This window comes from Malus domestica, chromosome 08 (genome assembly GCF_042453785.1).
Source record: "Malus domestica chromosome 08, GDT2T_hap1".
NCBI classification, from domain to species: Eukaryota; Viridiplantae; Streptophyta; class Magnoliopsida; order Rosales; family Rosaceae; genus Malus; species Malus domestica.
Genome location: NC_091668.1, coordinates 24,887,350 through 24,956,824, shown reverse-complemented (window position 1 = coordinate 24,956,824; position 69,475 = coordinate 24,887,350). Strand labels below are relative to the sequence as shown.

The 69,475-nt window shown below is 37.1% G+C and overlaps 5 protein-coding genes across 15 annotated transcripts in view; 4 read left to right on the top strand and 1 right to left on the bottom strand.

Moving 5' to 3' along the window:
- Positions 1-21,545: 21,545 nt before the first annotated feature.
- Positions 21,546-41,015, bottom strand: LOC103441665 (MADS-box protein JOINTLESS-like). Of its 8 annotated transcripts, none has more exons than XM_070825871.1 (12): positions 40,691-41,015; positions 40,528-40,601; positions 36,994-40,419; positions 36,800-36,889; positions 31,616-31,818; positions 24,213-24,288; positions 23,775-23,836; positions 23,575-23,674; positions 23,102-23,143; positions 22,898-22,939; positions 22,413-22,591; positions 21,546-21,853 (listed from the first exon to the last, which is right to left on the bottom strand). In XM_070825871.1, the coding sequence occupies exons 5-12, from the start codon at positions 31,804-31,806 to the stop codon at positions 21,844-21,846; spliced, it is 702 nt and encodes a 233-aa protein (XP_070681972.1). In that variant the 5' UTR covers positions 31,807-31,818; positions 36,800-36,889; positions 36,994-40,419; positions 40,528-40,601; positions 40,691-41,015; the 3' UTR covers positions 21,546-21,843. The 8 variants fall into 8 exon arrangements, with proteins under 8 accessions (XP_070681972.1, XP_070681973.1, XP_028962123.1 ...); XM_070825872.1 differs by having other exon boundaries at positions 36,800-36,853; XM_029106290.2 differs by having other exon boundaries at positions 31,616-31,812; positions 36,800-40,419.
- Positions 41,016-46,294: 5,279 nt separating this feature from the next.
- On the top strand, positions 46,295-46,795 carry LOC139198120 (uncharacterized). The gene has a single exon (XM_070826384.1). It carries the CDS (start codon positions 46,295-46,297, stop codon positions 46,793-46,795), a length of 501 nt encoding a protein of 166 aa, XP_070682485.1.
- A 4,620-nt stretch (positions 46,796-51,415) lies between these two features.
- Positions 51,416-53,117, top strand: LOC103410909 (uncharacterized). The gene has a single exon (XM_008349562.4). The coding sequence runs from the start codon at positions 51,805-51,807 to the stop codon at positions 52,747-52,749; it is 945 nt and encodes a 314-aa protein (XP_008347784.3). The 5' UTR covers positions 51,416-51,804; the 3' UTR covers positions 52,750-53,117.
- A 9,945-nt stretch (positions 53,118-63,062) lies between these two features.
- LOC103410910 (uncharacterized) lies at positions 63,063-67,231 on the top strand. The gene is made up of 9 exons (XM_008349563.4): positions 63,063-63,226; positions 64,622-64,771; positions 64,918-65,009; positions 65,088-65,130; positions 65,263-65,319; positions 65,417-65,468; positions 66,387-66,469; positions 66,547-66,576; positions 66,670-67,231. Exons 2-9 carry the CDS (start codon positions 64,625-64,627, stop codon positions 66,898-66,900), a joined length of 735 nt encoding a protein of 244 aa, XP_008347785.3. The 5' UTR covers positions 63,063-63,226; positions 64,622-64,624; the 3' UTR covers positions 66,901-67,231.
- A 1,135-nt stretch (positions 67,232-68,366) lies between these two features.
- LOC103410911 (beta carbonic anhydrase 5, chloroplastic-like) overlaps positions 68,367-69,475 on the top strand; it is a 2,780-nt gene continuing 1,671 nt past the window's right edge. For all 4 annotated transcript variants that reach the window (XM_008349565.4, XM_070827288.1, XM_008349564.4 and 1 more), the window contains exons 1-6: positions 68,367-68,488; positions 68,578-68,708; positions 68,817-68,869; positions 69,026-69,187; positions 69,279-69,327; positions 69,438-69,475. The exon at positions 69,438-69,475 is cut by the window's right edge and continues 76 nt beyond it. In XM_008349565.4, coding sequence (XP_008347787.1) covers positions 68,452-68,488; positions 68,578-68,708; positions 68,817-68,869; positions 69,026-69,187; positions 69,279-69,327; positions 69,438-69,475 — 470 coding nt within the window. In that variant the 5' untranslated portion in view covers positions 68,367-68,451. The remainder of the gene's footprint in view (positions 68,489-68,577; positions 68,709-68,816; positions 68,870-69,025; positions 69,188-69,278; positions 69,328-69,437) is intronic.

Here is a 69,475-nt window from a genome sequence, read left to right as displayed (position 1 = left end):
GAAAAGAAGGGAGATAGAGGATACGAAAGGGGTGAGCGCCTGGGGAGGCAAATTCAAAGAATGTCAAGGGAGTAAATAAGTAGAAACAGATGGCTGTACATTTGTTAGTTATAAAATCCATAGAAGACAGTCAATTACGCAAGCAGCGACTGAGGACAGATTTTTCGGTGTGTGTACAAGGCTGTACGTTTTTTCAAGTCTCTCTTATTATATATGACATGTGTTGTTCTGTCCTGTGTTCTAGGAATGTTGAAAAGTTTCTCAATTGTTGTAGCAAGAGAACATATTATAAGTAAAATACTTTCTGCCAGGCTTTCTGTGCTAATCCGCATTGCTTTCAATTTAGGATAAATTTATAATGTAACAAGTCTTAGTTCGGTTCAGTAGCTCAATCTAGTAATAGTACGGGCATGGCAGGTAAGGGCCAATTAAGAAAGACTTTGTTGGAAAACCCGAGTTCAACTAGAGTAGCGAACCTGGAAAGCTTAGTAGTTAGACAAGAAAGCTGGAGTAAAACGCAAACTGGATAAGTGGATAAAGTCATTTTTTTCATGAATTCTAGACGATTGCAGAAAGATTAAGCATTCCTTTGAACACAGAAATGTGAAAAATTTCTCGATTGTTGTAGCAAGAGAATATATTATATCATCACCATCACTACTAATCACACCTCTATATATTATAAAAATATTAAATTAAATGGATCTTAATAGATATCTTTAACAATTCAGTGAGTTGATTTGCACCTCTGGGAAGCAAAAATATTCCCTTCAAGCAATTGGTGCTAGCATCCTTCTTGTTTTTTTTTCCTTTTATGTGGACGATGGTGTTCAGTACAGCTCATGCGTTCTTGTGTAACTGGGTGAAGTTATAATGTGATGCAACACTTGGCTTTGTCTTTATTTTGCTCGAGTGACCTTCTACTCTTTTTTATTTGGTAAAATGAATCTAATTAAGAATTCTCTGCATCGAAGTTCAGTTCTTGTGCATCATGCTCCTCGTCCACATCAAATCTCTAGTACAAGAGTTTGCAACTTGCAAGTCTGGATAGGACCAATACATGTTTATAAACATCGGATTCTACCACAGACTTTGTTATAAACTAAACCAAAAATCAATCAAGAAATAAACAAAACACAATGATTTCAAAGTTCCTCCAATATATGAGTACCTCTCTAACTACAGAAGCTTTGTTGATTACCAACAAATACAAGAGAACTCACAAACAAAAGTGATCGCAAGTATACAAACTTATGCCTCTCACAACTTTCACACACAAAACTCTATCTCGCATCCATCTATTTATACTAATAGATGTCATACGTTTACACAAAGTCCCTAGAATATAGGAAACCAAATCCTATACTAAAACCAAATCCCAAACCAACTAGGAAACACAAATCCAAATATCTTGCGTCCAAGATATCCTAATCCTTGTTTGATTCTTGTTTTAGTTTAGGCATGTTGATTTAATGCTAAATCCAACAATCTCCACCTTGGCATGAAATCCATAACGAGGCATCAAACAACTTTCTTTGCTCCACCATATCGCAAGATCAAACTTGCTTCAACTGCACCAAATCCAAGCAATGCTTGAACTTAGCTGCATTAACCACCTTTGTCAACATGTCAGCTGTATTATCTTCTGTAACAACCTTTTTTAGACAAATCTCACATTCAGTTACCACTTCTCTCACAAAATGATATCGTACATCAATGTGCTTAGTCCTAGCATGATGTACCTGATATCTGGCCAAATAAATGGCACTTTGGCTATCACAGTATACATCCAACTTGTGTTGTTCTACACCTAAATCTCCTAACAACCCCAGAGTCCACATTGCTTATTTGATAGCTTGAGCGATCGCCATGTATTCTGCTTCTGTGGTTGATAGTGCCACCGTTGGTTGTAGTATTGATCTCTAGCATATAGGAACCTTTGTCATTGTAAACACATGCCTAGTCATCGATCTTCTCTTGTCTAAGTCTCCAGCAAAGTTTGAGTCCACATATCCAGCTGAGAACTTATCAATTCCTTCATCACATCTTTCAAAACAAATACTTTTGTCCCTTGTTCCATGTAAATACCTTAATGTCCACTTAGCAGCATTCCAATGCTCTCTTTCAGGATTATGCATGAATCTACTAACAATTCTAGCTGGTTGTGCTATATCAGGACGAGTACACACCATAGCATACATTAATTCTCCAACCAAATTAGCATATGTAATACCATCCATCTTCATATTTTCTTCATCAGTTTTGGGACATTGTTGATTGCTCAACTTGAAGTGAGCACCTAATGGAGTTCTTACAGGCTTAATGTCTTTTGTTACTCCAAACTTTTGTAATAACTTCTCAAGTTATTGCTTCTGAGACAAACACACCAAGCCTTTTTGTCTATCCCTTGTGATCTCCATTCCCAATATTTTCTTAGCTTCACCGAGACCCTTCATTTCGAACTCCCTTCTCATTTGCTCATTCAACTTTTCTATCTCTGAAATATTGCTTGAGGCTATGAGCATGTCGTCCATATAGATTAACAAGTATATGAACGAACCATCTTTCAACTTCTTGTGATAAACACAGTGATCATAATGACTTCTTGTATAGTCTTGACCCTTCATAAACTTGTCAAATCTTAAATACCACTGCATGGGCGACTACTTCAAACCATAAAGAGATTTTTTGAGCTTACAAACCAATCTTTTTTTTGCCTTTCATTTGATACCCCTCGGGTTATCTCATATAAATCTCTTCATCCAAATTACCGTGAAGGAATTCAGTCTTCACGTCTAGTTGTACCAATTCAAGATTGAATTATGCAACTAGGGCAAGCGATATTCGAAAGGAGGAGTGCTTAACCATAGGAGAAAAATGTCATTGTAATATATTCTCTCATTCTGAGCATATCCTTTAGCCACTAGCCTAGCTTTAAATCTTACCAAGCTCTTGTCATCCACTCCATCTTTTTTGACATAAACCCATTTGCAGCCAATTGCTTTCCTTCCTTTAGGCAACTTCACCAATTCCCAAGTCTTATTCTCGTAAATGGAGAGCATTTCATCGTCCATTGCATCATTCCATTTACTCAATTCTTCACTATTTACTGCTTCTTCAAAATTAGTAGGAATTTCAACCTCAATTATTGGCAATGCATATACCGTGCAGGCCATGCAATCTTTATATCTGACAAGTAGGGATATGTCTCTTTGTCCCTTCCTTTTGGCTATGTAATCATCATGAATCTTTAGTTCCTATGATGGTGTTTCTTCTTCGTGATCACTCTCTTCATGTTCAAGTTGATCACCTTATCTTTCTTCTTCCACAGCTTCCTTACTTGGTTATGAATTCACAATTACTTGTTCCCCAAGCTCCACCATCTGAACATCTTCCTTCAATTTCATGTGACTTTCATCGAATGTCACATCTCTACTTACTATAATCTTGTTCAACTTAGGACACCAAAGTCTGAAGCGTTTCATACCATTATTGAATCCTATAAAGACAACTTTCTTGGCTCATGGATCCAGTTTGTTTTCCTTCACATGAAAGTAGGCATTGTATCCAAACACTCGTAGCTTATTGTAGTCTTGAGCTGGTTCTCCAGACCACACTTCAATCGGTGTTCTACCCTCCAATGTTGTTGATGGTAGTCGATTAAGCACATGACATGCATATCTCAAAGCTTTTGCCCAAAATCTCTCTAGCAGCTTAGCTTGAGATAGCATGCAACGAACTTTCTCGAGCAAGGTCCTATTTAGCCTCTCTGCAATCCCATTATGTTATGGGGTATGTCTAACACTGAAATGCGGAGTAATCCCTTCCTTTTTACACAAATTGAAGAAATGATCATAGGTATATTCCCCTTTATTGTCACTTCTTAGTATCTTAATCTTCTTTCCATTCTTTTTTTCCACCATGTTCTTCCATTCCAGGAAGATGTCAAGAACCTCGTCCTTTCGTTTCATCATATATATATATATATATATAATTTGCGAGAGTAGTCATCAATAAAAGATACAAACTATCTTTTTCCACCTAAACAAGCATTCTTTGCAGGCCCCCAACATCAGAGTGAACATAGACCAAAATCCATTTCGTTTGATTAACAGCTAAGCCAAATTTCACCTTTGTTTGTTTGCCAAGAACACAGTGCTCATAGAACTCCATCTTTCCAGTTTTTGCTCATTTTAAACACCATTGCTTGATCAATCCTTGCAATGATTTTTCTCCTACATGTCCCAACCTTATGTGCCATAATGCTGACAAGTCACTTTTATCACTTTGCACTTCATCAACTACCATAGCCACTCCATTTCCAAAGTCTTTCCTTGTAGCATATAAAGTAAGCCATCTTTTCGGAGAACTAATCGTGGGCAAGAACTTGACCCTGGCAAATTCTTATGCTTTGGCATAAAAGCACTCCCTCTGGGATGAGGCCAATTGCTCATAGAAGCAGTATAAGTAGCCATGCAAAGATGTAGAACCACTCAATAACAAAAACAAGCCAAAAAGTAGACGCAGAGACCGATCCCCAGCAAATGGAGGCTCAACGCCTAAGACGTACACCAAGTTCTCAATCCCGATCAACCAAGTCCTTTGTCACCTTAAGAACAATATTGCGCATTCCAAAGAGATCCGAGGCATGCAACCAACAACTGCATCATATGGATGAAGTACCTTGAAAAGCTCGTGAAATAAGGCAAATACGACCAGTATGTGAACAAGCCAGCTGTTCGGCCAAGGCAAGAAGTAGACGCTGATGCCGAACCCCTAACCAAGACGATCCGAATCAATGACATTTTGCCAAATCCGAGCATTTGGGGGCCACTCCAAGAAGACGAAGATCCAGCAGGCGAGATAGGTTTTATAGGTTAAAGCCGTAGATACTGTACATGGACCAATCGTCGGCTTCACCAAGCAGGACGCTGAGGGAGTAAATTTTCCCCACGACGACTCCTTGGTGATTTCTGCTTAACTGGCCAACGCCATCGTTGACAGAATTATGGTGGGCAACGACAGCTCAGTCAATATCCTACAACTGTCAGTCATCCAGGAAATGGGCTGGAAAACACGATCAAGTGTAAAGCAGAAGTCTTGACCAGATTTAACGGACTTACCTCAACTGTCATTTACACAATCACGCTTGACGTAACCAGTCATCCAATTGTCTCATCGTAGACCTTCATGATCATCAACGACCCATCTCCCCATAACGGGATATTAGGCCGACCTTGGCTAGTGAAAATTAAAGCTGTGAACTCGATTGAGTATCAGAAGATCCGATTTCACATCTTGGGATGAACAGTCGGAGAGATCAAAGACGACCAAGCCATGTCTCGACGATGCACTGTGCAAGTTCTCAAGGAGTTGAAGAATAAGTCTTTCACCCCAGCAGTAGCAGATAAAGTGCAGAAAGACGATTCTACCTCCACCAAACAGCAATCATAGCAGGAGGGTCAGGAAGATGGCGTTAAGGTCGACAATGCCTTGATAGATGAATCAGGATGGAAACCCGAAGAGGACTCCGAGCACATCATTCTTGACCCTCACTAGCCGGAGAAGACAGTTAGGATTGGCTCACGTCTGAGCCCAATAGAGAATAAGGAACTCACGATTTTCCTTAAGGAAAATCGTGACGTTTTCGCATGGCCATCCTCTGACATACCCGGTATTAATCCAGCGATAGCTTGTCACAAGTTGCACGTCAACCCCACTGCCAAACATGCGATCTAAAAAAAGTGACATTTTGCACCCTAGCGAGTAGCGGTTATTATAGCAGAGATCAACAAGTTACTGGAGGCCAAATTCATTGAGGAAGTGGCACACTCAGCATGGCTAGCCAACGTCGTGCTGGTGATAAAAAAAGAAGGACAAATGGAGAGTATGCATGGATTACATCAACCTCAGCAAGGCGTGCCCTAAAGACAACTACCCGGTTCCCCGAATCGACCTGCTCGTTAACTCAATATCCGGGAACCAACTGCTCAGCGTATTGGATTCATACTTAGGCTACAATAAGATTGCCATGTACGAGTTTGGCCTCAATAACGCAGGAACAACTTACTAACAACTCGTAAACATGATGTTCAAGAAGCAAATTGAAGTAACCATGGAAGTCTACGTCAACGATATCATGATGAAAGGCAAGCAACGGTAGGACCACATTGGTAACTTGGTCGAGACTTTTGACACCCTCCGAGAGTACAAAATGAAACTCCCTAGCCAAGTGCACTTTCGAAGTCTCCTCAGGCTGATTCTTAAGGTACCTTATAACCCGACGAGGAATCGAAGCTCATCCAAGGTAAATTAGAGCAATCCTGGACATTAAGTCTCCCATAACTCTGAAGAAGATCCAAAGTCTGACCGGACGAACAGCTACACTCAATTGTTTCCACTCACGATCCATTGGCCAATGCAAGCCCTTCTTCAAGGCAATCAAGAGGGTGTAGAAAGACAAATGGGACAACGAGTGTGAGAAAGCATTTTAGGGCCTTAAGCAGTACCTGACATCACCTACACTACTATCCAAGCCAGAAGTAGCAGAGAACTTGTACATCTACCTGGTGTTTTCAAAGGTAGCAATAAGTTATACCTTCATATGAAAAGAGATGAGGGCCCAACTGCCTTTATTTTATACATCCAAAGCTCTTCTCGATGCAGGAACTAGATATCCGAAGATCAAAAAGCTAATTTTGGCGCTAGTTGTTATAGCTTAGAAGCTTAAACCCTACTTTCAAGGATATCCGGTCATCGTTATGACCTAGTATCCACTATGATTAGTTTTTCATAGTCTAGATGCTTCTCAATGAGTGATGAAGTGGGCATTAGAACTTGGCCAATATAACTTAGCATACCAACCCTGTACGGTAATAAAAGCTCAAGCATTGACGGACTTTGTAGCAAAATCCACCCCAAGCCTGAATGATGCAACAACTTAGCCCAAAAATGCCCTAGAGGCAACTGAGTACGTCGTAGCTGCATCAGCCCCATCTGTAGGAAATTTATGGTGCATGCACGTCGACGGATCATCTAACTACCAAAGATCGAAAGCAGGCCTAGTTCTTACTACCCCAGATGGTTCGATACTCGAGCAGGCAATCACTCTAAGCTTTAAGGCATCAAATAATGAAGCAGAGTATGGAGCCCTAATAGCAGACTTCTGATTAGCGAAAGACCTAACGGTGAAGAAGCTCGCGATCTATTCTGATTCCCAGCTAATCACGAACCAAACCCTAGAAAACTACGTATCAAAACATCCAAAGATGGCCCAATACCTCGAGAAGGTACGAGAGTAGCTAGCAATATTCCAGGCATACACACTTCTTCTAGTTCCACAAGCAGAAAATGCCCACGCAAACGCACTAGCAAGCCTAAGCTCTACCTTAGACCATCAGCTCAAGCGCTCTATCCCAATCGAGTACTAGGAAAAGCCGAGCATAGATGAGGAACCAGCGGTCGAGGTGGCGCAGATCAACATAACCCCGAGTTGGCAAAATCCCATCATCGACTACATAGTTAACAAAACGCTCCCCGCAGACACACTAGAGTCCAAGAAGCTTTAGATGAAGGCAGCATGCTATTACACTTGGAATGACATGCTCGTTCATAGATCATTCTTAAAACTACATATATGTTACCTATCGCCTCTCGACGACTTGAAGATTCTTAGCTCAATCCACGAATGCATATATGGAAACCACTTTGGAGGCCACTTATTGGCTAAAAAAGCTTTTAACACAGGCTACTACTGGCCAACCATACATCAAGATGCCAAGGAGTATGTACAAATGTGCGACAGTTGCCAGCACTTTAAGTTCATTCATGCACTACCTGCTAGCGAACTCCACCCATAGATGAGCCTTTGACCATTCATGCAGTAGGCAATTGACCTGGTATGACCAATGCCACCTGCCACTGGGGGTAGAGGCATAATGATCGCAATGATAGACTACTTCACAATATTGGTCGAAACCGAACCCATGACTACAACTACCCAAATGGACACAAAGCGCTTCATATGGAAGCACATCATATGTCGCTTCGGCATCCCTCACTCCATCGTCATAGACAATGGTCGGCATTTCGTGGGCAAATACTTGGCGAAGTTCTTCAAAAAATATGGCATCAAGCAGCACATGTCTACGCCCAGGTATCCGAAGTACAATGGGCAGGCCGAGGCGTCTAACAAGACCATTCTTAACTGGCTCAAGAAATCCCTTTCAGACAAGAATGGCAAGTGGCCAAACAAACTCCGTGGTGTTCTATGGGCATATCGCACAACCAAGAGATGAGCAACAGTCGAAACTTCATTTTCCTTAGCGTTTGGCTCTGAGGCGATCATTCCTCCCAAAGTTATGGTGCCAAGCATCAGCATTGTACTGCCGAATTTTAAGCAGAAAAAGAAAGTGATGGCCATAAACTTAGACTTGGTAGAGGAAGAACACAAGAAGATTATCACTCGCATTGTAGCCTACAAGTAGCAGCTCATCTCCAGCTACAACAAGAGGGTGAAAATCCGGTAGTTCCAACCAGGAGACTTAGTCCTCAGAAAAGCCTTTATAACCGCTAACCGGGAAGGTTTCAAAAAGATAGCTCTCATCTGGAAAGGTTCGTACAAAACCAGCTGAGTAAGCAGAAAGGGCAGCTACACCCTCACCACTATGAGCTCCAAAGAAATCGAAAAGCAGTGGAATGCCTACAACCTGAGAAAGTACTACGTGTGACCTCCCACCATTTCTTAGACCCTATTCAAGACAAATAAAGTTCGAAAACTCAAGCAGTTTGACGAACAAGACCTCGTATGATGAGGATTATCAATAGTTATGCTATTATTGCCTTTAAGCAAGCAAAGTTAATACATTTCTCTATTTTCAATGAAGATTAAAGGAATTATTCACATGCCTGGGCCAAATGCATAAACAAATTAACCACCCATACCAAAGCAGAAGACGCCCATGCCCATGCAAATATGATGTGTGTTTTCCATTAGGAAAAGTAAACTGATCTGGGATATCCAGACGTGGATGGGTTTTACGACCACTCAGTTTCCCTTGAATGCATCAACTACCTGCGTCGAATTGCTCCCAGAATTGACCACAATAGACTTTTTCCTAAAAAGACTTATTCGATTAAAAGATTCAATGCACGATCCCTGCCTATGAAAGAATTCGCGTGGCTAAATGGTTTGTCATCAACGTGCAAGTCGTCATGAACGTAACTTAACTCTAAAGTGTTGCAATACTAGTTAAGCGACATGAGGAATCAAGTTACAAATTGTTGCCCTAAAGATCCGTATCAACTTGCGTGCAACTTAAAAGATCAAGGGACTAGCAGCTCGAAAGGATGTAGCCTCTGAGGCTCAATTTTGACTACACCTTAAGCCTAAAACACATTCGAGAGCCAGAAATAACGCCTAAAGTGGTCACGAGGGTCGTCTACTTCTGTAAGTAAGAAGCCTGATCGACGACCCAACGGTTGGCAGCCCTAGGCATTATGTAAGCCGAGATTTACACCTGCTAGGACTACGCGGACCCTTCTGCTTATCTAAAAGTAGCGCCTCCGACTGACGGTCTATGGTTAAAGTTTTGCAAGAGCTAAAGCCAAAATGTATGACTATAGTAGCTACACGGACTCCTCTGCTTTCTACGAGAAACACGTGTCCAGTCGTCGACTCTATAAGTTAAAAATTTTACAATATGCCCTGGGAGGGCCAAGGCTCGTGCAGCTGTTAAAGCTGAGATTCATGACTATAGTAGCTACGCGGACTCCTCTGCTTTCTACAAGAAGAACATGTCCAGCCGTCAGCTCTATAAGTTAAATCACAATATAACCTAGGAGGGCCAAGAATCATGCAGCCGTTAAAGCCAAGATTCATGACTATATTAGCTACGCAGACTCATCTGCTTTCTACGAGAAACACGTGTCCGGCCGCTGGCTCTATAAGTTAAAAATTTTGCAATATGACCAGGAGAGCCAAGGCTCGTGCAGCCGCTAAAGCTGTGATTCATGACTATAGCAACTACGCTGACTCACCTGCTTCCTAAGAAGATTAGAGTTCGGCCGCTGGCTCTATAAGTTAGAAATCTTGCATTTTTTCCTTATGCAGGTAAAACTCCTTGAGCATCAAGGCCGAAACTAAAACCTAAGTGATGATGAGAGATCGACTGCTTCATTGAAATAGCTCACCCAATCGTCCGTCTTACGGTAAAGATTTGCAAAAAAAACATGACGAAATATAAAGATGAAGCAAAACAAGGAAAGTTGTTTATTAAATTTCTAGCAAATTAATAAACCAGCTCGAAGGCCAACAGAGTTCAAATAAAGCAGAATGAAAAGGAAAATAGGAAAATTCCTAAGTCTAAGCAAAAAGACTACTCATCGGTAACCTGCGCAATCACATGTCCCTAGACTGCCATGTCTTCAACAGCCAAAGCTTCCATCAGCTTATCCTATGTCACCCCTCTAGACTATCTAACCCTCAGCTGCTCCACCAAAGGCAACCTCAAATAAGAAGTTAAGTAGATCAACTGGAAAAATAGAGAAAGTCTCGAAGTCCTTCTCAAAAAACTCATAATCAAACGGCCTAGCATGAAAATGGTCTGCATAGCCAAGCTTGTAGAAATCTGCCCAACAAGAAGCAAACGCCACTTGGTGACCGACCTTCTCATTCTTCTGCTGCACATTCTCTTTAACAAGTTCAATGTGAGCATCATGCAGCTTACCCAGTTCATTTTTCAGGTTCTCGCCAGCTGACAACGCACCTTGCAGATCCACTTCCTTGGACTCAAGCTTCCTGGCAACATCCTTGAGACGAGACACTTCAGCATGCATAAAGACAAGCTTCTCGTCCTTGGTGAAATAAACAGATTGTAGCTTCGAATTGACACGTTCAAGGTCCTTGACCACTGGTGTAACACGACTGACTTTATTCTCTGTAGCTTCCAACATCACCTAAGTCACACTAAGCTTAGCTTCCAAATGGACGACCTTCTGATGAACAGTCTCCGCTGCATAGAAGTAGGGGCAGAGAAATTAGACCCCTTTAAAATGGCAAGTTCAATTTCGAGCTTCTCGATCTTTTCAGTAGCCGAGCGAAGGTGAGCCATCAATGCCACTTCGGCCTTCTTAGCACATTCGACAGCATCCTGATCAACGCGCATAGACTCAGCTGCCAGGATCAAAGCCTTATGCATTATAGCAATCAAGGATGACATTTTCCAATAGGCAGAACGTTTTTCAAAAGAGTCTGAATGGACAACAACTTTCCCAACACTATCAACAAACTTGGCGTATACATTGATGTCCTCAAGTAGGTCAGCCTTCAGACTCGGTGGATCTATCACAACTGTCCATGCAAGCAAACTTCTCTTTCTTAGCAGACGAATCTGTCGCACAGAAGGAAAAATAAGCTCAGACACCACCTTAGCAGTATAATCCACATTCCCGCTCTTCATAGCAGCGAGCCTCTCAGAAACCGAACTGGACTTAGCTCCCAACGCGTGCTTCGACATAAACCCAGACAACGGGGGCACCATCAAACCTTTCCACTGGAAATCCTCTCAAGAATGGTCGTGGCTATCTTCGGAAAGTAGGTTTCACAAGCCCAAGCTCAACGATCATTTTTGTCCCCTTGGGAGAAGTCAGGTCGATGATAAGCTTCAGCAACAGACGAGCCTCCGCGAGCAGCAGAAAAAGTCCTTAACTTCTTCTCAGTCAAAGGCTCACAAGCAAGTGAAGAATATATCTTCTTTCCACCCTCATTGGCAGCATGCTCTACAACAGCGATCAGGCGAGCAAATGCCTTATCCTTTATCCTCTTTATGTCTTCCTTTGGAGGTAACCCGCATTTCTCCAGACGAAAATGACTGGCAACCAGCTCCACTTATGGTACTCAGCAAGAATGCCCAAGGTGATGTGCAGTTTCTTCATATCTGCTGAAGTTCTTGGAGTTGAGCCAAATTTCAAATCTACACAAAATAAGAAAGATTCAAGCAAACCATGAATGAAGCAGTTCACTTACCATTGATAAAGACAGTCGAAACACGTAGTTTATGAGAGGAGTCGGACTCCCACTTTCCACTTACCTACAAGGTATCTATCTCCCACTCATGATCACCTTTGCATGAAACATCAAGCAACCTATACCTCAGCTGCCCCACGCCTTCCTTGTGGCCGATTTCAAAGAAGTACTATAACTCATTTATGGTCAAGCCAAGATCAAATAACTTGCTCAAATTTGAAAACCCCACCATCGCACGGACAGCATTCGGGAAGCACTAAACAGGCGTACATTTCATGAAGCAGACCACTTCTTGAAAAAGACACGGCATAGGAAAATTAAATCCCAACACAAAGTAATGTAGATGGAATTTGATAGCCTTTTTCCTAGCAGTGGTACCATCGCTGCACGGTTCATGGTTGTTATCATCCTTCACCCGCTTGACGCGAACCCCTGACGAAATCGCATGCTCATACGTCTCAAGAAAATCCTGAAACAGCTCATCGGAGTTGATCTTGACATATGCAGCCTTGAAGTAGCCCACCTTTTCGAAAGAACCATCTTGACGGCACAAAGATTGAGGGTATTCGTCACTTTTGCAATCTAAGGGAGACATCTCAAAATCCTTGCCAAAAGTATAAAGAAAATTATTTAAAAGGCAGCTCGCGAGAAAAGAATAAAAAAAAATTAGAAGGGCCGCAAAGTTCAGTGCCCCACGACCCAACCCTCTTTCTCAAGCAACATGGCCCAAAGTCTCATAGTCCCTCATGTATGCAACCATGCCACTTAACCCAGCACGGGATGAGGCATGTGCCTCCTTCCCCTTTCCTCCTTCGTGCCCAGCACGCTTAAGCAGGCTCAGGCCTCTCGGCCCAAGTCACAGGAACCAGAGAGTCAGCGCACACCAGTCTGTCTCACTCTCTCTCCTTTTGCCTACATGGGCCCGTGCCTAGCAGCTATGGAGGCCCAGCTCGAGCTGGCCTCCTCATGCCCAGCGCGCTTGTCACATCTGCTCGAGCCAAGCACTTGGTCCACGCCAGCCGAGCTCCGTCGCTGCACCACCTGTGCACAACAGCCTCGTGGCACCCTAGCCTCGTCCCTCATGCCACCTCAGACTTGCCGAACCAATTTTTCAAGCCCCAAGACTCCTAAAAAATCAAGAAGGAAAAATTCAAAATTTTCTTACCTTAGAGCGGCATGAAGAAGAAGAAAAATAACGAGAGATGACTCTTTGCAAGGGCATGAGAAGAAGAAAGCTAGGGAAGGGAGAACAAATTTCCTCTGGCTTTTCTCTTCCTTGTTGGAATTATGATTTTTCTCCAAATTTATTTAATCCCCTACTTAAGGCATAATTAAATAGGCATTAGAGGCAATTGGTTTCATTTTCCTAGAAGAAATCTATCTCCAAATCAAGAAAGGAGATCTAGTTCAAATTGGGAAACAACTCTACAAGCCCATGCATGTTAGGATTTCTATACCTACTGCCCTTTTCCTATGAGCAGCCTAGCAGGTGTAGGGGCATTTGTGGAGCCTAAAATAATCCCAAATATTCTATAGGCGACATGTGAACTTTTGCTCAAGAAAGACAAGATTGCCCTCATTAAATGGACAAGCTCCTCATATCTCTCATGCGCAGCTCACCCTCTTGAAGGTCCCATCAGCTAAATACGACTGCCCACAGCTCACCTGCCCTTGTCAAGGAAAAGTTAAGGCATTAAAGATAAGGATTAATTACCCAAATCCTATCTTTAATACATTCCCAATTGAAGATTGACTCTATTCAAGTAAGAAATCCATATTTAAATCAATTAGGGATAATTACTCTATTATCTCAAGATATTATTTCCTATTTAATATTTTGAGAATATTTCTCCATAAAACCTTGGCCAATAGGATGTCGCCTCATGTAGGGTAAAACCCTAACACCATGGCCGGCCACTCCCCTATATATACCTCATATTCTACTAAATTTCAGTAAGCTTTTGCTACCCCTAAAAGCCCTAAACACTTTATTCTTCTCAGAGAAACTAACTTAGGCATCGGAGATCTATTGGCCTAACCATCCTACCTCATGGGCACGTGAGGCTTAGGTCATTGATCAAAGGTGTTGATTGGTTTGCAAGTGCATTTTTGTCAAAGCTAGAGACAGCGGAAATTTGCATCAACAAACATGGTTCGCAGTAGGCTCCACGACCCAACGTAGTCTAATCTGGAAGATCTGCACAATGGATTTTCAAATTCCTAAGATCCTTAAATATACGTACAACCATATACTATAATTTCGAGATGATCCAATGGTCGGATCTTTGTCTACTACAAATGTCAATAATCCAAGATTCTTCAACAAGAAGACCCGACTGCCGGATTTCTGTTTCACAATTTCTCATGGTCCATCAATCGATGAATAACATGCTCATTAAACTTGCCGACGATCCAATGATTAGGTTGGTGTCAACTACAAAAATCAAAAGTCAATACCCATAATTTGAATAACCAAACCATCATATCAAGTTTCAACAAAAACGAACCTTGGATATAGGCTCCGAACATCAAGGAAGTATCGCTGTCGAAAATCAAGATAGCCAGAGTTTCCCACACGCCACCAAACGTGCCACCATGCACCGTGATTTCTAGCTAACACAAACTGAAATTTCTGACAAACTCCAAACATCACAAAACCACAGAGATGTAGAACAAGACAAGCGAAAGATTTTTATAGCTAGGTCGACTTCCAAAAAGTGGTCGAAAGGCAGTGAAAACCACCAGAGAAGTCTCAGAGCCCGTGAATGGTGCACTCACGGTGCAACGTCGTCTGCTGTCCGATGGACAATTAGATAACTCGAATTTCAACTTGGTGTTGGATTTCAAGTTTGTGCCATAAAACTATCAGTCTCTCCACCTACCCCTGGTAGTCAGAAAGCTCTTTACATATCCTGATTAGGCTAAGCTCATAGACAGTCGGCTATAGCGCTCGGGGTATCCTCTTCTAAGACCCTTGGGCCTTGGGCTTCTCAATTTTCTTGGGCTTTTCGTGGCTTCTTTCTCGGCCGACACCATTATGTGGCCCTAAAAGTGCTCAACATTAACACTCATATTTTAGTAAGTTTTTATAATATCTTATTTTTTGTACATTGTATATGTGTTGAAACTTGAAATGTGAAAAGGAAAGATAGTGTGTTTATTTATTTGATAATGTGTACTTAATTTAAAAACTAGAATTAAAAAATATAATATTGAATCATGTCAGGATTCTATGAAATATTATAATCCTAGTTTCTTTTTTGCCGAAAGGAATGGCACTAACTATGTCACGTATAAAAAATAAACAAAACTTAAGAGGCAATTCTCTAAAATGATGCAGTTTAGTCGAACTCATAGTGTAAAAATATCAATATACCGAAAAAAAATCTCTAAAATGATGCGGTTTAAACAGTAAAAATTTTGGACTAAATCTAATGGTCGAGAGTTTTAGGTGCTTAACTCTTTCTTCCCTTTTAATATAAAAAGAACAAATAATGTGAAGAAAACATCATTCATCTTTACTCATTGTGGTCGCCCTATAATTCTACTCCGATTCTCTCCCTTCCTTTTTCCATCCCCTCATCTTACATTCTCTATTTTGTCTTTCTTTTTCTATAAAAAAAAAAATTAATGTAAGATGTTGACGTGGCTTAATCGTGGTTCAAATAGGAGGGGAGTGAAGGGGAGGGAAAAAAAAAGAGGAAAGAATCCTACTCCGCCCTATAAGTGCAATACGAGTAGCCATGTTACTTTGCAAATGAAAAGTGTGAGATGAGGGGATGGAAGGGGAGAAGGGGAGAGAATCCTACTCCTTCAAGGAATTGCAATCATTTGCAAAGTGGAATAAACATCAAATGGAAGAGCAAAAAATACTTTACACATGTCTGCAAGCTTAAAAAGGCATATAACTAGTAATAGCCTCATTCTTTTGTGTGATGTGCGTTTTCACTCAGCTTTGTGCCTTTATTTATATTAAGGGAAAATTTTTGAAATGTCATATGAACTTGTACACAATTTTTAATTTGTCATATAAACTAAAATTTTAAGTAATTTGTCATACCAACTTTCCGAAATCATTAGTTTGTCATCTTACCCTAACTCCATTGAGTTTTCCATCCAATATAAGTCATGTACGACATGTGCCTCGCACATGACTTGTGTTTAGAGTTATTTGGGTCATTCTAACACTTCATTTCCCTTTTATTAAGTTGGATTCGACAAAAAACTCTAGGGTCTCTAAAGCTACAGAAGGGGCTACTGCTACGTTATACTTGTTCTCAAAGATTTTGTTCACATTGATCTTCATGAATACTCTCATACACAATATTTAAGTGTTCGTACTAAGGAAAAATAAAAAACCTTGTGAAAAAGAAATGCTAAAATCACTAAAATAGCCCTGAACACAAGTCATGTGCCTCACACATGACTTATATTGGTTGGAAAACACAATGGACTTAGGGTGAGATGACAAATTAATGATTTCGAAAAGTTGATATGACAAATTGCTTAAGGTTTCAATTTATATGACAAATTAAAAAGTGTATACAAGTTCATATGACAATTCAAAAAATTTCCCTTATATTAATCATAGGTACGGTTTTACTTTATTTCAAGTAATAAATGTCATAATAGAATAAAAAGCTTCTAAATTTTATTAGATTCTACTTTATGTTTCTACAATCATATTCCTAGAATAACTCTTTCCACAACAAGAGAGATGTGAACTCAATATAAAAGACCACATTTACAACATAGTCAAAATCTTAACTACTAACCCTATCATGCAAGCTATTGACTGATCTTGGATGATGTTGAGAAAAACAAGGCAAAATGAAACACACATATAAACCTTGGGGAAGGTAAGTATCAACTTTTCAGAGCTTCGGTCAACAAGATCACACGTACAACATGGTCAAATTCTAACCATATCACGTATGTTATTGACTAATCTTGGACGATGTTGAGCAAAACAAGGCAAAATGAAACACATGTATAAACCTCGAAGGAGGTTAAAGTACCAACTTTTCAGGGCACGGCCAAAAAATCACACGGATAACTCGATCAACATCTCAACTAATAACCCTATCAGTTACACAATTGACTGATCTTGGACGGTGTTGAGAAAAACAATGCAAAATAAAACACATATGTAAACCTCGAGGATGTTAAGTATCGACTAATCACTACAACAAAAATGGGCACTGCACACAATAAATTATTTATGCCATTTGAGGCCAAAGGGCACCAACATATGTGCCCATAGACCAATGGCAACAGTGCAACTACTATTATATTGTATGTGCCCTCTATGGGTGTCACCAATGATGAAAGGGCATGATATGACATTTTGTGCTCAAACAGTTCAGCACAAATAGATGTCTTTTTGTACCTTAATTCTGACAACATGTCAGATGATAGACAATCATGCGTACTAATTTCAAATCGTGCCCAATAGGTTCAATTTGAAAAGAAAAAAAATTGAAACAAAACAAAAAAATTCTAAATTTTCATAAAATCAACAAATCCCACAATATACATGTATTTCAGTTATTTACAACAAATCCCACATATTTACAACCAAGCCCTTCTTCAGAATCCTATCCTCCCCTACTACAGTCGTTGGACCTAAGTTCTTCATGCAATGTAACTTAACCACATTCCCTTCTTGCCTATAAGGAATCTTAGTATAAAGCATAGAGTAAGAAATAGTTATACCTTACAAATAGCATCCACTAGAAAATTGCCTCCACTCTGTTGTGGGTTTTCAAACTATCAGACACCCTCAAAAACAAAAATAACAAAGATCAAATGTATGCATTCAGATTATGTAAAACCTCAAGACATATGTATGTATGCATTGAACACTCAAACAATACCAGAGTATGACCTAATTGCTTTGATAGTATGTAAAGTAAATACAATATGGGAAAGACACCAAATAATAGATCTTGGCATGCCTCTGCTATTGTATTACTGGCAATATGAAAGCTGCATAATAGTGGCAAGTTCTAACACATGTAATGTAATACAATATACACAGAAGTCACCTAAGTGCTATGATAGGAGATGAATAGTACATAAACAATAGAAAAGTGCCACTAACTGAGGGTGGATGTGCTCTCCTTTTTACTCTAGGATGGGCTTTTACACACCACTGATTCACAGTAATGGGTAACAAAAGAAAAACAGACAATCACAAAGAGGGCAGCACAGCATCGCACTTGCGATAAAAATGCAGATGGCTAAAGAATTAACATGAGTATGAAACTCAACATTGGACCTCTAGCAATCACATAACTTTACACAAAACACTCGGGTAACTTACACTAAAGGCTACTAGTATTACACAAAAGAAACAAAAACAGAATAATTCAATACCTCTCAATCTCATATGGGAGGCCAGTATATTCAAATGAATTGAATGGTGGAGGCACATTATCACCCTAGTAAAAGATGTAAATCGGATGACTCTGTGAGCAGATAAAAATTTGATATCAGACATCCAGATAACAGAACATCATTTAGGACAAAGTTGAGTTTGAAGTTCTTTGAACATCATTCAGAACAAATTCCCATGTTACCTTCATTTAGGACAAAAAATTTACAAAATTAAAGTTGGGTAGTTGGGTTTTTCATATTCTGTATTGGGTATGGTTTTTCATATTCTGTATTGGGTATCCAAAGTCATGGGGAAAGCTTGGAAATAATCAAACCAACATCCAATTTAGTACACACCTAAGAAAAACATAAGCAAGAAATAAAACAATGAAAGATCATAAAAGGCTCAACAAAACTAAACTAAATTATAGTTGGATTTAAAGATGCATACTCAAGTAGCTCCTTATTGCTTACAAATATGGCCAGGTCTTCTTTGAAGGATACTTATATGCCATCTCTGTCTTGTGTATTCATCAACACAATCAGATTCTTGAACTCCGTACCTGGAGTCACCCATTGTGGCTTTCCCCATACAAAATCAGGTTCATAGAAAGGAAACCTGCATCAACTGCTACAGCTATAAGTTTCTACATCATTCCTTATCATGAGATTCCAATAATCCTTGAGAAATTCCCATAAATCGTCCCCGCCGATAGCAATATCATATTTTACTTTAAATTCGTGTAAATATTCTAATACATTGATATGTACAAATTTTCACAAAATTAATGTAAAAATTACCTTTTACTAGAGACCACAACCCAAAAAACCGCTACTAAACCCAGAATAATCACAAAGAATTCTACAAAACCTAAAAAAAGTACTAAACTGACATAAAACCAAACCCATAGATATAAGGGCACAAAAATACACAAAAATCATAGAAAAATAACAAAGGAAAAGCCCAGATCCGAAAGGAGTCTGTGATGTGGTGGTTGTCCAGTTGACAAACGGCATCCATCAGCAGAGTCTGAGAAAGGCAGAGATGAAAGAGGCAAAAATGGGTTTGTTTGAATTTGAACTAGATCAAATCTCCTTTTGATTATAACCAAAAAGAGAAAAAAGCTCAGTTCCCCTTTTGTTTCAAACGAACCCTAATCCTAACCTTAAAATTAATCACAAATTATTAACTAAATTAACCAATACAAGTTCTAAGTTCTCACCATTTTACCTGGAACAAAGTGGAGGGAAAGAATCACATTATGCAGGCACTAAACTGAAGGGGAACTAGGGATGAGATGAGAGTTGAGGTCGACTAATTTGCAGATTCTATATGAAGGAGAAGGATTTGCAGAGTCTGAGAATATGTAAACTCGACTAGAAACTTAAGTTGAGACCCAACGATTCACAATGTGTGTGAGCTTTGAAAGGGAAGGATTTGCAAATTATGTTTCTGCGTGAGATGTGAACTGGAGTTAAGAATTGATATGAGAGGCAAGAGAGAGAGAGAGAGAGGGAGAGAGAGAGAGAGAGAGCGTGGGGTTGAAAAGAGGCTCGATTCGATTGGGGAAGGGAGAGCGAGAGAGAGGAGAGGCTGGGTTTGAACGGAGAAACACAGAGAGAGGCAGGCGGAAGGAAGGAAACCAGGAGAGAGTGAGGACTGAAGATTGAGGAAAGTGCTTTTCTCATTTCGTATAAAACATTATTTTAAACAAAGGGCACAAAAAATTCACCTTTACATTAAATATATTAAACTATAGGGCACGATTATATTTATGGTGTCATTACTTTGCAAAATAATAAAAAATTTCCATTTTTGACATTAAGGCCTCGTTTGGCAGCTCGGACTGTACTGACTATTTCAGTCGGATAGGATAAATAGTCATCGGATAGTACTGACTAAATTAGTCGGGTGTTTGGTGAATGTCAGACTAATGACCGTATTATTTATATTGTGTTTGGTACTTTTATTTATGTGTTTGGTACTTGTTAATAATATTTTTAAATTGATAATTAAAAAAAAATTACAAATGTGTTTTTAAAAATGAAGTTCACAATCCAAAAAATAAAAAATCAAAATTAAATAAAAAATCATCAATTCTTTCGTCACCATCATCGTCTTCCTTTTCTTTCATCCACCAACCAATCAAATTTGCAGAAGCAAATCTCCAAATTATTGATCGGAGCTTGCTCACCCAGCAAGCAGAAAGTCCATGTCCATGCTTTACAAGGGAGTGTGCAGCCAAAAACGCAGGTGAAATAAAAAAACCCAGTTTTGAGTTTTTAATCCATTGAAACCAAAACCCAGATGAAATATTTTCCAGTTTTGAGTTTAATCACCGAACATCATCAAAATCAAATAACAATTAAGCCAAAAACTCAGATAATGTCTCTCCACAACAGGAACGGCGTGACTTGGATTCGATCTGCCACCTCTGGTTTTCCGTTCAAAATTTGCTTGATGGCTAATCGGAGGTGGGGATGGAGAAAGAGGGAGAGAAGGAATACCTTAGTTGAGAAGGAGTTTCTGATGTGTAGAAGCAGATGGCAAGATGGTTGGAGCAGTTAGTTTTGCTTTAGCGTGAAGTTCATGAACCCGACTAAATAATACCAAGGAATTGGACGGGATAAGCAAGCGGGCGTAAGGGGTATAAAAAATGGTGGGGCCGGATTAATAATCCGGTGCTTATTTAGTCCAAAACCCACCAAACACCTGTTTCGTATTATATAGTACAATCCGGTGTCTTATACGACGTGCCAAACGAGGCCTAAAGGTACAAAAGTCATGGTTATGTGCCCAATAATGTAATTGTGTCCATTCCTCTTAACATTGGGCACAATACATGGTGCCCATTACGGAATGAGCGCAGTTCCACCCTATTGATGTTTAAACAAACACATACACCTCATTTGTGTCCCTAATTTTGTGCCCAAAGGCCATTTTTCTTGTAGTAAATTCAGATGCAAAATGAGACTCAAGTTTTGTTTTAGGAGAGAAATGAATATTTAAGCATAATTAAAAATTAAAAAAATTAAAAATAAAAAATAAAAAATAAAAAACCCTCATAATTTTTAGCCTGCCATCGCAATAAATCCACAACACAACACAGAACTGAACAGGACAAAAAACAAAACATAGAACTGAACTAGAGATTCATAGGCCTGCATTTACATAAAGCTTTAGATACTATACAATTTATATTCGACCAATACAAATATAGTTTTACATATAATACAGTCACAGTCACAGTACCTCCCCCCCCCCCCCCTCTCCCCCCAACAAAAACAAAAATTAAAAGACACACAAATCATTCGTATCTTACAATAACTCGACTTTATTTAGAAGACACAAATCATTCGTATTTTACATAACTCGACTTGATTTAGAAATTATAAGGAAGTGCAACTTCCTATCTGTGTCCACTTCTTAACCAGGGAAACTAAGGTAGCCTGAAAATACCGAATACAAAAAACGATTAGCAATTTCATTTAAGATATTGAAGAATAAAAGCATCCTAGCTGTGCAATTATACTTGACAAACATCATGAATTTGTGATACAGTGAGGATAGGAGCCAAACGGCAAAAGAAACATGAGGTAAAGGAAAAAGGAAAAAACAGCAAAGCCCAGATAAGCACTTGAGCTAATCACAGAAACAAAACAAAGGACCTACATCAACGTGAAAGGGGCGTGGCAATCCCATTGGTATCTTTGAACACAAGTTTGCCCCACGAAGGAGATAAGCTTTTATTAAAACATTCCCTAAATGGCTTTTTTTACTTAAATTAAAGAAAAGAAAATTAGAGGTTTAAAATTGGTAACGTGTAAAATTCGACCTGATCATGTTTGAGATGAACCCTCCGTGAGGACAGCAAAATATCCGTTATCTACACAGCCCCCTAGTATTTTACTAACTTTATTCTTCGTCGTAGCATCAAATAAGCACAAGCCAAAAGTCAAAAGCAAAAGACAAGCAAATAGCATATATTAGGAAGTTAAAGCGGCACACCCCAGTTTGAGAGACAAGATGTCGGAGCAGTCATCTTCAAGAGAAAGAGGACTGTTGGAGCTGGTGGTGACATTTGTAGCTGATTCAGATGTCACGCCTTCTTCTCCACCATTATTCAGGTTTTCCAACTCCATGATCGCCGCCGGTCCGATATCTCCTCGGGCGGATAACATCACCATCTGCCATGCAAAGACAACAAAGAAAAAAATCGCCCAGATTTAATTTTTTAATTAAGAGTTATTGTTTTTTCATTAAATAAAAAAAAATAGAAGAGGAAATATATGGCTTGTTTCGATATGTTTTAAAAATGATTAAAAACGCTTTTAAAGAAAATGTTTTTGGGTTTCAAAAGCACTTTAAATGCTTTTCTAAGATTTATTAGCATTTTTACTAAGGATTGTTTTTAAAAATATTTTCACCAAAAGCGCTTTCAATTATTTTAAAATCATATCCAAACGAGCTCATAGATGACGGTAGTTGCTTACCCTCTGCTTTAGCTGGTTGTTAGCTTCTACAAGCTCATCTCCCTGCATTTATAATCAGTACAAGTAAGAGGACCACAAAGCAAAAATTCATTAATAATTTAATTAATGTTTTTTTTTTCTTTTCAGGAAATTCTTGACTATTGTAAATATTTGTGGTTATTCCATATATAGACACAGACAACAATCATCTATTTAACTATAAACCTTTTTCGCAAGTGCCATAATCTCACTCATAATCTTTTTTTCCTGAAATAAATGGAAAATTTGGAATTAGACGGTGCTGTATATACATATAATGTGTACGAGGCAATTGGAAACCTATTGACCTTTTGATTAAACACGGTGATTTAAAACAATGTGTACGAGGTACAACGTGTCGACCTATTTATTTGATTAAGCTCGGTCATGACTCACTCATGCATAGTGCAAAAAATTAGAGAAAGAAATGCACTTACTTTTATAAAATGCTAATAACAAATTTTCTATTTGAACAAAATTAAGACATTTGTCCTACTCTTTGCAAGAATATTATTGTGCAATGATCCGGAAGATTTTTATTGCTTAATTAATAAGCCTCACAATGTGCTCCTCTATCTGAAGATACCTAGATTTTAGAAGCCATGGGACACCTGAATTCACTTGTAACAGAATAAATTAGCTAGCTAGCTAGAACAGACCTTAGTTTCCATCACACGGCCATGGCTTGCTTCCACCAATTTTTCTAACTTCTGCAGTTCATCCAGGTCCAAGTCTTGAAGCTCCTCACCCTTCAGGTGCCTGTTGCATGCCAAACCAATTTCGGCAGACTCTCATCAAACGATCATCCAGCTAATTAACCACCATATATCTTACAAACAAATCGATAAATTATAATTACCTCAGCTTGCGGGTCTTATCCTCAAGTTCCTTACTCAGCCTGATCGTGTTTTCTTTCTCCAACTAATTAAATGGGAAATATATTTACACCGTCATTTCTATAAACTAATCTGTCCCATGAAAAGCTTATAAACATCAGGCCCAAAAACATCCATTGTTAAAACTCTAACTTGGAGTCATTACTCAACCCCAGGTACTTGCACATATTTAGTCTTAGAGGCCAACCCTGCTGCATGCACATATAGAAGTCTAACTAGTAATTATTTTATTTATGTTAAAGCAATATACGATCGTTCAAATGCTGTAAAACAATATTTCGAAGCTCCAAGTGCAGATCACAAAAAATGCTACATTCACTTGACTTAATTAATTGTTGTACCATTAAAAATGTAAATTTTAGGGCAAAGATGAAAAAAAAACCCATATTGAACTGAATTACCTGCAGCTGATCAAGCATCGATTGATTCGATTTTTCCCCAGTATGTGATTTGTACCTTGCAATCACATCCTTGGTACTTCACAACATAAAAGGATTAAAAAAGTAGTTAGCATGCTTCATTATTATTTTATAAAGGTTTAGAAAGAAAAAATTAAACAAAAAAAATAAAAATGCACACGAAATTAAATTAATACGTGTGACTAAGCAGTAAGCATAGATAAAAAATCAATACAAGGAAAAAAAAACATGTTACCCAATTTCCATGCTTCTGGTTTGAAAACACTTTTCAATAAGCCCAATAAATTGGTACATGCATGCTGGATTTGGTTTTGCAAGTGATTGTTATTTACTCTGTTCTTTTCTGATATATTTTTTTTTAATATAAAATCAACCATTTTAAAATGCATGCAAACAGAATAACATCTAAAACTAATTTACCAACCAGAAAACAAGAAATCAGAAGAACCAATTAATATAGATTTGTAGATAATTCATTCAAGGTTAACCAGCCAAAACAACTATCACTTTAGAGATATTTGGTTCTGTTGCAAACCAACCGGCAAAGCTATTTTGGAGGCCTTATTGCTTGGTCTGGTTACCCAGATCAAAATGTCAAGTCGGAATTTATACATATATATGAGGTCACCAAACTGAGGATACACAACAAAAAAAGGCAAAACCAACGATGGGACTATCAGGTTAACTAAAAGTAGGACTAAAAAGTCTTAAGTCAGTTTCACATCAACTCGGGCATCATTGCAAATATCGTTAATTGTTGTATTTTCTGTCACCACTTTATTTTGGATAATACTTAAGCCAGGAGGATGTGAATCTTTCAATCACATCTTTTTATCGAACATCGTGCGATCAGAAATCATTGTAAATTTTTTAAATTTAAAATTAAATATGAACAATACCTGATAAAAACTAACAGCATGATGTACGATAAACGGATGTGATTGGAGGGTCCAGCGAGGATCCTGTCTCATACTTAAGTATCCTATAATAACCTTTTGGTTTTGACCCAATAATATTTGAACACATGTATTCTTACTTAAATAAATAATAAGACATGCTATTTAATTTTTCTTAAGTTTCAAAAACAATAAGCACACAACATCTTTTAATTGAACCAAATCAAAAAGATAATATACTAGTAAGTACTCAAGCAGTACCATTTTGTTGCTTAATTGGTCTTTTTTTACCCTGAATTTGTCAATGATCAACTATATTTTTAAAAGGTTTTCGATGCAATAAAAAAATAAAAATAAAAACAAACAATTCTTGCTAACTTTTGACCATTTATTTTTCTTGGCAAGGTTTTCAAGTTTCTACTTTGTAATTTTAATCTCATCCATTGCCTAACAACAACAAAAAAAACAAGAAAAAAAAAAGAGAATCACATACATCTAATCAACTCATTAAAATAACTCTACTTGAGTATAATGACTGATTTGATGATTTACTCAGATTTACCAAGTTCATCTAGCTAGAGCCATCCAACTTTACTGGAAAAGACCTAAACATAATGCACTTTGGAGGGATCATATTGGGGATATGAGAATTAATAGACTAACAGTTTTTCTTCTATATTTTCCAAGAGGTGAAAGATCCCTATGAGTTATTTCCTGAATACAACCTTAGTATTATAAGTAAATGAATTACTTTCCTTGTTGCAAGATTAATCTAAGCACACTTTATTATTGGTCTAATATATCTAACTTAGGACTTAGGAAAGTTATTTTTTGTATCATTGATTCCACAATTGTCAAGTCTTCACTATCTGTTGATGCAAGACTGTCGAGGCACACATTTTGTTTGAAACAGTGTATTTTTAATTAAAATTTATTATTATTATCATTATTATTGTATTATTTTACTATTACTATTTTATTATGATTATTCTTATTATTCAAGAGAGCTTAAAAACTTGAGGTTATGGAGGAAAATATAGTAGTTATAGTTGTGGATATATTTCTTGCAGCTAGGAGAAGTCCTCCTCCACGCCTACAGTTGAAGTAATAGGAAATGGTTGCTGCACCAATATCCTCTCCTTAGACGTCTAAGATATAGAGGTTGAGCCAGTGTCCATATCTGGTGAGTAAAAACGAGGCGCTAGAAAGAAGAGAAAAAAAATATATATATATTAAGATGTTAAAAGTATTTATGATGAGGAAAATAACGTCGAAAACTACTTGTTTTCAATGAGTATTAGAATCTTCTTACATTTTATAAATGAAAGAAGATATACTTTATTTTCAATGCATAAAAGGACATCAGATAGTATATCGTTAGTCATATCTCATTTTTAATGCCTAAAAAGACATCAGAAAGTATCACTTTCTCTTGCCCATCATGGAAAAGCTATAAATAATGGATTGGACTTCCATGCTCCAAAAGTAGCTTTTTGTTCTTTCTTAATTAACAAAAGCATTTCCAATTCGTTCCTTTGTTGGTTTAGATAATGTTTATAGACGTGTTTTTGAAAGGCCAACATGGTTCGCCTTAGATGGGTGATATCCACTTCGTGTTGTGTTCAGTTATTTGACAAGTTTATACCACTTGGAAATCTCGATTTAGAAGACTTTTTACAAGAAGAACGGGAGAGGTGAGAGAAGTGGAGATTGATTGATGAAGAGGTGAGAGAAGTGGAGATTGGTTCGAGAGGAAGTAAGCCTAACCTACAGTTTGGAGGTGGCTGGCTGCTTTATATATCCATGGGAAACCCTCAGCCGGTTGACATGTGGCTCAATCCAGGTGATGGATAATGAAAATCATTGTTCTAAAAATCCCCACTTGGCTCAATCCAGGTGATGGATAGGTGCGCTGCCTAGGTGCTAGGCAGCTGGTCACTGTCCTGATTAATGCTTAGGCGTTTGAAAATTAAGAAATGGCACCTAGACCAGCTGAAGTGTCTGCCTAGCCAGTCCAGACCCACCTAGGTACCTGCCTAGATTGCGACTCACTTAGATAGAAAATAAAAAACTTTCAATTTGCATTTAATTTTTTTCAATAAATTATAAGAGACTTGTTGAATACTTAAATGAGCATATGCTTATTCCTCATGTTTTCATTATATTCCAATACTTCATAATACATATGTCATTCTATTTTTGTAGTTTATGATAAAATTATATATATAAACAGACACTTATTTACGCGAAATATAATAGATTTACTTAAATTCGTCTAGTCCGCCTAGGCGCCCTCCTAAACCCCGCCTAGGTGCTAGCTAGGCCCTAACCCGCCACCCAACTAACGCCTACCTTCTTTTAGAACCTTGAAAACACAAGAAGTCATCAACAAAAATGTTATTATTATCATATTTTTATACCATATTTGTACTATTTTTTTTAATAGAAGTGAAACTCACATGTATTGGTAGACTTTCGTTTATTAGAGATGTGGCACAAGTGGTATAAAATTTTGATAAGTACAGCATTACCTGGTCAACAATAGCTTTGCCAACCTTGAGGCACCATTTTGGTTGACATCAGCTATTGGCACAAACGATGGAGTATGGATACACCACATTTATCTAAGGGTAATGATAAGGAGATCAAAATTTTAAACCAAATGATATGTCACAAATAAAAAATAAACACGTTAATCAATGCTTAAGTAATAATATAATCATAAACAACCACATCATTTGGTTTAAAAAATTTGATCTTCTTAACATTACCATTTATCTAAAGAATTATTCGGTAATATCATACTACCACGCCATCCATAAACAACAAAAAGCCAGTAGATTTACCCAATTTTAGTGCCTCCATTATCAAATATTTCAGTTCCCCATCAACTAACAAAATTCATCTAAAATAATCAAAACCCATTAAACTACTGACACCCACAAAAGCACCAAAAATGATTAATCGATTGAAGTTCACTTGCTGAGTGATTTCTGACCCCTAGAAGCCCAAAGGAACACATGCACAAGGAAGAGAAACCAAGTGAAGAAAGGAAGACAAAGACCCAAAGGAAGGAAGACCAAGGCCCAACAAAAGCAGGAAGGATGATCCCAAGCACTGCAGACGATCGGTCGGCGGTCTAGTTTGCCTGCCAGCAACAAAGCCAAGCACAAAGTCCAAGGGTCGGGCCTACTCGAGCGAGTTGACATCCTGACAACTTTATAGCACAATGTCCAACGGTCGGGCCTGCTCGGGCATCAACTCCATGTCATGTGGTGGCTATTGACAAAAGAGAAAGCCTATGAAGAGACATAAAAGCTGACAGATCAAGCACGATCGTAAGGTCCTCACAAACCCCAGCGCTGAGCAGGTGCTTGGTATGCATTGTCTCCAGAAAACATGCAAGTGGACCTGAACGAGTGTCACATCGCCACCATGTGTCGACTAAAGGACGGATGGACAACTAGCAGTTCATGTCTACATATTCAATGCATTAAATGCAAAGCGGTGGAAGACTCAAACACAAAGACTTAAGGCTCATTGAGGGTCTATCTAAGGGAGATGAATGCCACTGAGAACAGGTCGAACAAAAAGAGAGAAAAAAAAGACTACTGGATTACTTCGAGCCTATTTGTAACCTTGTCTGAGCACCCCATTGGACGTAGCCCAGTTTAAAGAGATGAACCACTTAAATCTTGTTGTTCTTATCATTTCAACCTTGAGCCCACTAAAAGCCGACCATACTGATCTTTGTTAAACTCTCCAAATTTACGTTAACGTTCACTATTAATCTCTCATCAATTGCGAGTTGTATTGAGTGGAAGAAAAAAAAAAGGGTCGATAGCCATGGAAACCAATGGTAAACAAGTAGGAATGGAGTCGTGGAGGTGGAGAACTGCAATTGATATTTGTGGGAAACGGAGGCCGGTCACTAGGTATTTTCTTTTTCAAGTATTTACTTTATTTTTAATTCTTAAAATAAAATATAAAGTCCAACTGCGAATGAAGTGGTTCACATGTCAAATTTTGAATAGGAGTATCACAAATGGCGTGGTAGTACAGCCAGGAAGATTCCCTCCAGATACTCAAATCGTGTCCATTCATCGTATATCGTGCGATCAGTTTTCATCAGATACTATTCATCTTTAATTTAAAATGAACGTATTTAAAATGATACATGACTGCACGATATACGATAAATGAACACCATTTAAGGATCTTCAAGATCCTCACAAAAAGGATCCTGAGAGGATCCTCATTTGTAGTACAGTACTACTTAATAATTTCTTCAATACCAGACCATATCTAATCGACATCTGGCATCTTAAAGGGTGATGGAGTGTTAAGGGCTTTATGGTTAGGAAAACAAAAGCTTTGACCTTTCGTTGCACGACTAATCAACAACGAGAACAAGAGCAACTCGGCTCAGGTCTCTCGGGGGCGACCCAACTTAGTCGAGCTGACATGATGATCAGCTTCTCACTTCCTATGGCCTTGTCCAATTCCAAACATAGGGAACGAGGTCAACTCACCTTGGTTATCAGGTGGGGATGACCACAACTTAATCAAGTTGACATGGATGATGTCCCTCTTCCAGCTGTTCGTCATAGTCAAACAAGGCAATGAGGTCAACTGGAACTGCCGATGGTATGCATTCTTTGGTCGCATAGAAGGCCCCTCTACATGTGGGAGTATGTGGGCCCTAATACGCGACGATTCCTTATTGATGTATTCGGCTTGGAGAGAGTATGGGTAAAGAATAAATAGTAAAAGTAGAAAGATCTAGATGACAAAGCGCTAATTCACTCTCTACCAAAAAGATGTATTGGCTTCTTAGAATCTAGCTTCAGAAGAATTTTCATCAACACAATAGATGAGTTAAAAGACACCAGCATACAATAAGGGCATCTTTTATATACACGTTGATTTCAAATGACAAATTGATATACTAAATCCTATATCTCAAGTTAAAACGATCACTTGAGAAGTGGTGTTTCAGTTTTATTAATAAAAATGACATCATTGCTTACTATGTGGAGCGACATTTTTTTTCCCTAACATAAACAAAGAACAACTTTATCTAAATTCTTATTCCACAATTACATTTCTACATATTAATCTCTCCCTTCCTGTCAGGCACATTATTTAAGGAAGTAGGTTTTAATCTTTGCAACTACTCAAGTTCGTTCATTATTTCATGAATGCATATGAAAAAACAGGTTATATATGGCCATGGCTGAACCACTCATTGCCCTACTTGACGCATGCATACATATTCCTTCTCAAAGGATCTTCAAGGCTTCTATGATGAATTCCCATGTTTTCATCATATCACTTTACTCCTAGTAAGAAAATCCAAAGCATGTATAATTGAATGTTTGTATTTGAAGTCCTTACAAATTATCCGTATTCATTATTTACAGGCATTTTACTTTAGGAGAGGAGAATGAAGGACAACTTTTGGAACATAACCCAACATCATGTGTTGAAGTTGGCATGGATATACATATTGATATGTATATCGTATGTAGAGAGTGATACACTCTTTTACTAGCTAGAGTATTTTATCTATCATTTTATGTTGTATTATTTACTTAAAATTGATTATCTAAATTTCAGTAAGAATGATGGTCTAAGAAAAATATATATTGCCTGTCTAAAAAGGGAAACGGTGTACACACATTTAAAAGGATATATATTTTTTTCATTTCATAAACCCCAACTAATTTTGTATATTATTATCCGATCATTAACCGTCACATATGATAAAAAAAAATATGGTCTAAAAATATACTTTTTCTAGCATTTTCTAACCATTAAACTGCACAATCGTAATAAGATTACATAATTAACTAGGCTCTTATATATACAAAGTTCTGCGTGGTAGACACGATTGCATGTAGCATAAGCAAAGAGATCAGCATCACCAAGTAACGTACAAATAATCCCCACAACTTCAAAGATTGAAAACATGTAAAACTAATAAAATGTTTCTCAAACTTGGACACCCAGCTAGAAGTTGTCTCAATCAAAAGTATACCTCACTTTCTTGAACTGGATATTTTAGATATATAGTTATATCCTCGTAACAGTTAAAACTCTCACTCTCTCTGAAAGATTTTGGATTTTCTAACCATTCTTCTGTGCCTTATCTAGTTGACACACTCGTTTTAGATATATAGTGTTATTTGCACACTCATTTTTACTTTTCATATTTTTATTAATTTTTTATCGTTGATCTTCTTCAATTCATTTGAACTAAAAGCTGAAAATTGAGAGAGTGTTGAGAAGTAAAAATAAGTGTACATATCACTACAATATATATAGTCGACGAATCTGTGACACATTTTTCTCCCCAATTGTTTGACCCTGCTGAATCTCTCCCTCTTAGATAGAAGTCAAGTCATGTACTTGGTTATATTCGTTCAAGCTAGGAAAATTACAAAAGAATTTAGAAGGCGGTGGGATGTTGTACAGTAGTATCGGTACCTGGAGCTTGAGAAATCAAAGAGCTTGCCAGTTTGAGAAAAGATGATAACAGCAACTTCAGATTCACACAGAATCGACAGCTCTTCAGCTTTCTTGAAAATCCCTCTTCTCCTCTTTGAGAAGGTCACCTGCCTTGCCGGCAAGTAGTCGATCCTCCTGATCTTGATCTTCTCTTTCCTTATTTTCACCATTTCTTCCTACCCCTTCAAAAACAATTAATTCAAATAAATAAAAATAAACCAACCATGCACTTTTCACATATATAACTGTTCACAAACTCAAAAACTACCATATATTTTGTGATTATTTTTATAAGTTTAAAGATATTGACCTCAAACCCTAGCATCTCAGATCTAATTAAGAAAATCTAAACCCAGAAAAACCCACCAACCACAAACAACTGCCCAACAAGCCTAAAGTATTTTGGATTTACCACCAATCAAAGAAGAAGAAAAAATAAAATAAAATAAAACCATACATAATTAGTTACTGGGTTTTCCGTTGTTATTTGTTTACCTTCGTCGGGGAGTTTCAGGTCTGAAGTTTTGGGAAATTTGCAGAGCAGTGAAAGGAAACCAAAGAAATTTCGGAAGGAGAAGAATGGAGAGGAGAGAGAGAGTTCGCGTGCTGCCGGTTGTTCCAGAAAGGAAAGGTTGGTAAATTAAATTTCCTATTTATAGAAAAATAAGACATATCTCGCTTTAATATCCACTGTTTGTTTCTCTTTCCTATTTTTAGATATTTTTAAGGTAAGAAACGTGGAACGCAAATCAGTTGGTGTGATGAGTGATGAATGCGATCACTGCCGTTCATAATATATGTGGAATGGACGACGGTAAAAATATGGAATCTCTTAGATTTGTTCATATCTAACTGAGTGGGGATTCTCGGTTTAATTCTTTTTGGGTGTCGTCACACCCACTTCGTCTCTCTTACTTCTTTATCCTAAAAGCAGCGGTAGCAGCAATCGCTGCAACACTTGCCATCCACCATCGGCCAAATCCTCTTCCACCGTTGCCATCCCGGCCGGCCCTCTCGTCTTCCCTGCAGTGCAATCTCTTCATATGCTTTTATTTATTTATTTATTTTTAAATAAATAAATTATGGTCAATACTTCTATTCCTCCCTTCCTCTTCTCTGCAATCTCTTCATGTGACTGAATCTCCATTTTGTTTAGGCGTTGGTTTGTTTTAAGGATAATGATTAAGTACTCGTTGGTGAGTATTCTATGTATTCACTTTCTTGATATGGTTCAATAAAAAATATTACATTCTATATTTTAAAACTTAAGAAAAATTAATAACACGTTCATTATTTTTTTAAACAATAAAATATGTATTAATTTATTATTGGACAAAATTAAGGACGAGTGATTTTATGTTTTACCAGAGTGACATGTGTCAATTCCAAGCTGTGAATGTAATGTGTTGAACTTTGTTTGAAGGAATTACAGAAATGGTTGTTCTAGAGCAAGCACATGTTTTCCAATAACTCAACTTTATTTACTACATTAATAATGGTGATCGTCACGTATCTGCCGGATCATTGCACAATAATACGCATTAAGCCTCAGAATCTATGTGCTCCATTATCCGAGGGATAACCATGGGCACCTGTATTCACTTAGAGCAGAATAAATTCGCACGGCCAAGTCTTGCATTCCACCATTTTTTATAACTTTTGCAGTTCATATTCTCACAAGTCGATCAATTATAATTACCTGATGATCAACTTGCGGTGTTATCCTCGAATCTTGTTTTCTTTCTCCAACTAATTAATCTAATCTGTCAAGTGAAAACTTAGCACTTCAATGGAAGTTGAACTGTAAGTTGGAGTCATTACCCAACAAGTACTTGCACGTATTAGCCCCAGAGGCCAACCCTGCTGCTGCATGCATATTTAAGAGTGAGGATCCGATGCTCTTTGTGAGGATCTCGGGTATCCTCATATCACATCCGTTCATCATACATCGTGAGATCAATTTTCGTCAAGTACTATTTATATTCAATTTTAAATAAAAGAATTTACAATAATTTCTAACCTACGATGTACGATAAACGGATATAATTTAAAGATTCATGCAATCCTCACAAAAAAAATCTGGCGAGGGTCCTCACTCTACTCTAATTCTTAATAAAATATTACTTTTCAATTAATGCCTTACGTAAGATTAAAACTTGACTTTAGTCCTTTGACCACATGCCATGTCATCATATGCATTGACTCAAATTAAAAAAAAAATTATTGATAATATTAGGAAGATCAAAACTAAATTTGCAAGTTAAATGATGTGTCACCGATAAAAATAAACACATTTATCAACATATAAGTAATAAAACAATCATCAACTTCCACGTTCTTTAATTTTCATATGCAACATTAGGGAGAGATTCAGTAGGAAGAGTATTGCATCGGGATAGGTAGTTTTTAGCTTTGAACCTTCCGTTGTGAATTACTATCAAATTTACTTGGCTAATCGGTAAATGTGATGTCTTGAACAACTTTGCCATTTGTGCAAACCAAGACAATAATAATCACACAATACCCTTCCAAACACCCTCGTGGTTGCTCTGTTGTGTTCGCTTCGTCCCTGAAAAAAAATCCTGGTTAATTTATTATGAGCGCTCTAGAGAATTAAGTCCTCTTCAGCCCCATTCCTCACTCAAGATAGGTGACTTCTCATTAACAGTATCATGCAATACCCTACTTGGACTTCTAAGTCTTCCAAGCTATAAGAATCATTGAAAACATAAAGTTTAACCTAATCTCAATGGCAAACAACATTGTTATCATTGCGGGACATGGGTACGAGAGTATATATCTACCGTGCTACTCTGAGTTGTCATAATTTACTTGTCCCTTTTGAACCTATCTTGGGATCTCCAGTAAATTAGGTTGGGTTTCCACTATGACTACTCTAATTAAGAGCTTTTAACCCATTCCCTCAAGAATACAACTTGCTCTCTAGTCCACATTTTAGTAATGGCCATCACAAAACTCATTCATGTGGGGAAATAAATTTTGTTTGAGAGTTGTTTTCCGATGTTAAGTCCTTCAAACATATATTGAGACTTAATTACTAAGTAATTTGCTAACACTCAGGTAACTCCCCCACATTTGAAGTATTTATTGAAAAGTCTCTAATCTTTCATTACCTTGAACAGTACTAGTTGTAAATTTAACATTTAAACTAACAAAATTTATCGTTTATATCAACTCATAAAGATAGCTAGTTACCCCACAATCCCCTTCCGCTACGTTTGCTTTGAAACCATCAATAATTCACTTTCAAACTTTTAGAAGTAAGAAGATGTGAAAGATAGGTTATCTATCTTCACTTGTGCCTATGTCTTTTAGCCTACCTTCATGGTTCTTAGCACTTTGAACTTCATGTCTCATGGCTAGCGCCTTGCTTTAGATTGCTTAATTCTTTCAACGTAGGCATTGACTAAGAACTCATCTAAAGTGAGTTCAAATCTTTATTTGACTAGAACTGCACCTACTTATGTTTGCCACAACGCAAAGTCCATTCATTGACTTTCCCATAGCTAACATATATATACAAAGACAAGACACTCTATGACTATTGTCATATTTCTGCTTGCTTTGTCTGTTACATCAGAACAACTATATGCATGAAGCACCGCTTCAAGCATTTGTGTAAGTCTTTGCTGTTTATGCAACAAAGATCATATTCATGGCTTTTCACCCTGATATACGTGCATCTACTCAAATAACAAAGCCAAATGATGCCACTGTTGATCTAAAGTAACATACATCCAAAACAAAACAACTTAACTTTCGTTCCGAAACAAAATGGCCGTTCGTAAGGAATGCATCATTGCATTATTGAATTGCCCTACTTGTTCTAGTGGATGTTCACAGAACCCTGAAACAACAGAGTTCTTCCCAAACAACACCATCTCTGTAACCGAATAGTTACAGCCTGGAAAAGGACCGAATGATCCATACAAAGTGATCCTGCTTTTCTATATGAATGATCAAACTTTCAACCAAAAGTTAAAACCTTAACAGTTTATTAACTTTGACATGCAAAAACAAAATGATCCATTGCCCAAATGAATGAATTATGATGAAACCCTCTGAATCAGTTTTTTGAACAATTATTCATTGGTTCAAAACTATGTCAAAAACACCAATCCAAACTATCGTAAGACATACGTATACTGCACACTATGCAAACCCATCAAATGTATGCAAAGCGGCATTCATATAACTAAACAGTGTAACATTTCAATCAAATGGCAATTCATTCATCTACTAAATGAATATATATATATAACTGATTGTCATAAAGAAACGAAACTAAGTTTCTTAAATTAAGAAGTTTGTGAATCACGTATAGCAAATAAACAAAAAACCAATAAGTTTGTCTTAAAATTGGTGAAAGGTTAGGGTCTAATTGCTATATTAATCACATATAAAATTCATAAAGTAATATACAAGTAAATACACAATTTAAATCATGCACATGGTCAACTAAATGTTTAATGAACATAACATAATGGATTAAAAAAAACCTAAAAACTGGTCGAGGGAAATATTTGACATTTTGTCCTTAAGATAAGTTAAGGCTCTACTACGGCGCTCATAGTTAATCGATGCTTGTCTCACGGGATACAACGACCATGTCTTTGTAATACCAGCACTCCAAATCACAAGGCTCCAATAAACCGTGATTGTGTTGAAAATTCTCTCATATGAACTCAATACGACTCTCTAATATTTAGTGCCATCTATGTATGATTATATAAACAATGAAGAGTTATTTAGTGACCATAGGGGGTTCCCCTATGTATAATAATTGAATGTCTCTTTGGAATGTATGTGACTATTTATAAAGAGTTAAAAATTGCAACTATTAATTTGAATTTTTTTAAGACCTTCCGTAAATGTTCTTAACAGAAAAGAAAATTGAAGTTTTTAAAATTGGTAATGTGTGAAATTCGACCTTATCATGCTGAAATGAATCAGCTTGAGAGAACAACCGCCCATGATTAGCAAGCAAACCCTCCTCACGAGGACAGCAAAATATCCCTTATTTACACAGTTCTTAGTATTTTACTAACTTTATTCTTTGCAGTCATACCATCAAATAAGCAAAAAGCTAAAGTTAAAATTCAAAAGCAAATAGCATATATATTAGCAAGTTAAGTGCCTAACCCCAGTTTGAGAAACAAGAAGTCGGAGCAGTCATCTTCGCCGCAGATCCGATATCTCCTCCGGCGATAGCATCACCATGCCACGCAAAAACTAAAAAGAAAAAAATCGTCCAGATTTAATTTTTATAATTAAGAGTGACTGTTTTTCATTAAATAAAAAAAAGAAGAAAAGAAATATAGATGGTAGTTGCTTACCCTCTGTCTTAGTTGCTTGTTAGCTTCTATAAGCTCAGCTCCCCGCATGTATAATCAGTGAACGGAAGAGGACAACAAAGCAAAAATTCATTAATAATTTATTTTATGTTTATTATTTTCTTTTCGGGAAATTATTGACTATTGTATAGTGAAAAAAAAAAATCAGAGCAAGAAATGCAGTATTAATTTTATGAAGTGCTAATAAAAATTTCTTATATAAACAGAATTAATACATTTGTCTTATCCTTTGCAAGAATGATATTTGAACAACTAATTAAACAACAAATCTTCCAAATCATTGCACAATAATACGTATTGCCTCACAACGTGCTCCTCTATCCTAAGGATACCTAGTTTTTTCTTTCACTTTTGATTTTTACAGTTAGGTTTATTCATTTTCTGGTGTATTAAACAAATAAGTCAGTAATATTTTCAGTAAGGTACTATGATGTAGCCTGTAGATGTACTGAACATGGAGGTATTTCTCAATTAGGTATTTCTCAGTTAGGTTTATTCATCTTGGCTTGGTTCTGATTTCTAGGCTTCTGGAGCAACTAAGATGAAGAGCTGAACTTCCCCCAACAAGAAGAAAAGCCCAAGGCGGTAGACAAAATGCAACTCAGAAAAGGGAACAAGTTCTAGTCATTTATGCGGCTTATCGATGGATGACGGAAACACCAGCCGGGACCAAACCAATTTTATAACTTCAAGGAGGTTATTACCTAATAGATGTGTAATTAAAAAGTTTATTTATTGACTTATTATGAATGTTTTATTTCCTATATAGGATTCCTTGGACGCCAAGTATTTTATTTCTTGCATATTTTTGTACTCATTGACAATTATAATGCTGTGGAGACATGTTTCCTTAAGATGGGACCAAGAAAAATTATAACTTATTACAATATGAGGTTTATTTCAATACCTATTTGAAATATTATTTATTAACTTATTTATCCTTAATGAATGTTGTATTTCCTAAATAGGATTTCTTGGTCGCCAAGTGTTTTATTTCTTGTATTTTTTGTGCTCATTGACAATTATAACTACATAAAGGCAAAACCAACTTTGGGACTCTCAAGTTAACCAAAAAAAGTGGGTTTGGATCCCATCCGGATCCAAGTTGTGGGGATCCAAAATCCTAACCGTTTATCGTACATCGTGTGATCAGAAATCATTTTGAATTTATTTATTTAAAATTAAACACAAATAGTATCTAACGAAAACTAACCATACAATGTACGATGAACCGTTCTGATGCACAAAGAAAATCCAAAAAGGATCCTCATCCCAAAAAAGTGGGGCATAAAATGTCTAAGTCAGTTCTTAGATCAACTCGGAATCATTGCAAATATGCTTTTAATTGTTGGGTGCTTTTTGGTGGGTGCCTTGATTACCAATCCCGAATTTGTCAATGCTTTTGCTACCATAGTTAGCAAAATTCGAATACACGTGTATTATATACGTACATATTTCTCACATATTTCTTAAAAATACTACAATTGTCCGTACGCGACTTAATTAGTCATTAAATCACATGAATTTTTTTAAATCTCCAAGATACAATACACGCACGTTCATATTTTAACATGTAATACACATTACCTACATATATAATTAATAATACATAAAATTTACATTTTATTGTACACATTTTCTATACGTATATACGGTATAATTAATATTAAAAACAATATAATTTTAAAATTTTAAAAAATAGCCGAGTTTTCAAAATATTATTTTATGCTCGAAAATTGTTAAGAAAAGATTAACGAGCACTATTGCTAAACGACCAAAACAACCTTGCAAAGGTTGACTTCCCCATTCTAAGTCGATCCACAATTTGACATCAACACTTGTAAACGTTGAACAATGTTAAAAACCTACACTTATTGCAGACAATTTTCCATTAGTTAATGACACCACATTTGCTCAACTCCCCTCAAAACTAGTGTTAATGGACTATACATTGTACCATATATAACTTATGACACACCCCAACCCAGATATTCAAATAAAAAGCTAGATCATATCATGTTGGCCGACACTTGTAAGGTGACGCAAGCCAAAACATGCATAAATGATGTGCAACTATAAATTCAAAGTAGGGCATTACTAAAAATTGGCATATTTTGCAGTAAAAAGTGATTAAAACCAACCTCCATAAAGTTCACAATTGTTTAACAACAGAACATCCCGAATGGCCACACCTAATGGGTCGCAGACCCTCCACTACAAGCATGTTCATAGTTCAATTCATGAGTGCTAATGTGCATGCGGAAGCCTAAATTCTCAAAAGAAAGTCTAGATGTTCTATCCATGCGCAGATGGATTTACTACTAGGTCCTACAACAAGGAGTCCTTGCTCTGGCTTTTGTGCCTTTTTATAAAAGTTTCCTTTCCCTCAAAAAAAAAAAAAGGTCCTACAACAAGGATAAGTCTCTCTACATTTTCGAGAGTATGGCAGAACTGCCCGCTAATCCTCGACGTCGATACAATAACCGCTACTAGGTCTTGAAGGGGACGCAAAACAAGAAGAGTGTGAGTGGACAAAAGGAAAGTTTTCAAAAAATTTCTCTTTTTGAACATACTAACCCCCTTGCTGAAAATCCGTAGTGTAAAATCCATACTACATATAGATACATAGATAAATCTCAAAACTGTATAAATAACCATGGATTTCAAAACCAGTAAATCAACATCACGGTATAAGGAGTCTCCGTAAGCATAGTAATCCAAATCACAATAAGTCCCCCAATGGAAAAGCAAACACATATGCCCATGTCGAGACTCGAACCCATTTATATGTACCTAGCCGGGACGTTAACACAAAACGCTGGGACTTGAACCCAATAAATGAGTTGCGACTCTAACCCAAAATAACAATGGAGTTGGGACTCTAACCCAACCGTGAGACTTTAACCCATAATGAATGTCATGGCAATAATTTACTCTACTGCCGCAGAAAAGGGTACCATGACATGAGTGCAAGCATACCAAGTGGTGTCGAAGATCATCATTTCAATGGGTTAGAAAATGCATGATCATGCCTATTAATGAAACCATTATCTCATAAGACCAATATCACACCAAATGAATGTCAATAATAAGATCAAATCTCCACAATAGTTTGCAAAACTAAACCACAATTCTCAAGTATCAAGATCAACAATAATCGACAGTAAACCGCATTATCACAAATAAGTCAAAATCATTAGAAATCATTTGTAAGTATATAGATATACAAGTAAACCATTTTATGGGGAAAAAGAAAAAAGAAAAAAAAAGTCCACTCACAGTTACCACCGCTTGCTCAATATCGAGAAGCCTTGCCCTTCCGTCGATCTGGAAGAGCTCAAAAAATATGAACACGAACATATTCGAAGTAATCGAACTTGGTTCACCGTAAGAAAATTTCAACACATGCTACATATACGTTGGGATATAATTTCGGATTAATCACTCAATTAACAAAATCCCAAGCTAAGAGAACCAATTCTTAAAGGGCTTGTGCCAAAGAGAACAGGAACTTACCCAAGGTCTCAATTATGTCTCCAATTAGTCCATTTAGCTTATCCAAGCTCAAGATCAACTCAACCACCACGAATCTTCGACAAGAACCCCGGAAACTCGAGTTAGACACTTGAATCTCAAACTTGTTCGAAAATGAAACTTGGAATTAGGAAGATCTACTTACATATTCTGAAAGCCCGTGAAGAGAGGAGTGTTTTTACCTCTCGAGTCGAGGCCCAACTCCGGCGATATTGGCCGGAATCGGCGAAAAACCGTCGGAAAACGTCCAAACTTCTAGGTTTCGATATCTGTGAGTGTGTATGATTGGTTCAACGTGCGTGTATGCTGTCAAATCGAAGAGGCTTCGGGAATCGGGATGAATCCAAAGCCTCTGACCTTACACGATTTCGTTGCCTTATGAGAATGTTATGGTCAATTGATATTTTGAAATGTAGAAGAGGAGAAGGAGTGAAGAGGAAGAGAAGCAGCAGCCACGGGAGTGTACCAGCAGGGCAGCTGCTTCATTTTGGTTTTTCTTTTATTAATATTAAGGAAATTTTAACAAAAAGCTCATGATACTGTTTAGTTTAACGAAAAATTATCTTTTTACACTCAATTATGATACTATTCACTTTGCTCTTTATTTTGTCTTTATCATTAAAACTCAAAGTTTTTAAACCATTTTCATTAGTTTTCTTTAATCTTAAAACAAGCTCATCCTCTTCGTTAAAAGTATGTCAGCTCCCACGTATTTGTTGCAATGAGTATTATAAAAATATACTAAAACAATACCTCATATATCAATAAGAGTAGACTTGGCAGTTTCTGACACGACATGAAAATAATGGATTTTGGATCAACACGATAACTAATCGGATTATTATCCAGTGACACGGTAAGAATCAGTTAATAACGGGTTCTTAACGGATATACACGCGGTAACAACCTGTTTCGACCGATTAAGAAAAAAAATTATTTTGATAATTTTAAAGTTTAATTACTAAAAGATTTATTATAAAATACAATAGCTATATTAATATATAAAATATATTCTATATTAAATATATATTATATAGTTTTGTATTATTATTCTATATAAGTTTGAAAAAAAAAGTTTTGGTCATTATTTATTTTTACTATGAGAGTTCATTATTATCATTACTAGAATAAATTTTACTTAATATGTTGTCCAAAATTAAAATAAAGTAGTATAATATTTATATAGGCAAGAACTAAGAAGACATACATACAATACAAGTATGAAAAATGTGAAAAAATATATAAACACTCGTGATTCATCATTATTCCACCACGAGTAGATAATGGTTACACTTACATTATCGTTTAGATTTTTAAAATCCTCCAAACCCTCATGAATAATGTTTTTTATTTGAGGGCAAAATTAATAAAATTAATAATAATTATTGTACAAGTGTAAAAAATGTAAAAAAAAAATATACAATCACTCATAATGACAAGCTTTACAACTTTCATGAAGGGGTCAACTTCGAAATCCAACACTATAATCCATAAACTTTAAATTTATATTTAACCGTCAATTGTCATTTACGCTTTATTTTTGTTACTGAATTTCATTTTTAAAATTTTCTTTTTTGAAAACATGATCATCTGGCGGATGTAAGAAGAAGAACGGTTCAGATCTTTGATATCACGTTTCGATAGTTACGGTTAACTGAAATATGAGTTGATGTCATATAGTTTGTAGAAACTTTATAAACACTCAAACAATATTTTCACTAATCGTAAAACTCTAAACATAATATCAACAATCCAAACCGTTCATCTTCTTACATCCTCTAATAGATCATGTTTTCAAACAACAAAATCTGAAAAAACAAAATTTGATGAGAAAAATGAAGCGTAAATGTAAACAACAATCAACGATTAAATTTTGATCTATGATTTATATGATTATAGTGGCGAATTTTGAAGTTAAGCTCTTAACTAAAGTTGTAAAGCTTGTCATTACGAGCGTTTATATATATATATATATATATATATGTATATATTTTTTACACTTCTACATTAGTTAAAAAACTATTAAAGACTTTACTTAAATAACAACCCTAAGATAAATGAGAGTAAATATATACCGTTGGATTCTATTTCATTTATATTATTAGAACTTTTTGGGACAAAAAAACCCTTTGTATTTTCCAATTTACGATCTGATCTGATCAAAAGATTCAAAACAAAGGCCAGCCCTAATCCCTTTCTATCTCCCCACTCTCGTAACCCTCTATCCCGACCTGCCGCTTGTTCTTCCTAGCCCCTTTCTCAGTATCACTTTTCTCCTCCCTCGTGCGGTGGACGTCTGGACGGAATCATTCTTGATCTTGTCATCTCTGCTCTAGTCGTCTCTACATCTCTGCATTCTCTAGATTCCACTCCAAGTTCGATTTTGTTTCTACATCTCTACATCTCTGTTCTTTTCATTTGTTTAATGTTGTATCTTCATAAATCATATGTTTTTGTTTCTTATTTGTCATTCGAAATTATGAATTTTCATTTCTTGAAACCCATGTTTTGTTTTTAAAATCTGACAATCTTTGATTAGTTCCAACATGCAATGATTTAACATCTGACAATCTTTGGTAGTAGAGCAGCTAGGTTTTGTCCTCTATGTATGTCTATCAAGTATCAACCTTATTCAACACAAAGGAAAGAAAGTTTACAATCTTTTTAAATTTCTTCATATTTAATAAAATTTAGTTTATATTTCTTTTATACAGAATAAAAAACAGCACAAACTGAAGGAAAAAAGAGAGATATCTATTCTAAGTTTTTCTTAAGGGAATGATGTGCACCCTACTGCTTGATGTAAATTTGTTTAAAACACAAGTGTTTTACCAGTCTCACAGTCTTGTGTTGGACCAATTTGGGACCTCTTTATGCATAGTAGCTCGTTTAGTTTTATCAGTATCATACTTATCCCCTTATTTGGTTTTTCATTCCAAAGATTTCTTCTTTCTATGAGTACATTTTTCATGAATTACATAGCTGTTATGTGGTCAATCTGAAATGAAGCAGCAGAACATTATAGTGTTGTTATATTTTGTTTGCCTATGGATATTGATCTTTAAACATTTACCTTATATGCAGTATTGAATTTGAAAACCATAACAAGGTCAGGTTTGCGTTGCATGCCCCAGACCTAGAGTCCCGTTTGTGTCCTAAACTGAAGAATTCTGTGACATTTTTCTCGTGCCATCTTTTTTTATTTGACGTCTCTTCATTCATACGTTGTGAACTCAATCTATTGTCCCTTTTTTTTAACAGGAAGAGTTCCATAATTATTCGGGATGCGGTAACACATTCAATTGCAACCATCCTGTTGTGTGCCAGTTTATTGTAGACTGCTTGAGGTAGAATTTCCTGAATGTTCAGTCTCAATTTTATCAGATAGAATTTCTTATCATTTGAAATATGCATCGGTGAATTTGATGTGGAACCTATTTATTGCTCCCTGAGATACTCTGCATTGCATAATTACATTGTGAGCTTTGAGATCTAAAGTTGTGTAATAGTCATTTAATAGTGTCATTCCATAACCCAAGTGTGCTTCTGAATCATGTCATTGTCTCTATATGACAATCTCCCTCTATAATTAATAATTATTATCGAAAGGAACTAGCAAATTGCTGTTCTTAAAAGCTCAGTTATTCCATGTTTCTGAAAGAGAAAAAATTTGATCATAGTTGAAAACTCATATGCTAGTTCGCTATATATTCCTTTTACATTTTATAAGATATTGGACACCAGATCAATGTGATGTCTTGCCACTGCTATATCTGAATGAATCTTACCCACTTTTTTTCTTCTTCTTGTTTATTTTCTATCTTCACTTCTATCATTTTTCTGAAAATAAATGGTTATTGAAATTCATTTAAGTTAGTAGTAGTTGATGCCTTGAAAAAATTTTAAGTCTGCAATTTCAACATGATGATGCCAACTGCTTAATGTTTGACATCAGAACACGAATTTTTGGAAGTAGGGGTATGGGTGTGAATTAAATTGGTGTACACAAATTGACTCTAGTTGATGTGAGAAAGTCTAGGTTATGTCCATTGTGTATGGCATCACACTCGCAATAAGGTGGGATCCCTTCCCTTGCATATAGTCTCGTCTGATCTCCTTTATTGTTAGTGCCTATAGGCATGGCACATAGCAAGAGTAGTCTTCGTCGGTGGCATGCACCATTCTTGCACGGTTAGAAAATTGATTTGTGTTTTGGTTCTAATCAAGCAATTGTGGGTTCGAGAGTCCCACTAGGCGTGCGACCTTTTTTTCACTAAAAAAAAGTATTATGTTTTTCATTTGATTATTTATTGGTTTAAAATATATTTTCCTTAACGGGTAACGGGTCGGATCACATTGCCCGTTAATATTATCGGGTCAGGTCATTTTACCCGTTTATTTTAACGGGTGTTACACGACACGACCCGTTAAGATATCGGGTATGACACGAAAACGATACGAACACGGAAAATACGACATGAATGCCAGGTCTAAATAAGAGCCAACTTTCGCTTTTTAAAAATATTTTGGTGTCATTTCACATAAGAAGGGTAGTAATTGAATTATCAATTAAGTGTTGATTAATGTACTTATTTATTTTAATGATATATTATTTAATTTAAAATAAATTGATTTTGTTTAAATGTTGAAAATGCTGGTGGGTTAGTGAATGCCCATAATGATATTGAAAACACACGGATTGGATTTTCAACATTTGCAGTGTTGAGATGTGGACTTTGGAAATGAAGGAGATTGTTTTTCAAAAGATGTATTGTAAATTTCAAATTGTAATATACGAAGTTGCTCTATAAATAGAGCGCTCTGATTGCTGTTAAAAGACAGTGTGATATACAGAACGAATAAAAGATCAATAACATCATCTATTCCTGTCTCTTTTATTTGTCATTATTTTGTGCTATAACTTCAGTGTGATATTTTACACCTACTTCGTTCCTGTCACTAGTAAATGTTATCTCTCTAACTTTTACATATTTATAACACATTATCAGCACAAGTCTCTAAAACCTAACCATTTTCTCATTTCTCTTCGCCAAACGAAAGAAAGGAAAAAATGTTTCCTCTAAGGTTTTTACTGTTCATCTTCTTCCTCTGCCTCAACTGCACGATATACCCTTGCGACAAACTGTTTGCTTCATGCCTGCTTCTAGTTCTCAACCTAACAGTTATATATATCTTTGATATCTTGTTTGGTGTAGATCTTTATTACTAACCCAGTATTTATTTATGTTGATTTTACTGCAATCCAAGATGGTGTTGTACAATCGCCGATCTTGAACTGCAAATTTAATCTTACTACGATCCAAGATGGTGCAGTATCATCGCCTATCTTGGACTACAGATCTAATTTTACTGCAATTTTAGGTGGTGCGGTATAATCGTCCATCCTACCCTGCATATTTAAATTTGCCTGCTGTTTAATTTCATTACAATTTTAGGTGGTGCGGTATAATCGCTCACCCTGCTATGCGTATTTAAATTTTTCCTGCTACTAGAGTGGTGCGGAATAATCGCACATCCTATGTTATATTATTTCAATGAGAATGGTGCGGTACAATCACCCTTCTCATTCATCTGGAAAATCTCAAACTTGAAGTTTCGAGTACTTATCATTTTGGCCTAAAGATTAAAATGAAAAATTTGTAAGAACCAGAAGTTCTAACACTATATTCCTCCAGGAATACATATTATTGTAAGTTTTTACACATCTCATTTTCTTTCAGAAAAGAAAATGGCGAACTTGGCGAAGCTTGATTTTGCTGCCCTGGACATTACTGGGAAGAATTACTTTACCTGGGTACTGGATACCAAGATCCATCTGAAAGCAGAGAATCTTAGAGATACCATCAAGGAAGAGAACATATCATCCTCTCAAGATCGGGCAAAGGCCATGATCTTTATTCGTCGCCATCTTGATGAGGGACTAAAGAGCGAGTACTTAACGGTTGAAGATCTGTTAACCTTCTGGAACGCATTGAGAAACAGATACAATCACCAGACAACGGTGATTCTTCCAAGGGCTCGTTATGAGTGGACTCACCTAAGGATCCAGGATTTCAAGTCAGTGGCAGAGTACAATCATGCATTGTTCAGAATTACATCTCAGATGAAGCTATATGGGGATACTATTACTGAGGAAGATTTACTGGAAAAGACTTTCAGCACATTTCATGCCTCTAACATGCTCATGCAGCAGCAGTATAGAGCGCGAGGCTTCACTAAATACAACTAGTTGATATATGTGCTCTTGGTAGCTAAGCAAAACAATGAGCTCATGATGAAAAATCATCAGTCCCGACCTACTGAATCTGCACTATTCCCAGAAGTGAATGCTGATTCCCTCAAAGTGAACGCCACATCCTCTGGTGACGATAATCATAAACGAAGACGTGGTCATAAGTTAGGTCGATGGAACAAGAAAGGCAAGAACCATGGTGGTCAGTCTCATAACCAGGTTCCAAGGTAAAATTCAGGCCCGAGTTTTAAAAATGTGAATTGTCACAAAGGCAAAGCTCACATGAACAATGCTCCCATGAACTCTAAATGAGCCTGCCATAAGTGTGGTGGCAATGGGCATTAGGCGCATATTTTTCGTACCCCAAAACATCTGGTGGATCTATATAAAGCCTCATTCAAGGAGAAGAGTGTCGAGACTAATTTTCTCGACCAGGCTAAACCAATGGATATACTTGATCCAGTGTGCGACTTATCAGGGCAGTTGAACACAACTCACCTAAATGTTTCGGACTTCATTGTGAAAAAGGGGAATGAAATGTATCGGTCCGACTGAATCATTTATGTTTGATGTATTTTTATTATGCTGAACGTGTAGTCTGAAACTAGCATTTCAGATTCAATAAAAATGGCATGTAAATTTCCTGTTATAACTTGCTTCTAACTCTGATTCCCTTACTCAGAGAGCATAGATAAAAACTATGGTCATTCTCAAAACATGAGAAATAGCGAAGATATTTGTTTTGCAGACTGCGCAACTACGCATACAATACTTCGAGATCGAAAGTATTTCTCAAGATTGATGCTTACAAAAGTAAGGGTAACAACAAATCAGGACCCTCAGATGTAATTGAAGGCTCAGGGAAAGCCCATATTATGTTACCAAATGGAACAATAGTGTCCATACAATATGAGTTGTATGCTACTCGATCTACTCGAAATTTGTTAAGTTTCAAAGACATACGTTTAAATAGATACCACATTGAAACGAAAAGTGCTAAAAATGTGGAGTATCTATGCATTACCTCCAATTATACCTATAAGCGTATATTGGAGAAGTTGCATGGTTTGTTGAGTGGATTGTATTATACATACATAAAGACAGTTGAATCACATACTGTCATGAACCAGAAGTTCATTAATTCAAAAGTTTACATGCTTTGACATGACCGTCTGGGTCATCCAGGATCTACCATGATGCGTAGGATCATTACGAACTCTAATGTACATCCATTATTGAGCAGACATATTGCTATCACAAATGATAACCCTTACAAAATTTGTTCTCAAGGAAAGTTGGTAATCAGACCATCACAACTAAAGGTTGATGCTGAATCCTCATCATTTTTGCAAAGAATTCAAGGGGATATTTGTGGACCTATTTAACCATCATGTGAACCATTTTGATATTTTATGGTTTTGGTTGATGCATTTATTAGATGGTCACATGTTTGTCTCTTGTCTACTCGAAATGTAGCTTTTGCGAGACTTCTTACTCAGATAATTAAGTTCCGAGCACAGTTCCCAGATTACCCCATTAAGTTAATCCGATTTGATAATGCTGGTGAATTTACGTCGCAAACCTTTGATGATTACTGCATGACATTGGACATTGATGTTGAACATCATGTTCCTCATGTCCATACTCAAAATGGTCTAGTAGAAACATTGATCAAACGACTTAAGTTAATAGCTCACACTTTGCTCATAAAAACAAAATTGCCAGTTTTTGCATGGGGACATGCCATCTTACATGTTGCATCATTGGTGCGATTGAGACCTATAGCCAACCATTAATACTCCTCAGTACAACTTGTGTTTAGGCATTAGCCAAACATTTCACATTTACAAGTTTTTGGTTGTGCTGTTTATGTTTCTATTGCACCCCCGCAACGCACTAAAATGGGACCTCAGCGTAAACTGAGAATTTATGTGGGTATTGATTCACCATTTATCATTAGATATTTGGAACCCTTGACATGTGATATGTTTATAGCTCGTTTTGCTGATTGTCACTTTGATGAGACAGTCTTCCCGTCGTTAGGGGGAGAAAATACCATTCCAGAAGAACGGAAATAGCTGACATAGGTTGTTCCCACCTTGTCTCATTTTGATCCACGTAGCACTCAATGTGAAAATGATTGTTCATCTTTAAAGCATTACCAATCAAATGCCAGATGCATTTAATGATGCTATGAAAGTGACATAATCACATATACCAGCTGCAAATGCACCTGCAAGAATTGATGTCCCTGTTAGACAAAATAAAGTGGCAGCAAATGATTCATCTAGTGCACGCCTGAAGCGTGGTAGACCCCCAGGTTTAAAAGATTCAGCCCCTCGAAAGAGAAAGACAAGGGCACAACTGAATCCAAATGAAATCATTTAGGAAGAGAGAATGAATGACAAATCTACAATTCATGATTTTGGACTTCCAGAAAAAGAAAATGTCCTTAATGAGACACATGTCCCTAAAGAGACAGCAGTACATGAGAGCAAATAAATCTCCATAAATTATGCATGTACTAATGAATTGTGGGATCAGAAAGAAATAATCATCAACGATATGTTCGCATTCGCAGTAGCCACTGAAATCATATAAAGTGATGATATTGAGCTCCGCTCTGTTGATAAATGTAAACAGAGATAAGATTGGCCTAAGTGGAAATATGCAATCCAGGCAGAATTAAATTTCTTGGAAATGCGAAATGTTTTTGGACCAGTAGTCCAAACCCTGCCTGGTGTAAACCTTGTGGGTTACAAATGAGTATTCACAAGGAAACGCAATGAGAAAAATGAGATTGCAAAATATAAAGCACGACTCGTTGCACAAGATTTTTCGCAAAGACCTGGAATTGATTATGAGGAGACATACTCTCATGTAATGGACGCAATTATGTTCTGTTACTTAATAAGTTTAGTGGTTTCAGAAAAACTTGACATGTGACTTATGAATGTCATCACCGCGTATCTATATGGAGAATTAGATACTGACATATATATGAAAGTCCTAGAAGGACTTAAGTCGCCTGAAACAACTAACAAATCATGAGGTATGCTCTCGATCAAATTAAGGCGATCATTGTATGGGCTGAAACAATCTGGACGAATGTGGTATAATCGTCTCAGTGAGTATTTGATCAAAGAATGGTATATCAATAATGTCATTTGCCCTTGTATGTTCATTAAGAAATCAAACTCTGAATTTGCTATAGTGGTAGTATATGTCGATGATATGAACCTAGTTGAAATCCTTGAAGAGCTCAATAAAACTGCTGAATATCTGAAAAGCGAATTTGAAATGAAAGACCTTGGAAAAACGAAATTTTGTCTCGGCCTGCAGATCAAGCATTGTGCTAGTGGAATTTTGGTCCACCAATCAGCTTACATTGAAAAAATCCTGAAGCAATTTGGTATGGACAAGGTTTATCCACTCAGCATGCCAATGGTCGTTCGTTATCTAGACGTTAAGAAAGATCCATTCCGTCAAAAGAAGATGATGAACTAGTCCTTGGTTCAGAAGTACCATATTTGAGTGCAATAGGTGCTTTGTTGTATTTAGCACAATGTACTAGACCAGATATAGCTTTTTCAGTCAACTTGTTAGCAAGGTATAGCTCTGCTCCAAGAATTCGTCATTGGAAGGGTGTCAAAGATGTATTGCGATACCTTCGTGGGACAACAGACATGAGTCTCTTCTACTCAAAGAAATCCACAAATGACAAAATCCTTGCTGGATATGCAAATGCTGGTTTCCTCTTTGATCCGCATAAAACCCGCTCACAAACTGGATATGTGTTCAAGAATAGAGATACATCAATTTCATAGTGCTCAACAAAGCAAACAGTAGTTCCTACATATTCAAATCATTCAGAAATACTTGTTTTACATGAAGCAAGTCGTGAATGTTCTTGGATAAGATCAATGATCCATCATATCCGGAATTCATGTGATCTACCTTCGAAGACATACAATCCAACTGTCATCCATGAAGATAATGCAGCCTGTGTTGTCCAAATGAATGAAGGATTCATTAAGGGCGATAAGACTAAACACATATCTCCAAAAATTTTCAGCGCACATAAGCTTCAGAAGACTAAAGTTATTGAAGTCAGACAAATCCGTTCCAATGAAAATCTGGCAGACTTGTTCACCAAGTCCCTATCGAAATGCACGTTTCAAAAGTTAATGCAAAGTATCAGATTACGTCAATTTACCAAACAACTAAATTTGAAGAATGCGGAATCAGAAGGAGATACATGTCAGGGGGAGCATCCATAATACATGCATGTTGTACTCTTTTTCCTTCGATTAGGATTTTTCCCACTGAGTTTTTTCTATTAAGATTTTAACGAGGCAACATAAGCATACTTAACACTATATCAACAATCCAGGTAAAGTTGTACTATTTTTCCTTTGCTATGGTTTTTTCCAACTGGGTTCTTCCAAGCAAGGTTTTAACGAGGTAACTGATGTTGATATGTGGGCATCTGAGGAAGAGTGTTGAAAATGCTAGTGGGTTAGTGAATGCCCACAATGATATGGAAAACACACAGATTGGATTTTCAACATTGGCAGTGTTGAGATGTGGACTTTGGAAATGAAGGAGATCGTTTTTCAAAAGATGTATTGTAAATTTCAAATTATAATAATACGGAGTTACTCTATAAATAGAGCGCTCCAATTGTTGTTAAAAGACAATGTGATATACAAAACGAAAGAAAGATCAATAACATAATCTATTCCTCCCTCTTTTATTTGTCATCCTTTTGTGCTATAGCTTTAATGTGATATTTTACACTTTCTTCGTTCATGTCACTAATAAAGGTTATCTCTCTAACTTTTACATATTTATAACATTAAAAAATTAGAGACTAATTGTAACAATCTAACTCAATAAATAACCCAAAGAAAAAACACAGTGAAAGTAGAAAAAATTATATTTCTAACTTTCCCATTCCGATATTTGGCATTTTCTTTTCCCTGAATTCCAAAACCAGGGAATCCATGGATCCAAACAGGGTGGAAGCCGAGCGATTGCTCGGAATCGCCGAGAAGCTTCTACAGAGCCGGGATCTGAGCAGCTGCCGCGACTTCGCAATTCTAGCTCAGGAGACCGAGCCGCTGCTGGACGGCTCAGATCAGATCTTGGCGGTCGTTGATGTGCTCTTAGCCGCCGACAAACGCGTCAACAACCACCCTGACTGGTACGCTGTTCTCCAGTCCGATCGCCGATCCGATGACTTCGAACTCGTCAAGAAATCTTACCGACGGCTGGCGTTGCTCCTCCACCCGGACAAGAACAAGTACGCCTATGCGGAGCACGCGTTCAAGCTCGTCGCCGATGCATGGGCCGTTCTGTCCGATCCGGCCAAGAAGCAAATTTACGACAACGAGCTGGGGCCGTTCAGCCGGATCGATCTCGGCGGGTCGAATTCGAACAAATTGCCGGTGCGGCGGGACAGCCGGGGCCGAAACGACGCCGGTGTGGGAAACGACGGCCAGCAGCAGCCGAGGTCGAGATTGTCGACTTTCTGGACGACGTGCCCGTACTGTTACGTGCTGTACGAGTACCCTAGGGTTTACGAGAGCTGCTGTTTAAGGTGTCAGAATTGTAAGCGAGGGTTCGAGGCGGTGGTTGTTCCGAATTTGCCGCCAATGGTGCAGGGACAAGACGCTTACTACTGCTGTTGGGGGTTTTTTCCAATGGGATTTGTTGGCGGCAGCGGCGCGAAGGGTAAGTCCACCGCCGCAGCCACCGCCGCCTTTCCCAACTGGATGCCACCTGTCTTTACAACCCCGCAGAGTAAAACTCCGGTGATTGCAACGACAGTGCCTACCTCGGTGCCCGTGGTGCCGAATTCGGGGGGAGTGGTGGATGTTTCGGATGGGACCCCGGAATTGAGGCCTAATCCGACTCAGAAGAAGAGAGGACGACCCAAGAAGTACTGATTTGGCTGGTGATGCAAAGCAGAAGAATACTCTTTGTAATGGAATGCCTTAGGACTGGCAGAGAGAAATTTTTAGGTTGGTTTTTTTGAAGCTGCTGAGTTTCGAAAACTCGGAAGGTAACTCTTTACGGTCTTTGCTTTTGCTGTTGTTGATTTTGCTTTAGATTGTAATTGTTGGTTGTAGATGTTCCAATGCTCGCCTCTTAAGTTATGAAACTGACTGCATTTGTAGATTTTGTAGTTGTTGTGTAATCAGTAATCCTTTCTGTATTTAGCCCAATGTCGTTTCATTAAGTGTTTTCAACCTATCCCTGGGCCCTCTTGTTCTTGTTGGCCTGTTTGGTTATATATTGAATGCATTTCAACCTATCTATTTGTTCTTGTTGGCGTGTACGGTTAGATATTGAATGCATGCACACGTACATTCTGTGGGCACGTGTGTGATCACGTTAGCTGATTAGATGAACCATCTTAGGGGTTGTAGTTTATACCGGGTTTTCGGTTCACTTCTATGAACAGAACTAACATCTTGTTCTTTAACACTTGAGTTGCATGGTTTTCTGGTGACGAAAATGTTTGTAATTGTTCTTTTGCTAGGGCAGTTATTGTGTGGTATTCAATAAGGCAAAAGAATGCAGAGTGTGACAGGAAAACGGGGAGATAAATAGGTTAAAACATAATTTTGGTCACATTGTTATGACCGGAATCACGCTTGATCATTTTCGTTTTGTTGTTACCAATTTTGTCATTGCAATTGACTCCGTTAGCAATTTAAGTTCAACTTTGAACTTATGTCTGTTGAATTTGAAAATGGAATATAAGATTAACAAATTAAAACATTCAACTAGAAAGGAAAGAACTTTAAAGTCATAACTTTGAATCGAAGATACAGATGGAGATGTTCTAGTATTCAACCCATTAGGTAAAATGATATATATATTTCAATTAATGGAATTTATAAATTGGACTTAATTGCTAACAGAGAATCCCATTGACAAATACTGAAAAACTAGAACAATGACAGTTGTGATTTTGTACCAACGCAGTGACCAAAAATGTGTCTACCCAAATAAATTAACAGAGGCTAAAGAACGTAGCGTAGAGTTGTTGAATTGCAAGTACTTCTTAAATCCTCTTTCAGTTGGGCTTACAATTCTAACCAGTCCAGCCAGTCAATAACCGACTGATTGATTATCCGTTTCCATGTCCACATCTTCCTTGTCGGTGTACTTCTAGGAATATTCTCTAACTCCATACTTTGTATTATTAGTTCTGTAGTTGCAGCGGCTGCGTGATAGCAGCTACTGCATCCTTTGTTATGAATTAGTTGAGCAACTGCTTTGCTGCAGCTGCCGAAGTATGCTAGTTAACAAAATGAAGCACTGTTGTGTGGTAATATCGTGAAAGTGATTTTCTAGGTTCAGCTTTATTTTGGACATCTAAGAGGCTTAACCGGCAACCTGTAAGCTATGAAGGTTGAACACCATACTCCCACCGAATGTGGAAGACATATACTAGTCGGTTCCAAACAACAGAAGGAGGTTAACGGTTGAAGCATTGTTATCTACTTCTTGGTACCTGTATGGCTGCAAGCCATTGCGTAATCTGCAACTCATATAGATGCGTAAACTTTAGTGGTTTTGCCTTCTGGGGGAGAGTTTGTTAGGATAGATTTGATGTGAATCGGCCTTTCCTTGATTGAGACAGTATGTTGATAGTAACATCATTATCATTATATTTTTGGGTGTGGATTTGTTGGTCCTTTTGTAACGTTACTGGGTAAGCAGGAAGGTGCAAAATACCAGCAACTACAATATGAATTTAAGACACCTCTAAGCCAAGGTGGCTATATCTCAAACCTATCAGACACCGCCATCCTTGTGCCTTAACATGCTTGCATGACATTGCATGATTGGTTGAGAATATCGTCACCTTTGCATCGTATTCCAAGTACGTATATACACCCCTCGTACTCGGTCCTTCTGTCAAGACTCCTTCCAGCGTAGCCTTTCAAACGGAAAAGAAAATGTGCAGCGCAAAATCGTAAACGGAGTGGTAGTCAAGCTCCAGAGTTTCAATTCAACCACTCCATATCCAATTCCAATTCCACACATTCAGATTTGGAAATAAAAAGATAAGCGGCTGCCACAAGTGTGGTACAAATAATATGATTTTCTTAATCAATTGGAGTGTGTGAGTACTTTGAAAAGAGGAGATAACAAAGAACGACGGGTGTATTTTTGTTCATTACCTTCAAGTGATGGTAATGTTCACCATCATATTTAGTATCATTAGATAAATTTAAATTTTAAGAGTTGTATCTACACAAATTTCAAAATTTAAACTCATACAATGGTAATTAATAGGATGTGAGCGTCACCATCACGTATCGATGGTAAGCAAAAATATTACCAAAGAACAACTATAGGATAAGTCAATACCCTCTTTGGTTATCCCATATCTTAACTTTTCAAGAATGCTTTACTCGAAATCAGTGAAACTGTTTTCTCTTTTTTTTTAGTGATTAGTAAACACATGAATAGAATGATACTCATTCTTGCCATCAAATGTATTACTTCATGACTGTCTCAGAGAAAAAAGTCAAAATTAATATTACCAAGTTACATACAATGAAACATAACGGATCTTAGGTACAATGAAACACTACATGAGACTTCTCGCGTTAAGGATAACACTCATAATCAATTAAGCTACAATTTCCTACCCACAATATGACTACGACGATTTGGATGTGGTGGAGGGATTTTCTATAGAAATTAATTCATAATTTCAGTGACAACACCAATCCATCAAATGCTTGGCAATTGTTCTAAATTACCTAAAATTTTAGACTATAGTGGATATTCTAATACGATATTCTATACTAATATACACTAAAGGAGATGGGCAAACGTTTGAGGAATACAGGTTGAAGAGAAAAACATTAATCATTAGAGTAATCTACTTGCTACCTTGACTATCCAATAGATGTTTGTCATATGATGTCAAGCATCCCTCCATTTGGAAGGGTAAGAGCATATCTAAGAGCAACTCCACCCCATCCAATTGCCTTTGCAATTGCGTGATTCAATCACCCAAACCCAACAAAAACAACTCTAGCCCATCCAAATCAATAGGGCCATTTGACAGGCCCAAACCCCCAGACCTAGCAATCAGGCCATTGTTGCACCACTTGTCCGCTTGTCCGCTTGAGTGGATCTAACGTCAGCCACATATAAATTTTTTTGCGTCAGACATGTAGGCTTCACATTTGAGTGAAGGAGAGTGAGCCAACCAAAAGGTGGCCGTAGGACCCGCGCTGCAGGCGCACTCAACTTTTGCGCACGTGGGTCGTTGGATTTCTCAAATCCAAAGGTCCACATTAATTTGGCTTTTTAATTCAGAAGAAATAATAAAAATGAAAATTTTGAAACAATAGTTGGAGCCCATGTGGCACAATCTAGGCTGTTGGATAGAAAAAAAAAATCCAATAATTGCCAATTGCAATAGCCCGGGCAATTATCACCCAAAGGGGAAGTCATAATATAAGTAGAGTAAATGATATTTCATTGTCTCTCCTATTTTATGACACGCTTGAATACTAGACCGTTGAAAAAATAATATCTTGAAATAAGTATTTCACATTTTTTTTTATTGGCTGGTAAACTCTTCAATAGAGAGATGTAAAATATCCTTCTTGACCGGAAAATATAAACAAAAATGCGTTTTTTTATTGAAACCTCACATTTTGTTGATTACACCTCACATACTTAATACACCCCACATTTACTTTTAAATTATAGTTTATTTTAATACAGTCCAGATACATTCCAACACTACTCTCATGTTCCACACTTAAAACATGCACCCCCATCGCCACTTAAACTCCACATCAAACTCATCTTCTTCACCACGAACAACCATTTAAATGTATGTTCTATATTGTATATTGTATAAGTAGGCGGTGAAGCCAACTATTCAACAAGAAAAAAGGTGCTAATAAAAATACCCAGCAAAAACTTAAATTTACATTTTATAAGATCTCAAATTCACATATTAAAGTAAAAAGGCAAGTGGCTCTTTAGTACGGCGGTAGAAAAGTATTGACCCTTTGCATAATGATATGTGTTTGAATTTCGTTGATGGTTAATTTAACATAATATGTTAAGAAATAGATCTCTGATTGATTCTAATTGATTGGTCAAATATTGTAAATTAATATTAGTTATTTACTTTCTTATTTAGCTCTCAGTTAGCCTTGATTGTAGGCAATAGAGTAGGATCGTGATTTGCAATATTTGTATAAAAGTGTAACCCTAGTTTTGTGAATAATAGTGAAAAAGACAATTCCATCACACTAATGTTCTTTAGTTGGTATCAGAGCACTGATCTGGGAAAGCACAAAACATAAATTTAACCCTAGCTGACACGACATGGGTGACAAGTCAGAATCAAAGTCAACCACTTCAGGCATGACTTCTCACTCACAATGGGAAAATCCCAACCATCCACTTTTCCTTTATCACTCGGACCAACCTGGTGCAATTCTTGTACCACAGCCACTGATGCAAGATAATTATAGCACATGGGTTCAGTCCATGAGCATGCCCTTAACGGTCAAGAACAAACTTGGACTTGTTGATGGAACAATCAAGGAACCAAGTGCAAACAATCCTAAGGAGTTACAACAATGGAACCGCTGCAACAACTTGGTCAAGACATGGCTACTAGGGTCTATGTCGAAAGAAATTTCAAGGAGTGTCATCAACTGCAAGGATGCTCGACAGATGTGGCTTGACTTGCAAGAGAGATTTTCACACGTAAATATTGTTCAACTATTTCATATAAAGAATGAAATCCATGATTGCATACAAGGTAACATGAGTGTAAGTTCTTATTTCACAAAACTTAAAAGCTTGTGGGATGAACGCAATGTCTTGTGTTCAATCCCAACATGCAAGTATGAAACAAAGAAAGAAATCATATCATATGTTGAAACTTAGAAAACAATGAAGTTCCTTATAGGATTGAATGACTCATATGCTACTGTTCGAAGCAATACTCTTCTTCTTGACCCACTGCCCATGGTGAATAAGGCATATGCATTAGTCTTTCGAAATGAACGGCAGGCAGAAGTCTCCAGCGAGAAGAACACTCAACCAAAAGCTGCTGTTTTTGTAGTGAAGAACTCTAGTTGAGAACCTGAATCAGATGACAATGGGACTCGATGTGGAAAGTGGAATAAAACTAACCACACCACCAAGAACTGCCCTGCACACCTCAAGTGCACTTTTTGTGGGTGGAAATGTCATACCTTTGAGTTCTGTCGAAAGAGAAAGGTCGCTGCTGAGACCGAGTCAAATAGTTCATTTTCTTTAAAAAGAAATCAAGTTACAACATATGAAAAGATGGACGCCCGGTTTCCCATTTTCCCAAGAGGATTGCAAGCAAATCCTTCAAATGCTCAACAAGAACAAGTCATCATTTGTCAATCATGTTGTAATTCTTCTACTCATGAAGAACTTTCAGGTAAAGCCTTCTCTTTCACACATAATGGCACAAAAAACATCTGAATCCTGGACAGTGGTGCTACGGACCACATTATTTGTAACCCCAATCTTCTTACAAATTCAAAGCCTGTTGAAAACCATATTGTTGAACTACCAAATTGGTCATTTGCCAAAGTTACTCATATTGGACAAATAGTGTTCTCTCCCAATCTCATCCTTGATAATGTCTTATGTGTGCCACCTTTTAGGTTGAATTTGATATCCATCAGTAAACTACCCTATGATTCCCTATATGTCACAATTTTTCTAAAACATCTTTGTGTTATAAATGACCTACGCTCGGAGAAGATGATTGGGACTGGAATTGAATGGGAGGGGCTCTACTACCTCAATCCACCAAAGAAAAGAATATGCAACACTGTTCACACCGTTTCTCCACATCTTTGGCACCAACGTCTTGGACATTCATCTTATAAAGTGTCTTCGTTATTTCCCTTTTTCAATAATAAGTCTTGTGTTACCAACCATTGTTTAATTTGTCCTTTGGCTAAACAAACAAAATCACCAATTCCATTAAGTTTCATTTCTAGTAAATCAACTTTTGAATTACTCCATATTGATATCTGGGGTGGTTATAAGGTTGTTTCTCTTTCAGGTGCCAAATATTTCTTTACTATTGTCGATGATCATACTAGGACCACATGGGTCTATTTGATGAAGTATAAATCTGACACAAAAGATCTCTTAGTCAAATTTATCCACATGGTTGAAACTCAATTCAATACTAAGGTCAAAATAATCAGAAGTGACAATGGCCCTAAATTTAAACTTGAAATTTTTTATGCTCTAAAAAGATTATTCATCAGTCTAGTTGTGTCAACACACCATAACAAAATGGTGTCGCTAAACACAACATCGACATTTGCTCAACATAGCTAGGGCGTTACTTTTTCAAGCCTGTCTGCCAAAACATTTTTGGAGGGATGCCATACTTGCTTCAGCTTACCTCATAAATCGTACACCAACTCCACTTCTCCAAGGTAACACACCTTATGAAAAATTATTTCATAAAGAACCTACCTATTCCCATTTAAGAGTTTTTGGCAGTTTGTGTTTTGCTTCCACACATGCACACATACCTTCTAAATTTGACACCCCATTCTCTTATTCTGACTCCTATTTCCCCACCCCCCATCCTAGACCTTTCATCACCTACTTCCCCACTTCCCTCTTCACCCATCCCATCAACCTTACCGTCATCTCCTTCCCGTGTCCCCACCCCCTCGTCACAACACACGTCCCACCAAACCCTCCATTTTTTTGCAGGATTTTCACGTAGAGGCAACCCTCCCCACTCGTGTTGTTCCCAACTCTTCCACGAGCATGGTTCAATCGTCAGGTACGTCCCATTCTATCTCCCATTATTTATCATATGTCCACCTCTCTTATAATCACAAAACCTTCACCACTAATCTCGCCCTTATCAAGGAACCTACTAGTTTTTCATAGGCTGTTTAGGACTCCAAATGGCATGATACCATGCAACATGAGATTGCAGCACTCCAGGCAAATCATACATGGACTCTTGTGCCCCTTACCATCTCACAAACGTCCCATTGGCTGCAAATGGGTGTACAAAGTGAAGCTTAAACTTAATGGGAGTGTCAAGCGCTACAAAGCTCGACTTGTTGCGAAAGGTTATAGTTAAATAGAGGGGATTGATTATCGGGAAACATTTGCTCCCATTGCCAAGCTCACCACTATTTGTGTCCTTCTGAGCATTGCTGCACTCCGCGGTTGGCATCTCCACCAACTCGACGTGAACAATGCCTTCTTGAATGGTGATTTGTACGAAGATGTCTATATGACCTTGCCTCCTAGGTTCGGACGAAAGGGGGAGACTCGTGTATGCAAACTAAACAAATCACTTTATGGTTTAAAACAGGCATCGAGACAATGGTTTATCAAGTTATCCAATGCCCTCAAAGCCGCTGGTTTCCATCAATCGTGGTCTAATTACTCACTGTTCGTCCGAAGTCATCAAGGTAGTTTATGGCGTTACTAGTCTACATTGATGATGTAATACTTACATGAAATAACCTACAAGAGACTGAAGAGACTAAATGCTTTCTTTCCCAACATTTCAAACTAAAGGATTTGGGACAGCTCAAATATTTTCTGGGAATAAAAGTTGCAAGATCAAGCAAGGGAATTACTTTATGTCAATGCAAGTATGCATTGGAAATATTAGATGATACTGGTTTCCTTGGATCAAAACCCTCACGGTTTCCTATGGAACAAAACTTGTCCCTCACGTAAACAAATGGGACACTGTTGAATAATCCATGTTTATATAGACGGCTAGTGGGCAGGTTAATTTACTTAACAATTACAAGGCCGGACCTAACCTATGTGGTTCATGTGTTGAGCCAATTCATGGATAAGCCATGATAACCACACCTTGAAGCAGCACATAAAGTCCTTAGATACATTAAACAGGCTTCTGGACAAGGAATTTTTCTACCTGCTACAGGTTCATTGCAATTACAAGCTCTTTGTGACGCTGACTAGGCTCGATGTAAAGACACAAGAAGATCGGTAACTAGTTATTGTATCTTTCTTGGATAATCACCTATCTCTTGGAAGACAAAGAAACAAAGCATTGTATCTCGTCCTAGTGCAGAGGCAGAATATCGCTCCATGACCACTATTTGTTGCGAAGTCACATGGCTCAAGAATATTTTGAAGGACTTGCAAGTGAATCATGCACAACCTGTTACATTATTCTATGACAATCAAGCCGCCATGCACATTGCTTCAAACCCAGTACTCCATGAACGAACGAAGCATATAGAAATAGATTGTCACCTAGTACGCGAGAAAATTCAAGGAAGGATGGTGTGAACAACCTATATACGAACAACAAACCAACCAGCAGATTTGTTCACCAAGCCACTGAGTTCGACACAGTTTGAGACCTTACTTGGCAAGTTGGGTGTCATCAACATACACTCCAACTTTAGAGGGAGTGTTAAGAAAGAGATCTCTGATTGATTGGTCAAATATTGTAAATTAATATTAGTTATTTCCTTTCTTATTTAGCTCCCAGTTAGACAATAGAGTAGGATCATGATTTGCAATATGTGTATAAAAGTGTAACCATAGTTCTGTGAATAATAGTGAAAAAGACAATTCCATCACACTACTGTTCTTTAGTTAATATAACAAAATTTATCATTTGACAAAAATATATATATACAAAAGCCTTATTTACGTTTAATATATATATATATATATATATATATATATATATATATATATATAAGACTTTGGATGCGATCTTTAGTCATGAATATTCTTTGATTGAAACATTGTTGGTTTTTAATTTTTGATCAAGGTCCCTGAAATTAATGTAATAATTTATTTCTATGTACGTTACTATATTTTTAAAATAAAAAATTAGAAATTTTAGTTGTTTATATAAATGAGATTTTAAATAAAAAAAACCATAATTTGTGGGATTAAAAATATTAAAATATACATGGGTACATTCATCAAAATTAACCAAAAAATTTATTGTATCAAAACATGGGTACATTCTTCAAAATCACAAAAAAGAAGATATTAGGCTTAATAACATTAGTCAATTTCTTTGATTAAACTTGACATGGATACATTTTAAAATCAAAGAAAAAAGAATGTACTCATATAAGTTTAAAAATGGATTAAAAAAAAATTGAATAGATTTTATATATATATATAAAAAAAGAGGGTACATTTTACATATAACAAATTGGTATATTTAAGAATGAGTACATTTTAAGATTAAAAAGTCTTACATGAATGGGTACATGTAATTAGCATGGGTACATTTATCAAAATAAAAAGTGCAAATAAAATATATATATATATATATATATATATATATGGGTACAAATACAAATCAACTTTAAAAAATATGGGCACAAAAAGAAATTAATATATGGGTATAAATTAAAACTGAAAAGAAAATTAGTACAAGTTAAAAAAGAATTACAAATTAAAAACTAAAACTAAAAATATATGATAAAAAATTTAGTCATAAATATAAATATATTAATTGTAACATTTTTAACATTAAATGAATATATTTAGAAATAAAAAAAATATTTTATTATTGAAATAATTAATTATGTTATTAATACCTAAGGACTTTAATAAAAAATTAAAAAAAAACATGATTTTAATCAATGGAGTAGCAAAAGGTAGGATGAGAACTTAATTTCTCATATATATATATATGATTTTTGTATCCAAGTAGACCCTCCATTTTCTCCGGGAAGAGATCACCTTCGGATCTTTCCCACCAATTAATTAATCCAGACTCTTAAAATTTGATCCAACCGCTACAAGCAAATATATCATTTGAAAGTTATAATTATTTTAATGAATCAAATTTTAAGAAGCCGGGGATTTTCCAAGTATATGCAGTCCCTTGTGTAAAAAAGAAAAAAAAAAGTATATGCAGCAGGCCCCGCAAAATAATTACAGAAGTGACAAAACGCACAAATTATCGGACTTGGATTGTCTGCCCTCTTAGTTAAGGTGCCCTTCCATCCCCTCCTATTTTGTGCGGTCACGGTTAAACCACGTCAATATTTTATATTAATTTTTTAATAAAATAATAAGACAAAAAATAATAAAAATATAAAATATTGACGTGGCTTAACCGTGACCGCACAAAATAGGAGGGCATGGAAGGGCACCACAATTATGAGGGCAGACAATCCAAGTCCCAAATTATCCCCGTCTTATTAAACCAGCCTGACAGAAGAGAAAGGAACCCAATAAAGCTGCTGCTTCGTCGTTCCAACTTCCAAGACACTTTCTTCTCCACCCACCATTTAGCCCATATACAGGCATACCGCACAATCATCCGAACTGCTATCTCTCAGTCTCAATCTCAATCTGTTGCTGCTCTGGTGAACTGTAAGAACCCAAATCTCCTCCTCTTTTTCTGCCCTTTTTTTATTTTTAATTTTTGTTTATGTACTCTGTTTGTTTGTTTCTTAAACACACTACCTGTTTCCTGCAATGTGGGTTTGTCTTTTCACATGGGTTCAATTCGTGCCGTTTGTTTGCCGGGAAAATGTGGGTGAAACCAAGTTAAGAACATGGAAAATGATCGAGTTTAAGCTTTCCAAGTGTGGTTCAAATTTTGACAATGTGATGTAAAATGTTCACACTACTTTCACACATGAACATTTTTCGTTTTGGGAAGATAATCTAAGCTTGGTTGTTCACAAAATGTTAAGGAGAAAACAAAAATACGCGATTAAATTTCGAAGTTTTGTGGACGAGGTTCAAGTTTGATTGTGTAATATAAATACGACTACTTACTTTTTAGCAAAGTAATCTATGGATATAATTGTTTCTGCATAATCTATATTATTTAACGAGACGAGCTCATTTGGTTAGCATTATATTATTGTTTATGATTGTGATCAAAGTAAACTCCAATCTAGTATTTAACATGTTAGGATCTTGGGAAGCATTTGAGGAACTTTTCACAATGTCGATTGTCACAGACTCGTTGTTTATAGTTATTATGTGAACAGCATGGCGATTCTACAATGCAAGAGTCTTCTGTCTTGTGGCGTAGTCTGTCCTGCGTAAACATTTCTCTATCATGCTACTTGATTCACCTTGGGACTGCCACAGTTCTCCTGCTCACCATGCCTTACATGTTCCTCGCAGTGGTTTTCTTGTTGGGGTTAGGTGGGACAGGTGAGAACGGGGATTATTCCCGTTGGATAGAAGACAAACAATGTACAATATATAACATGGGTGATCCACCACTGATAGTCTAAAAGCATCAAAGCTTTTTGAGTTTAAACCCCACACCCCATAGGTTCATTAGGCTTTCTCATACACCATTGGTTTAGGTGACTAAGTTAGTGACAATCTCGGTGTTGATTCAGAGTTACAACCACTGGTCCGTTGCCCAACATTTTAAGGTCACCTCTACAATATCGTTCTGCTGGACCTGACATAATAGTAATTCTGTATACCTACTTAGTTGGTAATAGTAAATTTGTAAAGCACATAGAAAAGTGTTTCTGTATACTGTCCACACCTTACCGTATGTTAAATTTTGTTCAAAAGTCTAGGCATTAAACTCCAAAGTAGAAGAGCAACATAGAAAAGGCTAAAGCTTGATTATATTAAACTTCTAATCAGACAGAGAATGAGACAATAGTTTGTGTATAATTGTTTGAAACGGAGATGCTTGATTCGATTGCGGCAATTTTGTCTGTAGAGGTTTACAGCCCAAGAAATTACTTATGTTTTCCTTTTCTTCGGTATTTCCAACTGCAAATGCAGATAATGGAATGCGATCATATTTCAACTGGGAAACATAATGTTAAACTGGAAGATGGAGAGGTTGTTGCTGCTAATGAATCGGAAGGGGAGGTCAAGTTGGCTGATCTCATATGGGTAAGGATCAGTGGAGGCTCATGGTGGCCAGCACAGGTATTTGAAATGCTGTATTTTCTGATTGTTTTGTAACATTCAATAATTGAGATTTTTAATTGCACCTGTTGATACCCCGGATTCTATTTGATATTACTTAGTTGTGCCAAAGGATCCATTTTGTTATCTTCTTGTTTAATTCGTAGGTTGTTGATGATAACAACGTGAGTAGCAAGAACAAGCCAAGTAAAAGATCGGCAGAGAAGGTTCTTGTTCGGCTCTATGGAAGCTACAAGTAGTAAGTCTTCCACGATCAGGTGTTTTGTCCTCATTTGTCTTGTGATTGTATAGAACTTCTGAGCATATTTTCTTGCAGCTTGTATGTGGACCCCGTAAAATGTCATTCTGATTTCGACATGGTATGTTTTGAATGCACTGGTGAATCTCCTTGAATTCTGCCTAAGCATTCGAAATTTGAATACTAATTTCCACCCGATTATAGTAGACATGCCCCATGCCTGATCATATTGACCGAATTGCTGAACTTTCAGATACTCAAGCAGAACAACGGTTGTTATAGGGAAATACTCCTAAAAGCTCTGGAGCAGGTAACTATTCTTTCTTTGATAATTGGTCCTTTAGGCAGGAATGAAATCTTGTGGTTGAAGTTGATGGTTTCTCGTACGTCATCTAATATGGCTGCAGGTTTCTAGCTCAAAATCCGACAGATCAAAGAAGCAAGGATCCAAGTCTAAAGGTTAGCCAACTCAAAATCCCTGCATCCAAGTTGAGAGGATTTAATTTCGAAATTTACAGCTGAATGGTGTAATAGAAATCATCTCAACGAACAAATTAGAAGGGAAATATTTCAACATATTTTAAAGCACTATGTGGAAGGGACCATCAGAATTGTAAACACATGATTATTTAAGAATTTAAGGTTTCGAGAAGTAAATGAGAGGATTGAGGAATTGAACTACAAGGGGAAATACGAGGTATATGTGGAAGCATTGGTTGACCGATTGAGCCACCATTCACTATGGAAATACTAGATGATCCCTCACTTGAGAATTATTAGTGACTCAACTTGCATTTCAAGAGAACATCGGTATGCGCCTTTGCTCATGGGAGACTTGTTTGTGCCCATGTAAGGGAATGAGTTTGTGAAATGGGCTGAGAAGATTCCAGGAGTAACGCCAGCCTACGCTAAACATATTGATATTTCTAGAAACAATGGGAATCCACTCTAAGTGTGAACATTTTGTATGGTTTTTGAAACCCTAATATAACCAATAATGCTTTAGGTACCCATGCAAACCTTATAAAAGTTATTAAATTCATGGCAATTTAAGAAACTGGCAAGAACTCATCAGAATAAGCGATCTTCCGCTCCTGGGTGCGGAACTTAAGTTAGAACCTAATTTGTTATGAAAGTGTGATACTCTTTTTGGTGTTTCGTTCTCATGGCTTTCCATGGCCACCAATGTACCCCTGTTTGTCTGTGAGTAGAGGTCACAACTGAGCTGAAGTCTTTATCTATCATGGTCATTGTCACAATTTACTATCTTATTTTGATGAAATCATTATGTTCAGAATGACCTAAATGGAAAGGTCTCTATTGTTTCTTACAAACTGAGACTCTTATACTGGTCAAAATGTTTATATTATCGGGCAGAAAATGGAGCAGTTGATCTTTCTAGGCGTAAGTCCAGTCGTAATCACGCAAGGGAAAATCCGCAAACAGATTCTTCAAACTTGGTAAGTTCTGATTCTCAACGGTCCTTATTTTGTAAAATTCTATTTCCTTGATATCACATACGGGTACTTGGTTGCAGAATGCTGATGCTCAGAGAACGGAAATTTCTGTGAGTTTCTTTAGCTGGTGTATGGTTACATATTTATCTTCACGGGTTGCAGTTTCATATTCTTTGGCATTATTCATGTAAATCTTCTGTTAGGTAAGGGTTTCTCCAAGAAAGCGGAATGCCGTTATACCACAAAGTAAGGTGGAGCAGAAGACTCTACTTGCACTAAGGGTTGAAAATACAAATGGAAAAGCTTCCAAGCAAAGTGGGGCAGAAGTGGTATCAAAGTCCAAAGAAGTGAGTGCCCGGAGATTGAGAGTGATGCAACAGCTTGGCCTGGTTGCTCCTTCGGGATCTTCATTCCACAAAAATGGACTGATTTGAGTCTCTTACTTAAGGTATTACAGTTTTGTTTGTCATGGTGTCGATCATCTGTTAAAAATGGTAAGATTTTTGCAGCTGTATGATAACATTGTACCATTAAGAGACTTCAAATTCGGCACATGAACCATTCGGACCCAACCTATTTTTCCCGTTTGGGGCTGCTCGATGCAAGCTGCTAGCTTTTGATGTAAGAATTGCACTGTAGATGCATAGGCTTCTGCTGTAAGGCCACCTGACAAAGTAAGCCTAAATGGTCCCGGCTAGTTGGTTTTTTGCTCTCATTTTGTTTTTGGGGGGTGGTTGCAAAATCTACTGAATTGTGTTTTAAGTATCTTTTTTGTGCATACCAAGTCTGAAACCAGTTGGTGAAATTTAAGAACGGGGTGTATTGCTTCTCTCTCTATTCTGGACCTTTATGATAAACTTTTATAACTATTAAGAACACAAGTCACATGATGTATTATTTCACGTGTTATAATGAAATGAACGATGTAGTCGATATATCCCACTTTTAGAGTATCAACCAGATTGTTAAGTGGAATCCGAACACAATAGACTTTTTTTTTTCAGGTACATCAAAGAAAATACACAACGTTTTCATGCCTTTGTGGGCCCGCCCAACACCCTAACATGATGGGTAACATTTTAAAATGTTATTCTCCTTAATTTGAAAACAAAAACCAAAAAAATTGACAGTATTTCTGGATGCAGTGAGAAAACTAAAGACTAATTTTTTTGAAAAACTAGATAAGATCATAACCAGGGCAAAAGTCAACGGAACAAATAAAGCCCACAAGAGGGACAAGCACAACAAAACAGACAAAGGGGTCATGTGAGGGAGAACAACAGTACAAAGACGGTACCACAAAGGCCAGACGTCAACCCAAAACACACCCACACCAAAAACCACTTACGGAGGGCAAGGAAGCCCATCCTTGGAACAACACAGAATTTGATTATTCCATTTACAGGTGATTTTTTAATGGATGAGACAAAATAAAATTGTATGTAATTACATATGTTTGTCATATACACGTACAAAAGAAAATCACATTTTATTCTTAATAAGAAAATATTATAATATATAACCTTAATTTAAACTCAATACCAACCTTTAACTAACGAGTTGCTAACGTTCTTTACTGTTTAACTTAAAACCAACCATGAGCTAACGAGTTTGTTAACGGGTTCAATCGTTATCAACATGATCCGTTAAATATTCACCTAAATATTGACATTTTTACGAGTAAATTCGGTTGAATTAACGGGTTGGGATCAATTTGCCAACTCTACGAGAGCGAGAGAGAGAGAGAGAGAGTACATACTCGTACACGTCAAGAAAATATCGTTTGTAATTTTCATGTTCTCTTTCCAAGTAGGCACCATTATTCCAACTGTGGATGACTACTACTGAATCACTGATAGGTGGCATTGGATAAGATTAATGCCTTTTTCTTTATTGTATTCACGTTTATTTATTTATTTATTTATCAAATAAATCGTTTCTTGAAATACTTGTTTGCCAAACTCATCTTTTGGAGCTTCCAACAAATGCTGAAGGCGGGAAGAGAGATGGTGTGGCCAATCCGTAAGTTTCATCATCTCAACCAGCTTCACCTGTTTATTTCATTGGTCTCTGTTTGGCTGCAAATAATTCTTTTCTCTCAATTAACACAGCCTCAAAATTCGCTCGTTGGATGATTCCAGCACTGGTTTGTAGAGACTCGTTTGGCTGCTGCTCACTCTTTTCTGGTTTAACCAATTCCTCTCTAGCTCAAATTCACAGAAAATCATCTTTTCCAAACAAGGTCCTACTTTCAGCCTCTCATGAATCATGCATTCATCCCTTTTGTCAAAAATGTATTCCTTACTGATCGTACCAGATTTTGTTACATGAATTTATGAAAATTTCTTAGACAAATTCTGCACAAGTTGAAGGCATCCCTGTCGAATTTCCGCCTTCGATCAAGTAAGCATAAAAATATTAATGAACATTGATCATCTGATCCCCTTGACTTGCAGTCCAAACTCTGTACTGTAATTTTTTATGTTTTAGACCTAAAATTGTGCCACTAAGAGCTTCCCACTATAAGTGCTATATACAATGAGCTTTCTCCATTTGTAGAAACAACCCAGTTCTAAGGCCGGAGGCATCAAATGATTCCGAGGATCTTGCTCGTGAATGTACAAAATTTAAAGTAGAAAATGTATCGAAAGCCAAGGATGGGATGGACTCGTTTGTAGCGATGAAAGAGAGGTTTCTGAGTTTTAAAAAGCAAAAATTTTTGTAAGTAGCAGTTAAAAGTGTTTACACAAGTTGCTTGCATATACACATTGGTGGTGGTCTGTAACTGTAAGGTAAATATAATATTGAACAGGAAAGAGTCAGAGCATTTCCAAACCCTAGCTCAAGTACAAGCACCCAAGGTAATTATATTCTCTTAATCTTGTTTATTATACACATTCTGCTTTTGTTTGATTATTTACAAGGGAATTGGGATATTTCCATATATAAACTTAAAATTGTTCGAAAACAGTTCATGGTGATTGCTTGTGCAGACTCTAGGGTTTGTCC

Excerpts from the sequence above, each read along its gene's own strand:
- LOC139198120 (XM_070826384.1), top strand. The coding sequence starts at position 46,295 with ATGGCGAACTTGGCGAAGCTTGATTTTGCTGCCCTGGACATTACTGGG.
- LOC103410910 (XM_008349563.4), top strand. The coding sequence starts at position 64,625 with ATGGAATGCGATCATATTTCAACTGGGAAACATAATGTTAAACTGGAA. Across the intron at positions 64,772-64,917 it reads GCTCATGGTGGCCAGCACAG|GTTGTTGATGATAACAACGT; the intron begins GTATTTGAAATG and ends TTTAATTCGTAG. Across the intron at positions 65,320-65,416 it reads TCCTAAAAGCTCTGGAGCAG|GTTTCTAGCTCAAAATCCGA; the intron begins GTAACTATTCTT and ends ATATGGCTGCAG.
- LOC103410909 (XM_008349562.4), top strand. The coding sequence starts at position 51,805 with ATGGATCCAAACAGGGTGGAAGCCGAGCGATTGCTCGGAATCGCCGAG.
- LOC103441665 (NM_001328976.1), bottom strand. The coding sequence starts at position 31,806 with ATGGTGAAAATAAGGAAAGAGAAGATCAAGATCAGGAGGATCGACTAC. Across the intron at positions 29,724-31,615 it reads TTTGATTTCTCAAGCTCCAG|CTGGAAGAGGGACATCATCC; the intron begins GTACCGATACTA and ends TATGACGAACAG. Across the intron at positions 24,289-29,609 it reads ATTGGACAAGGCCATAGGAA|TACCAAGGATGTGATTGCAA; the intron begins GTGAGAAGCTGA and ends TATGTTGTGAAG.